This window comes from Dipodomys merriami, unplaced genomic scaffold (assembly GCF_024711535.1).
Source record: "Dipodomys merriami isolate MVZ:Mamm:240054 unplaced genomic scaffold, mDipMer1.0.p SCAF_3, whole genome shotgun sequence".
NCBI classification, from domain to species: Eukaryota; Metazoa; Chordata; class Mammalia; order Rodentia; family Heteromyidae; genus Dipodomys; species Dipodomys merriami.
In genome coordinates this window covers 961,488-1,021,757 of record NW_027204492.1, presented here as the reverse complement: position 1 = coordinate 1,021,757, position 60,270 = coordinate 961,488, and the positions used below count along the sequence as shown (strand labels likewise).

At 44.6% G+C, this 60,270-nt stretch overlaps 5 protein-coding genes, 1 non-coding gene and 1 pseudogene across 7 annotated transcripts; 3 read left to right on the top strand and 4 right to left on the bottom strand.

The window, feature by feature from the left end:
* Positions 1-6,135: 6,135 nt before the first annotated feature.
* On the top strand, positions 6,136-7,645 carry LOC138839287 (EKC/KEOPS complex subunit LAGE3-like). Its single transcript, XM_070038857.1, has 3 exons — positions 6,136-6,719; positions 7,078-7,206; positions 7,374-7,645. Exons 1-3 carry the CDS (start codon positions 6,364-6,366, stop codon positions 7,516-7,518), a joined length of 630 nt encoding a protein of 209 aa, XP_069894958.1. The 5' UTR covers positions 6,136-6,363; the 3' UTR covers positions 7,519-7,645.
* Positions 7,646-13,104: 5,459 nt separating this feature from the next.
* Positions 13,105-13,223, bottom strand: LOC138840507 (5S ribosomal RNA). The gene has a single exon (XR_011376086.1). It is a non-coding gene; the product is annotated as a 5S ribosomal RNA (ribosomal RNA).
* A 5,481-nt stretch (positions 13,224-18,704) lies between these two features.
* LOC138839286 (cancer/testis antigen 1-like) lies at positions 18,705-20,316 on the bottom strand. 2 transcript variants are annotated; one of them, XM_070038856.1, is made up of 4 exons: positions 20,281-20,316; positions 19,550-19,756; positions 19,180-19,308; positions 18,705-18,946 (listed from the first exon to the last, which is right to left on the bottom strand). In XM_070038856.1, the coding sequence occupies exons 1-4, from the start codon at positions 20,304-20,306 to the stop codon at positions 18,808-18,810; spliced, it is 501 nt and encodes a 166-aa protein (XP_069894957.1). In that variant the 5' UTR covers positions 20,307-20,316; the 3' UTR covers positions 18,705-18,807. The 2 variants fall into 2 exon arrangements, with proteins under 2 accessions (XP_069894957.1, XP_069894956.1); XM_070038855.1 differs by lacking the exon at positions 20,281-20,316 and having other exon boundaries at positions 19,550-19,904.
* A 4,176-nt stretch (positions 20,317-24,492) lies between these two features.
* LOC138839285 (EKC/KEOPS complex subunit LAGE3-like) lies at positions 24,493-26,934 on the top strand. Its single transcript, XM_070038854.1, has 4 exons — positions 24,493-24,570; positions 25,569-25,953; positions 26,312-26,440; positions 26,608-26,934. Exons 2-4 carry the CDS (start codon positions 25,598-25,600, stop codon positions 26,750-26,752), a joined length of 630 nt encoding a protein of 209 aa, XP_069894955.1. The 5' UTR covers positions 24,493-24,570; positions 25,569-25,597; the 3' UTR covers positions 26,753-26,934.
* Positions 26,935-38,943: 12,009 nt separating this feature from the next.
* On the bottom strand, positions 38,944-42,671 carry LOC138839281 (olfactory receptor 13H1-like). The gene is made up of 3 exons (XM_070038850.1): positions 42,657-42,671; positions 41,486-41,542; positions 38,944-39,897 (listed from the first exon to the last, which is right to left on the bottom strand). Exons 1-3 carry the CDS (start codon positions 42,669-42,671, stop codon positions 38,944-38,946), a joined length of 1,026 nt encoding a protein of 341 aa, XP_069894951.1.
* Positions 42,672-50,324: 7,653 nt separating this feature from the next.
* Positions 50,325-50,686, bottom strand: LOC138839284 (mitochondrial import inner membrane translocase subunit TIM14 pseudogene; annotated as a pseudogene).
* A 6,219-nt stretch (positions 50,687-56,905) lies between these two features.
* Positions 56,906-57,844, top strand: LOC138839280 (olfactory receptor 10Q1-like). Its single transcript, XM_070038849.1, has one exon. It carries the CDS (start codon positions 56,906-56,908, stop codon positions 57,842-57,844), a length of 939 nt encoding a protein of 312 aa, XP_069894950.1.
* The last annotated feature ends 2,426 nt before the right edge of the window (positions 57,845-60,270 follow it).

Here is a 60,270-nt window from a genome sequence, read left to right as displayed (position 1 = left end):
ATATAACAGAAGAGACTGAAAAGACACTCAGATGCAGATTAGTAACCTAGTTTTATTTTCCACCAAAACCAATGTTTAATCACTCTTTCTCCAATAACAGAAAATGAAAAGGCCAATACAGATTATTGGACTCTCATAACAAAGTATCAACTACTGCATGGACTGACTTCCATGGGATGACTTAGGAAGATTACTAGGTTAGGCTTAGCCCCCTTTTCCTGAAAAAAAGCCTAGTAAAAGTAACGGGGCCAAGTGCTATATGCCTTGTATCAAGAAGGAAAGCTGGTCCAGACAGGAGGTGATGGAAATTTGAAGCTGGTCAGGATCACCACTAATCAGTTGGCTGAAAGTGAGGATAGAAAGGTACAGGTAGTTAATGGCTTTTTGGTGGTAAAATTGAAGAGTCTCAGGAACTTTTTCTCCCCAGCTGGCTTTGAACTGAAATCTTCCCATGTCACCCTCCTATGTAGCTGGGATTATAGGCATGAGCCACTAGTGCACTCCTAAAAGGGGAATTCTTTCTCTTAGAAATAAAAGTGATATTTAGAAAAAGTAAACACCTAAGTTTTAAGCCACAAGTTTAGAATGTGTGTTGGGATGTGGGAAGGAGTTTCTTTTTTCCTAGAACTTACTCAATGCATAGCTAGTATAGCCCAGATTTGATTAGTTTTGAAAATTTGCTATGTTGTAGGTTATCTTGAGTGGAAATTGGACAAAATACTTATGTGTTAGATAAAGGTTTCAAAATTAGGACACTAGCCAGATGCTGGTTGCTCACAATTGTAATCATAATCACTCAGGAGCTTGAGATCCAGAAAATCTTGAGAGGCTCCACCTCCAAAATAACCAGCAAAATACTGGAGGAGATGTGCTTCAAATAGTGGAGAGCCAGCTGAGAAAGCAAGGTGAGGGGAGAAGGTAAAGGAAATGAACAAAAGAGGAAGAGTCGGATTGAGCTACATTGTATATCTGCATGGAAATGTCACAACACACCTTTCCTGTGTATAAGTAATGCGAGCTAATAAAAATCTGTAAGAACTGGGGCTGGGAAGGTGGCTCAGTGGTAGAGTGCTTGCTTTGCATGCATAAGGCCCTTGGATTCGATTCCTCAGCACCACATAAGCAGAAAAAGCTGGAAGTGGCACTGTGGTTCAAGTGGTAGAACGCTAGCCTTGAGCTGAAGAGTTGAAGGATAGCACCCAGGCCTAGAGTTCAGGCCCCATGACCGACAAAAAAACAAAACTGTAAGAACTAATAAAAAAGAAAGTTATAGATAGTAACTGCATTTACTTTGGTTGGCTCCCTCCTGTGTTGACGGTCCCTAGCAGTGGGCCTCTCAGACCTTAGCTTTGGTATTCCTGCTTATCTATCACAACGCCCCTTATAGGACTGACCTAGCCACATGCCCCCATAAGCCCCCACTCCCACTCAGGATCCTTCCCATACTCACATAGTCACTACATTGTGGCAGAGTGTGAGTTCCTTCTGAATTGTTCCATGGAGGGACTGTATATGTTGGGAGAAATACTGCAAGGCCATCTGTGCATCTATATTAGAGCAAAAGGGTACCTCGAGGAAGCTGGTGGAAGTGTGGTTAAGGCACCATATCACTCTGAATGCTGCTTTGACCTAGACCAGGCCTCTGTCCCCGAAGTCACTCCCTTCCAAGTTTCACCCTTCCCTCCAGTGGGGCCATGTCCTTCAGAAACTTCTTTCAGGGCCCAAAGGTTCCGGCTGTATCCCTTGCTGCACCCTCAGGTTATTCCTCCATGTTGTCCCCCCCTCCCCCCATCCCTTCAGCGACTGTTCCCCCCCCCCCCCCCCCCGTTCTCCCTCAAGGCTCTGAGTAGGATACAAATGTAGCAACTGGTTTCCTGCGCTTCTGGCTGTGGATATGGAGCATCCACCCACTTGTGTGTCAGCCCACTGTCTCGCGTGTCTGTTCAGGCCTGCTGCCAGATAGCCGGCAGGTCCCCGGCCAGCGTTTGCTCGGAACGGTGGCATGGTGCTTTCGTGAGGGAACCAAGGCACACCGAAGTCTGCGGCCTGGGCCGCCTGTAGATTTCCTCTAGCACTGCGGCCTCCTGCCCGGCCTGGGTGGACCGGGTAACCTTCGCCTCCCTCATGGACCGCAGCGGCCCGGGAATCTCGGCCTGGCGCCTGCATGTCTCCTCGGCGAGTAGGAGCTCTCACTGGACTCGCGCTTCCTCACAAATGGAACGCGGCTGTGTTGCGTGGGAGGCACCCCGAACTCAGTGCGCCTGCGCAAACACACTTTGTTGCAGATTTCCCCCCCTCCCAAAATCTCTTGGGAGGTCAGGGGTCACACGGGTACTTCCTGCAAAGCGGGCTCCGCCTCAGCCCTCCTGAAGCCAAGCGAGTTAGAGCCCACACGAGGCGCGTAGCCTGCTCAAGTTGAATTTGGCATTGTCGTTTCCCGCCAAAGGGTGTCTGCCCTAGAAGATGGTCCCTCGTTGCCCCTTTCATGGCTCCTCAGTCTGAAAGACTCCGCAAGTGCCGCACTAACTCACCATTGACTGTACTGCCCACCCATCCCGAGTTGTTCAATTAGGGGACGGAGCCAGGGGCGTCGGGCCAAGCCATCTCAGCCCTCAGTTTTCCAGCTTGTGGTACATCCCAGAGTTACTTGGCCGAAAGTGCGGAGCACTTATTCCGGATCTCGGCCCACCCTTGTCCCTCTGAAGCACTCAGCCTTGTCCCACCGGCTGGGGGAGAGTGTTGTCCCTTCTGGAATATTTGTCACTGTCATGATAGGCTGGTCAAGGAGCTGGAACTGTATGGATGACACAGGCCAGATCAGGGAAAAAAGGAGGCATGGGAAACTGCAGCCAGGAATTCATATATAACCACTGGGTTATTACCGTGTTACAAATAACTTCAGTAAAAGCATACAGAAGCCAGGTACTGGTGGTTCCATCCTATAATCCTAGCTACTCGAGGGGGTGGGGGTGGGTGAGATCTGAGGGTTAAGTTAGGAGTCAGTGGAGACAAATTGTCCAAGACTCTTAGCAAATATCTGGAAGTGGAGGCATGCCTCAAGCAGTACAGTACCTGCCTTCAAGAATGGAAACTTAAAAGTGCAAAGCCCTGATTCAAGCTCCAGTACCGGCACAGAAACGAAGAAGTACAGAGACACTATTTGCTTTAACTATCACATATTCTCAGTAACCTACAAGATTTAATAAAAGGGGGAAAAAGGAACAGCAAAGAACAAGCTCTCGCCTTCAGTGTCTACTTGACAAAATAATGTGCTCTGGGACTAAGTAAAGCTGTCTTGTGACGCTTAGCCTGGAAAAAAGAAATCTCAAGAAAATGACTCCTATGGGCACAAAAATTATTTGCAGACAGAAGCATTTATCTCAAGAATCGACACCTATCTTTAGGGAAGCATCTGGCAAAAGCCATAATTTGTTTGCAGGTATGTTTGGGTACTCCTATCATTATGTCCCAAATGTTAGTAAACAGGCTGACCTTGAAAATCTTTGCCCTTCACCCCAACTGATCATACACTGTGACATCAACAATAACTAAATATTCCAGGAGTCCAAACAAACAGGAACACTTATCCTAAGATGTATTAGAGCCAAAACCAAGGTTCTTTTCACCTTAAAGGCCCGTGATGTTACAGCATTCACGCACCACCAGTTACCAGATATATTAGCATCGTCTCTGAGTTATGTGTCATCTTTTTATTTGTTCTTTGCATTGCTTTACTAATTTTTTTGCCTCTACCTTGATGTGGTCCAAAATTCTTTTTTTTCTCCCAACAATGTCATAAACTCAGTACTCAAGGGCAAACAGGTGTTTTCCCTTTTGGAGTCCTCCTACCTGGAGCTTTGCACATTTAGGTACTAATTATTTGGCAACTCTGTCAGAAGGAGCATCCTCAGGCCCAGTAACACGCTCAAAGAGTGGCAGTGGGTACATAGTCTGATATTCCACTGGCAGCGTCACTATCTTCTTTAGCTGGCAGTTTCCAGGTCATGGGCATATGGAAGTAGGTCCTGGATCATGGCTATAAGGACAAAGAAGTCACCAAGAATTAGGTACATACCAGGTATTGTCCTTTACATGTGCAAGGCCCTGAGGTGCTCTCTCTCTCTCTCTCTCTCTCTCTCTCTCTCTCTCTCTCTCTCTCTCTCTCTCTCTCTCTCTCTCTCTCTCTCTCTCTCTCTCTCTCCTCTCTTGGGAGCAGTCTTGTAGCTCTCTGACAGGGCTAGAGGTGCCAGGGACCTTCCGTTTGGAATGGTCCTGTGCCTGCTGGCATTCTGAGTGTTGAGCTACTTCTGTGTGTGCAAGTGGCTCAACAGGAAAGGTCCAGCCAGAGGCAGGATGCGAGCAACATTGCCTGGGAGGTATGTGGTTCTCTATGAGTGTCACTGGGCCTGGCATGGGTCTTGAGGAGGGATATGCCCAGAAATACATAAGATGATAAGCCTGTTGTCTAGTGACACACAGAATAAGATGTTGAATATAAAAGAAAAGCATACTGAAAATGCTGTGGGATGCCATTAGCTCACATCTGTAATCCTAGTTACTCAGGAGGCTTCAATTTGAGGACTGAAGTTCAAAGCTAGCCCAAGCAGGAAAGCCCATGAGGTACTTCGCTCCAATTAAGTAGCAAAAAGCTACAAGTGAAATGTTGCTCAAGTGGTAGAGCACCTGCCTTGAGTGGGAAAAGCTGAGGAAGATTGTGAGGCCCCAAGACCAAGACTCACTACCAGCACAAAAAAGTCCCTTAGATACTTTAATCTTTTTAAGTAATATTAGTAACATGTAGGATAAATAAGAGGAGAGGCACAGCTTTTACACAACCTTATCAACAAAATCATCACCATTATCTTCATATTTCTCTTTGTTTGGACATCATCTTTGTCAACTCCCCTTTTCTCCTTAACCTTTGCAGCTATAAAAACTTTATTTATGTATTTGTTTATTTGCTGGTCCTGGGGTTTGAACTTGGCTTTGGCAATGTCCCTGAGCTTCTTTTTTGATCAAGGCTAGCTCTCTACCACTTGAACTACAGCTCCATTTCTGACTTTTTTGAGTAGTTTATTGAAGATCAGAGACTCATAGAGTTTCCTGCCTTGGCTTGCTTAAAACAGCAATCCTCAGATCTCAGCCACCTGAGTAGCTAGGATTACAGGTGTGAGCCACTGGCTCCCAGATCTATATTTTAATTTTAATTTACTTTGTTGTCAATCCTCTGGCTTGAACACAGGGCCTGGGCACTGTCCCTGAACTCTTTTTGCTCAAGGCAAGCACTTTACCACTTTGAGCCACAGTGATACTTCCTGTACTACTACTACTACTACTACTACTATTATTATTATTATTATTATTATTGCTGGTCATGGGGCCTGAACTCTGGGCCTGGGCGCTGTCCCTCAGCTCTTCAGATCAAAGCTAGTGCTCTACCATTAGAACCACAGCACTGCTTCTGGCCTTTTCTGCTTATGTGGTGCTGAGGAATCAAACCCAGGGCCTCATGCATGCAGGGCAAGCACTCTACCACTGAGCCACCTTCCCAACCCTATTTTTTTTTTAACTTGGAGTTTCTGTTGGCTGCTTTGTACCAGCAAGCATTCTAAACATTCTAAATTTGTTTTCATTGTATCTATACTCTGCCCCTGTTCTGGCTGGCTTTCTGTGTAGCATCTCCATAGAGAGAAGCTCCAACTTCCTGGAAGAGGGTCTTTAAGGTTGGACCATACATGAATGGAGGACCAGAGCGATGGATGGAAAGGGCATCTGTTCTAGGACTGGAAGACAGGACAGGTCATCAGTGTAGTCACAGGGGAGGTAATTCACGTTAACACCGGCATCATTTTCTGGGCCAAAAGGGTATATTTACGGTAGGATAGACATGATGGAGCCATCTGTGAGGGAAGTGGCACCTCTTGACTATCCAGGACCTAGGTATCCAGGTCCTGTTCAAGGAGGAAATCTAGACCTGGGAGAAATATTTCCTAATTGCTGAGTGTTCTCAAGGCTGATGCATCTTTTTACCCAAAGGGACACTGGACCTTGTAGACGTAGCCAATTTGGAGGGAAACACAATGGAAGAACCCATTGTTCTAAGCCCTCTACAGACAGCGCAGGAGGTCAGGGGAGGATACTGGGGCGGGAACAGCTGTTGCCGAGGCAACCAAGGAGGCGCCGATTGGGTGGAAGCACCCCACGTGGGTGGAGTTGCGCAGGCGCCATGGGCATCACAAGGCACGTGCAGGCTCGAGGAGTGGGGCTTCCTGCTTACACTTCCTGTCGTTGACGAAGCACCAAGATGGCGGGTGTGGCGGTGTCTGTGCTCTAGGGCGCTCCGGGAGAAAGAACAGGACAGCCATGGAGGACGAAGGCCATAGCAGCGGCAGCAGCAGCTGTGAATGCACAGATGCTGCAGCTGGTCCAGAAGAAGGCGAGGGCGGCCAGCGAGAGTCCCCAGTGGCCGCAGGGCAGGCGGCCCCCGAGAGGCCAGCATCCGACGGTGGCCAGAGCGACGAGCGGCCCCAGAGCGGCCCCGAAGGCGCGCAAGGCCGCGGTGCCCCGGGCAGCCCCGAGCCCAGTAGCCACGTGGGGGAAAGCGCGGTGGGCGTGCTCGCCATCCCCAGTCCGCGGGGCGAGCGGGCACCCCCTGCTCCAGCCGCCAGTGGAGATGCCGCCACCTCGTTCCTAAGGCCTGGAAGCCGACTCCTGGAGTTGTATCCTTCCCACAGGGCGCGAGGCGGGGGAGGGCTCGAGGCTGGGCAGAGAAGGCCAGGGAAGGCTGCTGCGGGTGCGCAGAGGAAGTTGAGCACAGCCCGAGAAGGAACCGAGGGCAGTGGCGGGTGAAGCCCGTGGGCAAAGGCACGACCAGAGCGGGCATCGCGGAAGGCAGGGGTGGTCTGTGGCTGACACGACTGCAGGGCGCTGGAGAAGGCCTGGAGCCCTGGGGAGGTGGCTGGGGGGCTCAGGGTGGCCGCAGGGCGGTGCGTTCCAGGCCAGGCCTCTGAAAGGGAAGGGGTCGAGGGCAGGAGCAGAGTGAGCAGTGCGTGGTGCCTTAAGTCTGTCTTCCTCCAGCTCTCTCACCGTGCCCTTTGGATCCCCTCTGGAGGCAGACATGGCCCGCAGGTCCCTGGTCACCTATGCCCAACGTCAGCAAGAGATGGTCCACAAGGAGCTCACAGTGACTGGCAGTGTCTTGACTGTGTCAGTTCTAGGAGAAGCTGGAGTGGGGTGGCCGGGGTAGTGGGAGGCAGTCTGCACTATCGTTGTAATGGGGTGCTTGGTTGGGTTCCGTGTTAGCAGATTGGGGTGAGATGCCCTGCATCTCCAGGCTTCTCATCTTTTATCCAATGGTTTCTCCTTGTTTTTAGTAGGTGGACGACTGAAGACCCAATTCTCTTCAGAATTTCAGTCAACAGTTTTCTTGACCAGCTTTCCGTGGTGATGAGAAATATTCAACGTCTGGCAGTTCTGGCTAGGCTAAGACGAGGTGGAGGAAACAGGCCTGAACCTTAAGTTTTCTCTGTAGGCAAGTTGTAAGGAATTGCTATTTCAGATAATTCTCCTTATTCTTTGATTTCTGCATTTTGGCTTCATATGTTTTGCTATGTCCGTGTTAAGCTTCCCCCTTCCCCTCTATCTTAAAAGGAGCAGATGCTTAAATGTTTCTGAAGAAAATAAAATTGGGCTGATGATTTTTGTCTGACTTTTTGCTGTGAGAGCTCCAGATTTTCAAATATTTGCTTTTCCTTTGGATGAGACGCTTTGGGATTTAGATATAATAGTAGTAAGTACTAGGGAATTGAAAACAGCTTAAGAAATCCAAGAAAATTATTAAAGTCCAGTCATTCAGCACTAAGTGCTGATGATATTTTTGAATTGTGTCTTAGTTCTGTAGGTATATTTATGTATTAGGTATTTAACAATAACATTTATATTTTTAAAGTTAACCTTACATTCTTCTCATGAATTTTTTTTTTGTATTTTTTTTTTTTTTGGTCGGTCGTGAGGCTTGAACTCTGGGCCTGGGCGCTGTCACTCAGCTCTTCAGCTCAAGGCCAGCGCTCTACCACTTGAGCTACCTACCGCTCCACTTTCGGTTTTCTGGTGGTTTATTGGAGATAGGATTCGCACGGTCTCTCTTGCTCGGGCTGGCTTTGAACCACGATCCTCAGATCTCAGCCTCCTGAGTAGCTAGGATTACAGGTGTGAGCCACCAGTGCCCGGCTTTCTCATGAATTTTTATCATTTAATAGACTAACTTTTCAATTTTTACTTTTCTTTAATGATTCTTGTAGAACTGGGGATTGACTCGGAATAACCCTTGGTAAGCAAAAGTCACACACCTACTCCATCTTTTCCATTTTCTAAAAAATATTCTAGTTGCTGGACATTAGTGGCTCATGCTTATAAACCTAGGTACTCATGAGAATGTAATCTAAAGATCACAGTTCAAAGCCAGCTTCTGTGGGGAAGTCCGTGAAATTTTATTTACAATTAAGCACCAAAAAAAAAAAAAAAAAAGCTAAAAGTGGAGCTGTGGCTCAAGTGGTAGGGTGTTAGCCTTGAGGAAAATAGCTCAGGGGTATAACCCAGGCCCTGAGTTTAAGCCCTGGGCCGGCACACAGAGTGGCACACCTGTGTACAAAACAGTTTCAGAAAGTTTAGGAAATTTATGTTGTTTTTTTTGTTTTTTGTTTTTTTCGGTCATGGGGCTTGAACTCTGGGCTTGGGCGCTATCCCTGCACTCTTAAGCTCAAAGGCAACTCTCTACCACTTGAGCCACAGCACCACTTCCAGTTTTCCAGTGGTTAATTGGAGATAAGAGTCTCATGGACTTTTCTGCTCGGGCTGGCTTTGAACCATGATCCTCAGATCTCAGCCTCCTGAGTAGCTAGGATTACAGGTGTGAGCCACCAGCGCCTGGCTAAGGAAATTGATGTTGAAAATCAATAATATTGTAATTTTTGAACATTTAGCTTTTTCAAGGTTGAAATTTATCTTGCTAAGAGTACTAATTCCATAGATTTTATTTTGTACTGGTCTTGTGGCTTGTACTCAAGGACTTGTATTCTTGCTTGGCTTTTTCACTCAAGGCCGGTGCTCTACTACCACTTTTTGTTTTGTCGATGGTAGGGCCTGAACTTGGGGTTTGGATGTTATCCCTGGGCTATTTTGCTCAAGGCTAGCACTCTACCACTTTGAGTCACAGCTATACTTCCGTTTTTTTTAAGGTGGTTAATTGGAGATAAGAGTCTCAGACTTTCTTACCCAGGTTGGCTTTGAACTGTTTCCCTCAGATCTCAGCCTCCTGAGTAGCTAGGATTACAGGTGTGAGCCATCAGCACCCAGCTGCTCTACCGCTTTTTAGTCATACCTCCTCTTCATGCTTTTTAGCATTTTATTGGATATCAATGTCTCTCAGATTTCTTTTTTTTTTTTTTTTTGGTCGGTCGTGGGGCTTGAACTCTGGGCCTGGGCGCTGTCCCTCAGCTCTTCAGCTCAAGGCGAGCGCTCTACCACTTGAGCTACAGCACCACTTCCTCTCAGATTTCTATATCTGGCTTCCAACCATGTTCTCGAGTTCTCAGCCCTCCTGGATAGCTAGGATTATAGATTTGAACCATCAGTGCCCAGGTGTACTCTTTTATTCATTGCATTTCTTGACCTATAACATACTATTGCTTTTATGTGCCTTCCCTGAGAATTCTTTTGTCTACAAAGTCTTGCCTCAACTGGGTTTTTTTCCTGCCAGTATTTAAAAGCTTACTTTATATGAGATGTATAACAACAAAGAAATGCCAGATGAGGAATTTTGTTACTTACTGTAGTTCTTTCAGATTAGTGAAGGAAGCTACTGTGTTAGTTGGTTGTGATGGGGAAAGGGGTGATTGGCTGGTTCAAACTTTTTTGTGCTAATTCAGGGGCTTAAACTCAGTTTGTTCACTCATGCAAAAAACTTCTAGTTTTTCATTTTGGTGATTGATCAGAGATGGAGTCTCACACATTTTTCTGCCCAGTCTGGTTTTGAATCACCATCTTTCTGGTCTCAGCCACTTGAGTAGGTAGCATTCCAGGTGTGAGCTACTGGTGCCGATCTGGATCACTCCTAAATACCTTGTATAATGGAGTATTGCTAAACTTAAAAAAGTTAGATATAGTAACTTTTGTAGATTCTTTTTTTTTGGGGGGGGGGGTCTGGTCGCGGGGCCTGGGCCTGGGCAGTGTCCCTCAGCTCTTCAGCTCAAGGCTAGCACTCTACCACTTGAGCCACAGTGCCACTTCTGGCTTTTTTCTTTGTTGCTTATGTGGTGCTGAGGAATCGAACCCTGGGCCTCATGCATGCAAGGCAAACGCTCTACCACTGAGCACCTTCCCAGCCCTGTAGATTCTTTCAAAATTTCCTATAGAAATAACTGTTAGATGCATAAATTGATGCAGTTTTACTTCTGTTTTTTTCCAGTTGAATCCCCTTTATAGTTTCTTTCTTCATTGTGATTTGGATTTTCCCACTGCTTATATCCCTGGTACTTTTGGATTGGACATCAGACTCCTATTAGTGCACTTCCCAATTTCTCCCAGTGCTATGGGTTTCCACCCTCGCAAGTACGGAGAGTCATTAGTATCTGTTCTCTTTGTAGACTTGGCAGAGTTAGCATCTGTGATTTAAATGTAAAGAGTAAGTCCCTAGGCTCAGATAGTAGCCTTATAAACTGTTAACCAGTTGTGATCTGTTGGATACTCTAGCTAGGCTCTCTGTCTCTTTCTTCTTCCAGGCGTGCAGACTACAGCCACACACATTCTCTGGTCCTTTCCTAAACTCTGGCTATCCACCAGGTGCTACCAGAAAGTTCTTTCTCAGGCAAGGGAGCAAGACCTCCTTTGTTTCTCGTCTCCCAGAGTTCTCTGCCCCTTGATCCATGACAGCCAGTTTCTCTTCCTTCCACTTCACACATAATTTGTCTGCATAGAGGGCTGTTCTTTCATGTTCTCTCAGGTTCCCATACCTCCATCTGCATGCAGTGTCCCTTTGCAGAACTTGGTGAGTCCTGACATTAGGAGCTGGAGGAAGAGAGACACTGTGCAAGATGCTGCTGCTGCTAATGTGAGGAAGTAAAGGGTGCCATCTGACCACATGTGACAGCGGCAGTAAGGCTCTGGTTCTTTTTCTTTGTCTCCTTCCCTCCATGCCACTATCTCAGTTCCATTTCTTTTTCTTTTATTTCTGGATTCATATTTTATAGACCCCTTTTTATTGGTAGCTAAGTGAGAAGTATCTCTTTTACAACCTTACCCACTCTGCCTCCCCTCAACAGTCTCTGATCCTCATAGTTCTAGTAAATTCTATTCATTTTGAGGAATTCTCCCCATTCCCTCCCCCACCGCTCCATCCAGGCCTTGTTTTATCCTTTCAGGCCTTGTTTTATCCTTTTGGCTTAGGTTCTGAGAAATATTGGCTTGGTGAGAAATATTTTAAACCACTTCTAACCCCCCATTCATAAAGCACCTCTCTTAATCTCTGTCCCCTTCCATCATACTCATTCATTCTAAGCTGACTGACTGCAAAAGTGACATCCTGGGTTTTTTCTTTGTCTAGAGCTGGTTTGCAGTTTGTTTTTTTGTTTTGTTTTTTGTTTTTGGTCCAGTCGTGGGGCCTGAACTCTGCCTGGGCACTGTCCCTCAGCTCTTCAGCTCAAGGCTAGCGCTCTACCACTTGAGTCACAGTGCCACTTCCGGCTTTTTTTTCTGCTTATGTGGTGCTGAGGAATCGAACCCAGGGCCTCATGCATGCAAGGCAAGAGCTCTACCACTGAACAACCTTCTCAGCCTGCAGTTTTTTTTTATGTCAAATACTTCATTAGTCTTTAATTATTTTTGTGTTAACTCATGGTTATTAAATCAGTCTCCTTTAGTGTGCTGTTAAGAAGTTCAGCAGATGCATGCAGTTCTACACCACTATCACAATCTCCTGGCCCCATGAATTGACTTCTAAGGCTGCCATGTTGCCTTTTACTCCAAATCCGGTCTCTGCACTGTTCTGTTCTGAACCCTCCTCCAATGGGCTTCCCTCTTACTGTGTCAAAGCCAAATTCCTGGTGCTGGTGTGGAGCTTGAGTAATCGAGGGCTTGCTTCACATGCCTGAGAACTGGGATTTTATCCCCAGTCCCCCCCCCCCCAAACATGCGTGTACACATGCACACTGGGTTCAAGTCCTTTCAGAGGCCTGCAGTATCCAGGGCAATCAGACCTCTTTCCTTTTTGCCTCCTTCCCTCTACCCTCATTGTTAGTCTGAGAAGCCCCCATAAGACTCTCACTCTTTATGAAATCCACAAGACCCACTACTTTGGGGTTTTTGCACTGTCCTTTCCCTGTCTGGAGCTCTCTGTTCCCTAGCTTTCCCCTTGACTCATTGAAATGCCACCTTCACTAAGACTTTCTGGGCCACCCTATTTTAAATCACAGCAGCATTACTTAACAAGTGTAGGGCCAAGCTGTAGGTAGGTGCACCCCAGTGGGAGCTACAGACTACAGTCAGGGAATGTCAGGGTACTCTTTAGAAGTGTGAACAGAGCTGAAGATACAAGAGGGTCTGGAATACATAGTGGGGCTATGCTACGTTTTATTTCTTCACAGCACCTCTCCTCTTTCCACAGTAAGTATGGATGGAAGGGGGCCAGAGCAGAAGCAGAGAAACACATCTGGGCAAAGGCAGTGGTACTTTACATCTGGGTAGGGGCCATGGGGAAAGGAGAAAGCAGCAGAAAGGCTGGGAAGGTGGCTTAGTGGTAGAGCGCTTGCCTTGCATGCCTGAGGCCCTGGGATTGATTCCTTAGCACCACATAAGCAAAAAGATAAAAGTCAGAAGTGGCGTTGTGGCTTAAGTGGTAGAGCGCTAGCCTTGAGCTGAAGAGCTGAGGGACAGCGCCCAGGCCCAGAGTTCAGGCCACATGACCAAACCCCCTCCCCCCCCCTCAAAAAAAAGAAAGCAGCAGATTCTGAACCCAGCCACATTTTGCTGATGGTGTGGCTTTGACCTTCCTGAAATGCCCCAAAGCCCCGCAGAGTCTCCTTTTCTTTTTTCTTTTTTTTTTTCAATATTTTCCTACAGCACCCGGTATTCCCAGGCGGTCTCCGATCCAAGTACTAACCAGGCCCGACCCTGCTTAGCTTCCGAGATCAGACGAGATCAGGAGCATTCAGGGTGGTATGGCCATAGACTAGAGTCTCCTTTTCTCCCATGGTTGAGGTCCAGCTCATCAGGAGCCCAACAGGTCTGCCCACCCATCCCAAAGACAGTCACACACAGACCCCATTTCCCACATTTAATTTGGAGAGAACACGAGAGGGATGAAGAGGAACTCATGCAACAAAAGAAGAGGCAGTTGGAGGTCAGAGACATGGAGACGAGACGGGCCGGATTACTCAGAGGAGGCAGAAGACACAAGGCAGTAAGTAAGGCACTGCCCCTTTGGCCCCTCGGGGCAGGTGCCCAATAGGGCAGCTGAGGCTGAGGGGCTGCAGGCAAGTGCAGAAAACACTGAGAAGTTTGGCAGTAGGGCTGGAAGCAGGAGCCTCCCCAAGCCTAGAGGCCCAGGTGAGGGTCCAGCACGAGTCTGGTTATAGTTGTCTGGGTGTTCAGACAGGAGGGTCTCCATGAGAACATGGACTCCTCTGGTGTTTGGAGGTTGGCATTGTCTGGCTTATCACAGCCAGCCTGAGGGCAGCTTTAGATGCAGTGTCCCACCCTAGGTGATGCTGGTACTGTGGCCCCCTTCTTGGGATGGGTGGAGACAGACACAGCAAAGTGAGGTGCTGCAGCACTCATCAAAGCTGGCAATGTCATACAGGAACCAGGACAGGTGGCAGGGCCGAAGAGGAAGGTGAAGTGAGGTTGGCAAGATCCCGTGGGGACACATATTTACAGATGGAGGCTGAGGTGGACTCAACTTTAATAAATAGGAGGTTGGGGTATAAACAGCAGGGATGATACGGGCCCTCCCAACTGGTGGGCACAAGGGCAGGAGGGTGGGGGTATTGCTGCTGCTGAGGGGCTGGGTTCTGCCACCTGCTCCCCCTGCAGGGCCCAAAGGAAGGCACTAGTGATGGGGCCTGCCTTCCTCTGCTAATGTTGGACACTGGGATGATGTTCTGTACCAATTTTCACACAAGTTATGCTTCTGGAAAGAGGCTTCTCAGTCCATGATCGTGGCATCTGAAGGATTAGAGTCCCTTGAAACTTAGATACAGGGAAGGATCCAGCCTACCTCTGTGCAAATCCTTCATTTCCCAGCTGGGTCCTTCCCTCTGACACTCTTCAGTGCCCAACCTCTACCCCATGTTGCCTCTGTGTGCATTTCGTGCTTCTAGACTTTCACTTCTGAACAAGTTTTCAGATATTGTCAACCTAAATAGTAATCAGAGGGAGTTCTTTAAGGAACAGTGGTATTCATTCAGGGAATAGGAGAGCAATGGAAGGAGAACAGCATACCATATTCAAATAGAAAATGTTCAATATGGCTGGACAAAGGGAAGCTTTTAAAAGTGAAACTGAAGATTGCATCACTTATTTTGAAGCAATCCCTGTCCACAAGGATCAATAACAAAGTGACACCAATCCGAGCTTGACTGGACAATTGCTAGAAAAATGCCCTTGTTACTTTTCTTTTCCTTCTTTTCCTCCCTCCCTCCCTCCCTTCCTCCCTCCCTCCCTCCCTCCCTCCCTCCTTCCTTCCTTCCTTCCTTCCTTCCTTCCTTCCTTCCTTCCCCCCCCACCTCTTTCTTTCTTTCCAGTTTTTTTTTGTGAACTCAAGGCCTGAGCATTTTTCTCAAAACTATTATTTTACCATTTGAGCCACATCTCTACTTCCTGCTTTTTTTGGTGATAAATTAGAGATAAGAGTGTTACAGACTTTCTTGCCTGGATTGGCTTTGAACAGCAGTCCTCAGATCTCAGCTTCCTGAGCTCTAACTGTCTTTGTGACTGCTTCTATTTTTTTTTGGGGGGGGTCCAGTCGTGGGGCCTGAGCTCTGGGCCTGGGCACTGTCCCTCAGCTCTTCAGCTCAAGGCTAGCACTCTACCACTTGAGCTACAGCGCCACTTCCGGCTTTTTTCTTTTTGTTTATGTGGTGCTGAGAAATCGAACCCAGGGCCTCAGGCATGCAAGGCAAGCACTCTACCACTGAGCCACCTTCCCAGCCCTGTGACTGCTTCTATTAAGCACTCACTTGTGTATGAAAACGTCTTCAAAATCAGTAGCCTTGCTTGGTGCCAATGGCTCACACTTATAATACTAGCTGCTACTCAGGAGGCTAATAGCTGAGAATCATGTTTTATTTTTGTTGGTTGTGAGGCTTGAACTAGGGGCCTGGGTGCTGTTCCTGAGCCTCTTTGTGGTCAAGGCTAGCACTCTACCACTTTGAGCCACAGCTCCACTTTCCCTTTTTGAGTGGTTAATTGGACTTAAGAGTCTCACAGGGATTTTTCTACCAGGGCTGCCTTCGAACTGTGATCCTCAGATCTCAGCTTCCTGAATAGCTAGGATTACAGGTATGAGCCACTGGCACCCAGCAAGAATTGTGCTTTGAAACTAGCCCAGGCAGGAAAGTCCATGAGACTCTTACCTCCAATTTACCACCAAAATGTTGGAAGTGAAACTGTGGCTTAAGTGGCAGAATGTCATCCTTGAACATTAAAGGTATAATCAGACCCTGATTATAAGCCCCACTATTGTCACCCACAGAAAGCAACAATAGTCCCAGTAGCCTTACTTCTTGTTAGGATGGATGCAAGAGACTCAAATTTTATTCAGACAATGTTGCATTTTTAATAAAAATTTTATTTTCCATTGTGAATCTGGAGTTTTTGTACTATACATACTGTAATCCACCTTAAAGTTATTATACTATTCGGATAGATGTGTGATTCTTTTTTTGGGGGGGGGATCTGATTTTGGGGCCTGAACTCTGGGCCTGGGCGCTGTCCCTCAGCTCTTCAGCTCAAGGCTAGTGCTCTACCACTTGAGCCACAGAGCCACTTCCGTATTTTTTCGTTTTGCTTATGTGGTGCTGAGGGATCGAACCCAGGGCCTCATGCTTGCAAGGCAAACACTCTACCACTGAGCCACTTTCCCAGCCCCGACATGTGTGATTCTTTAGAATTTTAACCTAAGCTGGGTGCTAGAGGTTCATGCCTATAATGTTTGCTATTCAGGAAGCTGATATCTGAGAACCTTGGTACAGAGCCACCCCAAGAAGACAAATCTGTGACTCTTATCTCCAAGTAAGTAACCAAATGCAGGGAGTAGAGGTATGGCTCAACGGTGCCAGCTGTGAGCTACAAAGCTGGGCAAGAACAAGTCTGTGAGTTCAAGGCTGAAAAGCAGCGTGCGCAAGCGCACATGCACACACACACACACACACACAAAGAAATTAATGTACTGAAGAATTATCTTGCTGTGTGAGATGATACTGGATCACCCCTTGAAGTTACTCAACCAACATCAATTATTTCATGTGCTTCACACTGAGGTAAAAATGACATCTTTAGAAAAGTGATTCTTTTGCCCTTATTTTCCCTCCTCATTTAGGCTGAAAAATCCTGGTTGACCTCACTGAAAAAAAAGTTATTTGTTGCATGTAGTAAGGAAAGTTGGATACATGGAGGAGAGGGAAAAGGAGTGGGTGTGAGACATATTAAGATTTATTTCCATAACCCAGCAGATACCATGTTTAGGAGATAAAACTCTGATTTGCAGGGTCTGGATGACTGGAGTTTTAAGACAGAGGACCTGAGAGGTTGAGGATGCTAGACATTACCATTGGGTCCCACTGGAGTATTCAGAAGACCACAGATGAATGCAAGCATGAGAAGCCTGGGAAACAAGATCACATGACGTGCAGATCAACCTGGACAGTGGCCCACCTATTTATATATGGGTATTTTTTTTTGGTCGGTCATGGGCCTTGAACTCTGGGTCTGGGCGCTGTCCCTTAGCTCTTCAGCTCAAGTCTAGCACTCTATCACTTGAGCCACAGCACCACCTCCAGTTTTCTGGTGGTTTGTTGGAGATCAGAGTCTCACGGACTTTCCTGCCTGGGCTGGCTTTGAACCGCAATCCTCAGATCTCAGCCTCCTGAGTAGCTAGGATTACAGGCATGAGCCACCAACGACCAGCTGTATTTTTGTTTTTGATAAGAAATACATCTAGCAGTGACGAAGATGTGATGAAACTAGCATTGTGGTGGGAGGACACATTGTCTGAAGAGAAATTTGTGCTGTAGATATAAAGCCTTAAATAAATAGAAAAGCAAAGTAATTCTATACTGTGGGATGCTTATTATGTAAATAACCGCTCAGGTAGAGACACATTTACAGTAATCCCTATGAAGTGTCATCCCCGGTAAGAGGGGTGGGAGATTTAACTGAGCACAATTTAAATGCTTAGCCATTATTTTGTATGTATGTTTTTTTTTTTGTTTTTTTGTTTTTTGTTTTTTTTTGGTCGGTTGTGGGGCTTGAACTCTGGGCTTGGGCGCTGTCCCGACGCTCTTCAGCTCAAGGCGAGTGCTCTACCGCTTGAGCCACAGCACCACTTCCAGTTTTCTGGTGGTTTATTGGAGATAAGAGTCTCATGGACTTTCCTGCCCAGGCTTTTAACCGTGATCCTCAGATCTCAGCCTTCTGAGTAGCTAGGATTTCAGGGTTGAGCCACCAGCGCCCAGCTATTTGGTATGTTTTTCACTTGTTTTGGAGATAAGTCCTCCCTGTGTAGCTCAGGCTGGCCTGCAACTCACAATTGTCCTGCTGCAGCCTCTTGAGGAAGAGGATTTTGTCTCTTACCATGCTGGACTGTACAATATATCTTTTCAATTGCAACCAGTAACATGATTTTGAAGATTTGATTTGTTATGGAAGAATAAAATGTTATTATCTAGACTATGTTATTTAGTATTTGGCAACCCCATACGTTATGTTACTTAGTAATCACTAATTACTCTGACATTTCAATTATTATTTTTTACAAGTAACAAAACTATTTAAGTTGCAATTTCAGTTTAGCAACATTCTCTACACATCAAGTTTACAAATAGAAACTCCTAACAAATAACAGATTGAACTTCTACTTTTTGGAGATTTTTAAAAAAGAAGTCAAGCTCCCATGTTACACAGAAAAGTTTCAGGGAAAAGTTAATACTGTACTTAAATTTTTTATGTTTATGTTATTGCTATATATTACATCTATGACTACAACTTTAAAAGGGCCGAGCTACTTGAAAATGTTTATTTGGGGCTGGGAAGGTGGCTTAGTGGTAGAGCGCTTGCCTTGCATGCTTGAGGCCCTGGGTTCGATTCCTCAGCACCACATAAGAAAAAAGCCGTAAGTGGTGCTGTGGCTCAAGTAGTAGAGTGCTAGTCTTGAGCTGAAGAGCTGAGAGACAGACAGCTCTCAGGTCCAGAGTTCAGGCACCTTGACCGATAAAAAAACCCCAAAAAAGTGCTGATTATAGTTGATACTGAACAACAGCACTTAATTGGTTTTCTGGCTTGATTCCATTGTCTCAAGTTGTTTTCATTTATCTGGTCTCAGAATCTGTCTTCTAACCTTTGGGGAAAGGCAAGGAAATGTGCATGAGCCATAGCCAAAAAAGAAACTCGGAAAATAGTTGCAGTTTTATTTTTAGTGTTAATGTTTACAAATCTGAGGGCCACCCCAGAGGAACAATTAGTGACCCCCAAATAAAGTAGTGACTACTGCTCTAGGGAGGATGTAATGCCTGGAGCAGCAGGACACTCAATGAGAATTCATCCCCCTCTTTCATGAGCACGCTTGTGCAAAGACAAGCTCGCAAGGAACTGCATAGCTTCCATCAGTATGGAAAGCTGGTAGATCACCGCAGCAATGGAAATGTAGAGGCCATCATAGTTTTCAGCAACTATTTCTCTAGAAGTGAGGGAAAACAAAAAATTATACTAGAGCTAACTCCTTGCCTCTGTGCCCCTCCCCCACAGAACCCAAAGGCCTAGTGTTTTCCTTGCTTGTTTAGAGCGCCCCCATCAGGCCTAGAGCACTCTCTCACTAACTCTAGAAAGTCGGCTCATGTCCAATAGAGCACCCCCCTCAGGCAGAGAACCATCTCGCCGTTTATTGCTAGCTCTGCACCTTCCAGAACTTACATAAGCAGGTCTCGGCCAACCACCCCAAACTCTACGTTAACTGCCCCTCTCAGCAGATGGGCATTGTGGATCAGTGTTCTGCAGGCGCTCTCTGCATCCGCGCTGGACAGGAAAGGCACAGTTAGGTAACTGAAGGATACTGAGTTAAGGCAATTTTACAACAAAAGCCTTCCTTGGAGGCTGCACCCCCTTGTTAGCTCAAGATATTCGCCCTCCCCCATTCCACTGTCATTCCTCCAAGCCCCTTGGTTCCATAACTGCCCCACCTTTGTCCTTCTGCGGGCCCTTCTAATGTCTCCCTAGTCATTCCACCCCCTCCTACCCCTCCCCCGCCCCAGTCAGGCTCTTTCGGGATCTTTGCAGAGGATACTACATCAGCATTTGTTGTCCCACGTCTTCCGCTGCTGCAGCCGCAGCTGTGGAGACCTGGTCGCCTCCATCCAACTCATCCTGCTGAGCTTCCTCGGCAGCAGCGCTTTCTGCTCCTTCCCCTTCCAAGCCACTGGGAACCGCTGGGCCTGCACAGCCATCTTGTATACCAGCGTCGCCATCTTCGTGGCCCACACCAACTGCTCCACTGTGGGTATCAGGGCTCTTGCCGCCACCCTCACCTTCTTGGCAGCCCTCCCCATTACTAGTGTAGTCATAATCGTCTGGCTCCTGCATGGCACCGCACTTTCCCCCTCAGAACCCTACGAGAAAGGACACAGACGCAACCGTGCCACTCGAGCTCCGCTGGGCAAAATGGCCGCTAGAACGAAGCCTTGCCCCACAATGCAATTGGGCACGCTCATGGAGGGCACTGCGGCGCATGCGCACTCTGCAGCACTGATGCCAACCTCGAGGTGGCGCCATATCTTGTTGCCTAACTTCCTGCCCGTGGGTCCCCAGGAGACCCTGTGGACCCAGAGAAAAATATCGGCTGTCTTGAGAGGCCCCACTCTAGTCACCAGGATACTCCATGAATACCCAGACCACCTACATAGGCTGGTAGAGAGGCTTCTGGGACATTGTTTATTTTTGGTCTTTATGGGCTTGGAAATTGGGCAGATGCAAATGAATAACCGAACGTATTACCAGCCTGCCTTGAATTCTCCTTACCTTGAAACTGAGCCTACAGGGCTCATTATTACCACTACTCCAGCCTGGATGGGGTTGAGAGAAGCTCAGTAAATATGCAGTCACAGGGTGAACTAGGATTGGGTGGGAATGTGGCCTCAGTGCACGAACAAAGGAGGACCAGGCACAGCCTGACTGGGAACAGGAACTGCTGCACAGACTTGGCTGGCTGGACCTGCAAAAAAGACAAAAGACACAGTGAATGATTCCAAGTAGGATGTTCATGGATGGCAAAACCATGGAAGGATGAGGGTGAGAAATGTATGCAGAAAAAAAAGCTGTTAGTATGGTGAGAAAGACTTGCTATCGCCCATATAAAGAAGAGGTTTGTTACAGTGCACCTTTACAAGACTGCTTTCCCTGTGTGCATAAACCAATAAGGGCTCCCGGTAGTTGGCCATGCAGCAGTGATACTTAAGTAGAGCTTCTGCGCTATTCCTTCCAAGAATGTGTCTCAAATTTGTTATGCTGCCCCTCAGGCTCCCCTAAAGTTATATGGACAATCACAGAGGGTAAGCAAACGTGAGGGCAGTCTTCCTGGGATCAGAGAAGAGGAGATGTGTACCAGCTTCTCCTTTTCTCAAGTTTTATAGAAACATGTTCTATTCAACACTGTGTGTGTGTATGTGTGTGTATGTGTATGCACAGTTCTGGAGCTTGAATTTAGGGCCCCAGCACTTCCCTGAACTTTTTTGTGTGTCCCAGTCCTGGGGCACAATCTCTGGGTCTGGGCGCTGTCCCTCAGCTCTTCAGCTCAAGGCTAGCACTCTACTACTTGAGCCACAGCACCACTTTTAGTTTTCTGGTGGTTAATTGGAGATAAGAATCTCATGGACTTTTCTGCCTGGGCTGGCTATGGACTGCGATCCTCAAGTCTCAGCCTCCAGAATAGCTGGGATTACAAGCATGAGCCACTCATGATCATCTACAAGTAGACTGGTTTTCTTAATTCATTTCTGTTTGTTCATTATTGGTATATAGAAAAGCAACTAATTTTGTATGTTAACTTCAAATCCTGTGCTTTGCCAAAAGTGTTCATCAGACCTAGGACTTGAAAAAAGTTCCTTTTATTTTTTAATTAGTATACATTAGTTATACAGGGGGATTTCATTGTGACCTTCCATGCAGTATACCATTTATGTATGTATGTATGTATGTATGTATGTATGTATGTATGTCAGTGGTGGGGCCTGAATTCTGGGACTGGGTGCTGTTTCTCAGCTCTTCAGCTCAAGGCTAGCACTCTACCACTTGAGCCACAGCACCACTTCTGGCTTTTTTTGCTTATGTGGTTCTGAGAATGGAACCCAGGGCCTCATGCATGCAAGGCAAGCACTCTACCATTGAACCACCTTCTCAGCCCCAATATACAATGTATTTTAACAAAGAAGGATTATATATATATATATATATATATATATATATATATATATATATATATATATATATACATACATACATACATAATTCTTCCTTAGATATAAAAGGAAAGATATATTAATATATATTTTTTCTCAAGCTAGGGAGTACTCTACCACTGGAGCCACAGCTTCTAGCTTTTTGGTGATTAATTGGAGATGAGTCTCACTGACTTCCTGTCCAGGCTGATTTTGAACCACAATCCTCAGACCTCAGCCTTCTGAGTATCTAGGATTCCAGGGGTGAGTTACTGGTACTCATTTCCTTCTGTTTTTTTTGGAGGTCAGTAGACTGGCTTCAAACCATGATCCTCAGATCTCAGCCTCCTGAGTAGCTGGGATTACAGGCGTAAACCACTGGTGCCTGGCTTCCTTCTGGTTTTAAAACCGGGTTTTTAAACCCCAGGCTCAAACTCCAGGAGTCTCACATTAGGTCTTGCCATTTGCCTCAATATGCCAAATCAAGAGACATGGTGAAGGACAGAGAAAGGAGATTGATTACAAGACATCCACAAGAAAATAGCATATCTGTGTATTTCCAGCTGTCTTTGGGTGTGAGGACATTGGCCTTAGGTTAAATAGGGAGAACTGGAGACAGGAGGCTAAAAGTTATCCATTCTTAAAAATAGGTTCAAAGCCGGGTGCTGGTGGCTCACGCCTGTAATCCTAGCTACTCAGGAGGCTGAGATCTGAGGATCGCGGTTCAAAGCCAGCCCGGGCAGGAAAGACCGTGAGACTCCTATCTCCAATAAACCACCAGAAAACCGGAAGTGGCGCTGTAGCTCAAGTGGTAGAGCGCTCGCCTTGAGCTGAAGAGCTGAGGGACAGCGTCCAGGCCCAGAGTTCAAGCCCCACGACTGACAAAAAAAAAAAAAAATAGGTTCAAAGTCAGACATTGGTGGCTTATGCCTGTACTGCTAGCTACTCAGGAGGCTGAAATCTGAAGATCTTGCTTTGAAGCCAGCCAGGGTAAGGACATTCCATCATACTCTCATGTCCAATTAGCTACCAAAAATCCATAAATAAAGCTATGGTTGAAATGATACAGCACCAGTCTTGAGTGAAGAAGCTAAAGGACAGCACCCCAAGTACTGATTTCAAGTCCCAGTACTGGAACAAAACCAACTAACCAACCAGTCTCAAGTCACAGAGATGGCCTAGTTAACCACTAGCTCAGTCTGGAGGCCTGGCAGGTCTTCTGTAGCTTTTGTCTGTTCTTTCTAAGATGATAAGGAAAAGGAATTGCCTGCTTCAGGGACTTTCCTGCCCAGCCTGGTTTTGAACGGTGATCCTCAAATCTCAGTCTCCTGAGTAATTAGTATAGGCATGAGCCCTCAGCACCTGGTTCAAAAGCATCTTTTAAGTTGTCTCTTACAAAAAGCAAGCAATGGTAAGTCCTGGACACTCACAGCCACTCTCAAGGACCACTCCTGGTCCTTGTGTGTCATTTTCCTCTGGGAGTGCTCAGGCTAGTTTCTGAGGCTGAGACTTTCTCCTTCACCCACCCGTGATGTCATGCCATCATTGTTGCCAGGCCACTGAGCTAGAGCTGCTTGTGTGCCTGAGTGCTAGTGAGCAGTACATGGAGATAGGTCCATGGTAGAGAGTTCTGGACAAGACAAAGGAGGAGGGAGTAGGAACCAACTGTTAAGTCTGTATCTTCTCTTGGCAGGGCACTGTGCTACATTTTATCCATCCTTTACTTTTGCAAAGAACAAAGTATTGTTACCCTTTGTGAGACTAGCCAGGGGCCATCATGTGAGAGCTATCAGCGCTTATTGGCCTGCTGCATGCTGGTATAATTTTCTGTCTGCAAGTAGACCAAGCCAACTGGAGAGGTAGTCAATAGGTAGGATGAGTGCAACATTGCCCTCTTTTTTTTTTGGTTGTGGGGCTTGAACTCTGGGCCTGGGCGCTGTCCACATTGCCCTCTTTGAATGTCACTGGAGCAACAGGCACTGACTGGATCCAGGTTGGGGCACAAGAAGGGGCATGTCTTGAAATATATGAGGTGACAAGTCTATTGTCTAGTGACATGGAGAACAAGTTGATGCGTGTAAAAGAAAAACATACTTAAAAAGCAAATCCCACTGGGTGCCAGTGGCACATGACTATAGTACTAGCTATGCAGGAGGCTGAGATCTGAGATCTAAGCTAGCTGGGCAGAAACATCTGTGGGAATATTATCTCCAACTAACCAGCAAAAGGCTGGAAATGGAGGTGTGGCTCAGGTTGTAGAGTATCAGCCTTGAGCTGAAAAAGCTAAAGGAGGTCATAAGTCCCTGTGTTCAAGCCCCAGTATTGGCGCAAAAGAAAAAAATGCAAATCTCTTAGAGAATTGAAACCTGTATTGTTTGTTTTTGAAACGATAAGATTGGTATTGGGCGAGATAAATGGCTTAAAGACATAACTCTTATCCACAAAAACCTCATACTCCTATTACTGTCTTTAGATTTCTCACAGTTTTCACATGATTTTTGCTTACTTCCTTTTATCCTAACATTTGAAGGTCTTAAGAGCCCTGTTGTTTTATTACATAGAAATTCTGTTAGCCTATTTGCAACAGTATCTATTCTAGATTTGTCCATCACTATCTAAGCTGTGTTCTTTTCTCAGATTTCTATGCAGCATTTCCAAGGTGAAGGCAGAGTATAATGTTCTGCATTACACTGTGGTGCTCAGATAAAAGGAAAGGACTGCAAGACACTTGAGAGAATTGGAATATACTGGCTGTTTTCTGTTTACAGGACAGTGAGCTGTGTCAGACTCTATTACACCTCTGCTTCTTCAGGGTGTTTGGAGAAGAGCATCTCCTCTCAGGTGAGACCCTTTGGAGAAGAGCATCTCCTCTCAGGTGAGATCCCTTTCATCTTCAGTTTATAAGAACCACAGACTTTGGTCTTAGCAGAGAGATTGAGGGAGTGCAACTGAGGTGTTCCCAGTAGAGAGTGTGGCAGCCGGAATGTGCGTGCTTACTCCCCATGAACCTGTTGCGTGTCTCATCTCCGTGGGCCTGGAGTCTGGAAGCTTTCAGCATCCTGGGGTGGTGGGAGGGCCAGCCTGGGTCTGGGTTGCCACCCTCTCCCCCACCATGTGCAGATACAGCCTCAGCTCCCTATTGTCCCAACACCACAGTGACACACAATGGTGTTTTTCAGATCCTGCCCAGGCCCAGGGGCAGGCCTGAGCGCTCCAAGAGAAAGGGAGTGGAAGCAGCTCCTTCGTCACAGGCTCTGTCCTTGGGACTGGACCACATGTGGGGGCCAGAGGGAGGGGTTGGGAGAGGGATGGGCGGAGGCACGCGGTTCCACCCCAGCACTGGACACGGGGGGGGGGGTCAGTAGGGAGATCACAGGTTAGACTGTGCAGTGGGCACCGAGGAGTCTCCCATGCTGAGGAGCCATGATATGGCCACCTAGGCTGGGCAGAAACACCTGAGAGGGCAATGGCCCAGCTAGAGCGTCTAGGATGGAGTCAAGGCCTGGTCACGTGGGCTCTCTGTGGATGCAGAGACAGGCGCCTGCTACTGAGCTGAGTTTCCTCAAGACTCACACTGTGTTTTGGCCCAAGAGCCCTCAGACCTCATGAATGGGTCGATTTGGAGGCGTTCTTTGTTCTAAGCCCTCTACAGACAGCACAGGAGGTCAGGGGAGGATGCTTGGGCGGGAACAGCTGTTGCCGAGGCAACCAAGGAGGCGCCGATTGGGTGGAAGCACCCCACGTGGGTGGAGTTGCGCAGGCGCCATGGGCATCACAAGGCACGTGCAGGCTCGAGGAGTGGGGCTTCCTGCTTACACTTCCTGTCGTTGACGAAGCACCAAGATGGCGGGTGTGGCGGTGTCTGTGCTCTAGGGCGCTCCGGGAGAAAGAACAGGACAGCCATGGAGGACGAAGGCCATAGCAGCGGCAGCAGCAGCTGTGAATGCACAGATGCTGCAGCTGGTCCAGAAGAAGGCGAGGGCGGCCAGCGAGAGTCCCCAGTGGCCGCAGGGCAGGCGGCCCCCGAGAGGCCAGCATCCGACGGTGGCCAGAGCGACGAGCGGCCCCAGAGCGGCCCCGAAGGCGCGCAAGGCCGCGGTGCCCCGGGCAGCCCCGAGCCCAGTAGCCACGTGGGGGAAAGCGCGGTGGGCGTGCTCGCCATCCCCAGTCCGCGGGGCGAGCGGGCACCCCCTGCTCCAGCCGCCAGTGGAGATGCCGCCACCTCGTTCCTAAGGCCTGGAAGCCGACTCCTGGAGTTGTATCCTTCCCACAGGGCGCGAGGCGGGGGAGGGCTCGAGGCTGGGCAGAGAAGGCCAGGGAAGGCTGCTGCGGGTGCGCAGAGGAAGTTGAGCACAGCCCGAGAAGGAACCGAGGGCAGTGGCGGGTGAAGCCCGTGGGCAAAGGCACGACCAGAGCGGGCATCGCGGAAGGCAGGGGTGGTCTGTGGCTGACACGACTGCAGGGCGCTGGAGAAGGCCTGGAGCCCTGGGGAGGTGGCTGGGGGGCTCAGGGTGGCCGCAGGGCGGTGCGTTCCAGGCCAGGCCTCTGAAAGGGAAGGGGTCGAGGGCAGGAGCAGAGTGAGCAGTGCGTGGTGCCTTAAGTCTGTCTTCCTCCAGCTCTCTCACCGTGCCCTTTGGATCCCCTCTGGAGGCAGACATGGCCCGCAGGTCCCTGGTCACCTATGCCCAACGTCAGCAAGAGATGGTCCACAAGGAGCTCACAGTGACTGGCAGTGTCTTGACTGTGTCAGTTCTAGGAGAAGCTGGAGTGGGGTGGCCGGGGTAGTGGGAGGCAGTCTGCACTATCGTTGTAATGGGGTGCTGGTTGGGTTCGGTGTAAGCAGATTGGGGTGAGATGCCCTGCATCTCCAGACTTCTCATCTTTTTATTTTTTTTCTCCCCCTTAATTTTAGTAGGTGGACAACTGAAGACCCTGTTCTCTTCCGAATTTCAATCAACACTTTCCTGGACCTGTTTTGTGTTGTGATGAGGAACATTCGGCGCTTGGAAACTCTGGGTGTGCTAAGGCGAGGTCGAGAAAGCAGACCTGAACCTTAAGTTTTTTCTCTTACGCAAGTTGTTGGGAATCGACGCTTTAAACTATAATTGCCCTTATTCTTTGACGTCTAGTTTTCGATGCTATGTATCCTTGGTGTGACTAGTTCATCTTGTCTTTTAGTTTTAAAGGAGTTAATTCTTTAACATTTGTTCCTGAAGCAAAGAAAACTGGGCCAATTTTCTTTTTAAATTTGATTTTGCTGTGAGAGTTCTTTATCTTCTCATTTTTGTCATTTACTGTATTTTGAATATTGTATTATGAAGAAAATTAAAAAGCAAGATAATCTTTGGAGCCTTGTTTTTAATTTATATGTATATATATATGTGATTATTTACATAGTTATATAGTCATATTAGTATCCCAGTATATAAAATTATGTATAGAAAATGTTAAGTCTAGTCTTATTTTTTTTTTTTTTGTTGGTTGTGGGGCTTGAACTCTGGGCCTGGGCGCTGTCCCTCAGCTCTTCAGCTCAAGGTGAGTGCTCTACCACTTGAGCCACAGCTCCTCTTCTGGTTTTCTTGTGGTTTATTGGAGATAAGAATCTCACGGACTTTGCTGCCTGGGCTGGCTTTGAACTATGATCCTCAGATCTCAGCCTCCTGAGTAGCTAGGATTACAGATGTGACCCACTGGCGCCTGACCTAGCCCTACTTTTTACTTTTGTTTTCATTTATTATACTAAATTTTTTCTTTTCTTTTCTTTTTTGTTGGTTACTGTAGGGCTTGAACTCTGGGCCTGGTACTGTCCTTGAGCTCTTCATCTCAAAGCTAGTGCTCTACCCACTTGAGCCACAGTGCCTCTCTGATTTTCTGGTGGTTAATTGGAGATAAGAGTCTCATGGACTTTCCTGCCCATGCTGGCTTTGAATCACTATCCTCAGATCTCAGCCTCCTGATTGCAGGTGTGAACCACCTATGCCAGGCTATACTAATTTTTTTCTAAGAACTCTTTTCTTCAAAGTATATTAAATGGAAGCATAAATTTTTTTGGCCATTCTTGGGGCCAAATGCTTGGGCTCTGTCCCTGAACCTCTTGTGCTCAAGGTTAGTGCTCTAACACTTGAACCATAGTGCCACTTCTGTCTTTCTCCCAGTAGTTTATTGGAAGTAAGAGTATCATAGGCTTTCCTGCCTAAGCTGGCTTTGAACTGGAATCCTGAGATCTCAGCTTCCTGAGTAGGTGAGATTATAGGTGTGAGCCACTGGCACCTGGCTGAAGCATAAACATTTATGTCATAAAAATTTGTAAGTGTAGAAATTTATAAGTTGTGATTATGATGAGCATTTAAAAATTTCCTGATGTTCTTGTTACAAGTAATTCTGTAATACTTCTTTTTATTGTGCTCTCCCTGCACTCAGGGACAGAGTACTCTTTTTGAGCTTTCATGCTCAAGGTTAGCAATGTACCATTTGGACTAGTGTTCCCCTTCTGGGTTTTTGGTGGTTAATTGGGGTTAAGAGTCTCGGGTTTGTCTGTCTGTGCTGACTTTATTTTATTTATTTATTTATTTATTTGGTCCGGTCGTGGGGCTTGAACTCTGGGCCTGTGCTCTGTCCCTCAGCTCTTCAGCTCAAGGCTAGCGCTCTACCCCTTGAGCCACAGCACCACTTCCGTCTTTTTTCTTTTTTGCTTATGGGGTGCTGAGGAATCGAACCCAGGGCCTCTGGCATGCAAGGCAAGCACTCTACCACTGAGCCACCTTCCCAGCCCTCTGTGCTGACTTTAAACTGTGATCTCAGATCTCAGCCTTCTGATCAGCAAGGATCACATACGCATGAGCCACTGGTGGTTGGCATTACCATAATATTTTTTGTACATTAGTCATGTGTCAATGCTCATTTCCTTATGAAGGAGTCTAAGAAGAACTAACAGTGACAAAGTACTGCTTTTTCCAGTTCTGACCAACAGATTCCAAGGCCATGGATGAAGAAATACTGACACAGTGAATCCTTTATTTTATCCCCAGGGCTAAGAATGAAGCTAAAAAGATAAAGAGACGATGTTTCTTTCTCTCTGTTTTAAAAGCTCAGATTGTCCTGGGCATCTTTTTGTTGTTGTTATTGTTGGTTGCGGGTCTTGAACTCTGGGCCTGGGTGCTGTCCCTGAGCTCTTCAGCTCAAAGCGAGCACTCTACCACTTGAGTCACAGCATCACTTGTGTTTCTTGTGGTTAATTGGAGATAAGAGTCTCACAGATGTTCCTACCTTGGCTGGCTTTGAGCCTCAATCCCCAGATCTCAGTCTCCTCAGTAGTGTCACTGGTGCCTGGCTTGTCCTGGGCCTATCTAAAGGGAGTTAAGGGAAATTTAAAAGAGGGTACATTCCAATCTGTAAATAACTAAAGGTCAGGAAGCAAAAATAGAGTTTCAGTGCCAGATCTAGGATATCAGGAAACTGTAAGATACATATCCTCAGGTACTCATTCCTGTTGTTTGACAAGATTACTGCAGAAGTTCAAACACTCATATAGTCTAAGCAAACCCACAACCAGGGTTTTCTGCTGCCATCATTTATACTCCAAAGCACGCCAGTTAAATCTCCTGCACCTAGCCACAGTCCCCACATTGATCTAGTTTTTACATGCCGCCTTTACTTATTAAGCTAATTAAGAAATTTAGTAAATAAGTTCTCTTTTAGATAGTGCCTTCATTCCAGAATTTTGGGGTTCTCCAAAATCTTTTCACCACAGGGTTTCCTTTTTTTCCAAAATAAAAGAAAAATAAAACTTTTATGTGAGGGATGTAACAACAATTTTTCAGATATGTGAAGGAAAGTAGTAGGAAAACTGGTTGTGTTAATGGGGTGGTGGTTAGCTTAGTCTTAATACCTTGTATACTGGAGTATTTCTAACATTACTCATTAATTCTAGTAACTATTTTATAGATTGTAATAGATTTTCTATAAAAATATTTGCTATGCCTTTACATAAAGTAGCTTTATTCTTTTCCAATAGGAATAGCTTTCATTGATTGTTTATTGGATTATTAATGCCCTATAACCTCGCTATTTTTAGATTCAATGTTTGGCCTGAGTGTCATTACAAATTCTTGCCTAATGATGAAGCTTTCCACCCTAAAAGGTGTCTGAGTCGCTGGTTCCTGTCTTGTAGTTTCTTACTTATTCTTCTTTTGGATATGAGGGGGTATCATTCCTTGTTTATCATCATACATGTCTGTGCATTGCTCTTCAGTTGGATATTTGAGCTGATCCCCCTGGCTATCCAGGGTTCTGACTCTCTCTCTTTTTTTTTTTTTTTGTTGGTCATGGGGTGTAGAGAGCTGCGAGAGGCCGCACCTGGAAGATGGTGCCAGCTTCCGCCCTCCGCCTTCCCGATGGCGAGTGCTCTCTGTGGTAAACAACTCCTGATATGGCTAAGGCAAAGAATCTGGCTTGCTTTTGCGCACCTGAACCTATTGGTGGTTCCCACGTGGCGTATCAGGGTTGGCTACCCAGCGGGTACTTAAGGCTGTGGGGAATTCTCCCCGGGGTTGGGGTCAGAAGATTAAAAAAAGGTCCTGAATAAACGGCAGAGAGAAGAGTCCGGTGTCGCGTCTCCTTGCTGGTCGAGGCGGTAGCGACACGTGGTGGCCCGTACGGGGACTCAGCCATAACCCCAACGAGGACTCAGAACTCTCTGCGGTCAGGGTGGTGCACCGGTAAGTCCCCAGGTAAAAGGGGAATCCGCGACAAAAGCGGGGGTAAGTCCCCAGGTAAAAGGGGAATCCGCCACAAGAGCGGGGAGTAAGTTCCCAGGTAAAAGGGGAATCCGCCACAAGAGCGGGGGGGATTTTTGCTCTTCTCGGTAGATAAAGAGAGAGTGAGAACCCGGGGCTAGCCAATAGAGTAGCCAAAAGTGAAAGTAAAAGTTTGTTTACCAGCTTTAAATGTTTAAAACATGGGCGCTTCTTCTTCGCACCCAATTTTTTTGGCTCTCAATGAGCTACTGCACTCAAAAAAGTTAAAAATAAAAAAGAGTACTTTAGAGAGATTTTTGAATGAATGTGACACTGTTGCCCCATGGTTCGCTGTCTCTGGAAGCCTCACGGTGGCCTCTTGGGAGAAACTAGGGAGGGACCTAGATTTTGCCTCTGAACAAGGAACGCTTAAGAGCGGAGTGAGACCAATATGGAAACTGATAAGAGGCTGTCTCGAGGACCAGCGTTGCAGTGAGGCGGTAGAGAATGGTCAGGCCGCCTTAGAAATGCTGCAGGAAGAAAGATCAGAAAGGGCAGACAGCGAAAAGGAGGAGAGCAGGGGGGGGTCATACCCTGATTTTGCCGAACTAGAGACCTCTGAGTCTACAGACTCAGAGGAACTACAATCACTCATAGAACAAATAGAAAAAACAAAGATAAGAAAGAGGAGGAAAGGAAAGGAGAGAGAGGACCCAGATAAAGATGAATGCATGCCTTCCATGTGCCGCGCCACACCCTTGGCCCCTCTGCTTTATGCGGAGGACCCCGGGAGTGGCAGCCCCGGCTGTTCTTTCAGCCCAGGTGTGTGGAAAGCGGTCAGAACTGAGTCACATCTAGCCTGTCCAATATTTCAGGATCCACAGGGACAGCGGTATCATGAACCCTTAGATTTTAAGGTGATAAAATCTTTAGCTGAGTCTGTGCGGACATACGGAATCACAGCCTCCTTTACTGTAGCCCACGTGGAGGTCCTAAACAGACACTGCATGACACCTGGTGATTGGAGTGGGCTCGCACGAGCTTGTTTGAGCCCAGGTCAGTATTTAGATTGGAAGGCTTTTTTGATTGAATTTGCTAGTGAAGAGGCTGCAGCCAATCAGGCTGCGGGAAACCCAGCTTGGGACAGAGATATGCTGCTTGGACAGGGGAGATTCGCCAATCAGCAGATAGGCTACCCGGTTCAAGTTTATGAACAAATCAATAAAATTGGCATAAAGGCATGGAAGGCCTTACCAAATAAAGGCGAGGTGAGTGGCAATCTCACCAAAATCCTGCAGGGCTCTACGGAGCCGTTTTCGGACTTTGTTGCTCATATGGTCGAGGCTGCTGGCAGAATTTTTGGTGACCCAGACGCAGCCATGCCATTAATTAAACAGCTTGTTTATGAGCAGTGCACTAAGGAATGCAGAGCCGCCATAACCCCATATAAGAATAGGGGACTAGAAGCATGGATGAGAGTTTGCAGTGAGCTGGGTGGACCACTAACTAATGCTGGATTAGCTGCTGCTGTGGTGCAATTAACCCAGAAGAATGGGGGCTGGGAAAGTGGCTCAGTGGTAGAGTGCTTGCCTTGCATGCCTGAGGCCCTGGGTTCAATTCCTCAGCACCACATAAGCAGAAAAAGCCAGAAGTGGCACTGTGGCTCAAGTGGTAGAGTGCTAGCCTTGAGCTGAAGAGCTAAGGGACAGCGCCCAGGCCCAGAGTTCAGGCCCAGGAAAAAACCTATTTAAAAAATGCTGCAAATTTGTCTAAACAGTTGTCTAGTTATCTTTTAGGTAATTGAACTGGGGAGTTCGACAGCCTGATGGAACAGCTCAGGGTTGCCATCGTCATGGTGAACTCGACCCGAGTGGATGCCGGATTGGCGGAGGGGTTATCTTCATGGATCTCCGCTGCTATGAATCATCTCAAGGATGGGCGGGTTTGGAAGCCCTGACAGGCCTCCTGGTGTTAGCCTCCTTGGTATGTCTGTGGTGCATTTGCCAAATTAGAGGTTCTCAGCGTCGCAGTGCAGCCATGATTATCCAAGCCTTTACAGTCATTGGAGCAGGTCAGTCCCCCTAAGCGTGGCTTGCCACCCTAAAACAATGAACACAGATTGCAAAGCCAAAGTACTGCAGTCGAGAGGCATGAGTTTTGCCCTCGAGGAGAGCATGTTTGATTGCACACGGGTTCGATTCGCCTTTTCCCGTCCTTGTGAAAAACGAATCAATGGACAGGCTGAGTCATCCCTAGAGAAGGCGCCCTCTGGGAGAAGGCTTGTATGCAGTCCTTGCAATTGCACAACAGGGATCAGACCTCTGTTCTCATCTGTGTTCTTTAAACAAAAAAGGGGGAACTGTAGAGAGCTGCGAGAGGCCGCACCTGGAAGATGGTGCCAGCTTCCGCCCTCCGCCTTCCCGATGGCGAGTGCTCTCTGTGGTAAACAACTCCTGATATGGCTAAGGCAAAGAATCTGGCTTGCTTCCGCGCACCTGAACCTATTGGTGGTTCCCACGTGGCGTATCAGGGTTGGCTACCCAGCGGGTACTTAAGGCTGTGGGGAATTCTCCCCGGGGTTGGGGTCAGAAGATTAAAAAAAGGTCCTGAATAAACGGCAGAGAGAAGAGTCCGGTGTCGCGTCTCCTTGCTGGTCGAGGCGGTAGCGACAATGGGGCTTGAACTTAGGGCCTGGACGCTGTCCCCGAGTTCTTCAGACTTTCCTGCCTGGGCTGGCTTTGAACTGCGATCCTCAGATCTCAGCCTCCTGAGTATCTAGGATTACAGGTGTGATCCACTGGCACCTGGCTAACTTGATACTTTCATAACCTAGCTTTCAGCGCTGGGAAGTTGGGTCAGTGGTAGAGTGTTTGCCTAGCATGCCTAAAGCCCTGAGTTTGATTCCTCAGTACCACATACACAGAAAAAAGCTGGAAGTGGTGCTGTGGCTTAAGTGGTAGAGTGCCTGCCTTGAGCACAGAGAGGCTCAGGGACAGTGCCCAGGCCTTGAGTTCAAGCCCCAGGTCCAGCAAAACAAACAAATATAACCTAGCTTTCAATAATGTTCATTTTGCTAAAGAACAGCACAGTGATGATCACTGTGGTGGGAAGAGCTTCTACACATTGGTGTGCTTACACGAGGCTAGTTATTTTGATATATATGAGACATTACTGTCAAGTCAAAGACAATTATTGCTAATCAGAAATTAACAAAGATCTTACACAACCTTACTGCAATTAGCACTCCTATGCTTGATCAGAAGCAGAAAATGGCTTTCCTAAAGAGTGAAGAAGGTTATATGGCAAATGTTACTTGTTTAACAACCAAAAAGGGGGACAAAACAATGAATGGGAACTGGGCATTGTGGCATATGCTTATAATATAATCACTTGGGAAGCCAAGGCAGGCCAACTTCCTTCAGGGTTATCTGGAAGGCACAGGTTTGCTAGCTGTGCCAGAAAGACCACCTCTGCTGTCATACCTGCCTCTGGGGGCCAACCTGATACGTTTCAGAGTGACCAAGGCTAGTTTCGAAGCCCAGGACATGCACATTGGCTTCTCTTCTTAGTGTCCAGTCCTGGAGGAAAGGAAGACCTGTGCCAATTGACATTCATATTGTGGGTTAAAATCCCTGCCCCAAAGCCTGTCTTCACGTTTTACCCAAGCTTGTGCTGTATCCAGAGTCTCCTGCACTTGAAGCAACCCACCCATTCACATTCCTCTTCTAGTGTCTTTAAGTTGGTGGTAACATCCTACTTGAATATATATCAAGTCCCTCTGTAGCTCATCCACAACTGAGATGGAAAACAGCTTATCTTTCCTGAGTGAGGATGGCTCCTTACTCTCTACATACAAATTCCAAAGTACTCCATGTATTTGAATTTGAAGGTCCTTGCAAACTTCTGGCCTGCAACAAAGTGCAGCATCCTATGCAGCCCAGAGGTATTAAGAGCATAAATTCTTTAAACACACACACACACACACACACACACACACACACACACACACACACAACCTTCTAGATGCATGTGCTAAATATACACACAACATATACATGTGAACACATACTTGTACATACAACAAAAGTAGAAGTGCGTTACATTAACAGAGCATCCACATTTGCCTACCTACTTTAAAATACCTCTAGAATTCTTTTTAGCCTGATAACCTCCTTTTGTCAGAGATCTTCTTATCTCAAATTCTTTGGCTGCTTTTGGAATGTCCATTAGTTCTCTGGTACTGCAGCTCTCATCTAGTTCTTGGCTGGGGTCAAGCACGAAGCAGCTTCTCTTCTGTACTCTGGTTTGTGCCTGGCTTGAACAGCAACTCTTCTGGTCAGGTCTTGTTCACTAAAAAACAGAAGTTGGGGCTCCTCTATGATTCTGTACCTCTATTCCTCATGTTCAGTTGGCCACAGCTCTTTAGAATGTTCTCCTAGTGCCTACTATGGTAACCCTTTTCAAGACACATAAACAGCATCCCAGGCACAAGTCTATGTAACAAAGGAATTGGGGCTGGGAAATTTTTATCAGCTAGTGTCCAAAAGGAGGCAGAACTTTTCTTAATTCTAGGGAAGGTCAACAGCCAAGACCCAAACCTTTGGAGCCTCCTAGACCTGGCTTTAATGCCACCCAGGGGAGCTAGTTTTCATGTACATTTCACCAGGAAGTTCCCTACAAAGTCCTCAGGAGCCTCTTTGGAACTTTGATCTGTAAGAACAGAAGATCAGAAGCTAAGGCACAGAATGAAGGATAAAAACAAGGAACCTTCAGGGACTCCTAAGGCCTTGGAAGAGCACGTCAGAGAAAGATTTGTTAAAGACAAATGCGATAATTGGCCCTTGGAAAGGAGAAATACTTTCATATTCTCTGGTGTACTACTTCCATCCCACTTGGCTAGAAGAGCCCTAAAATTAACTATGAACACTTTTAAAAGGATATTGTCACTATCCAATAATGACAGAACATGCTTCTGTTTCTTGCATTCTTACTGGCTCAGAGGTGAGAACTGAATAAAAAAGAAGGTCACTTGTGTAAGTTTGTATCTCAGTAGAGGGTAGTTAGCCATATTCTATTCCGCATTCACATTGCTTATCTAGAATCAATAGTTCTCAAAGTGAAGTCTACAGGGCATCACCATCAGAATTGTCACCTAAATCTCAGTAAGAATAGGGAGCTTTGTAACATTTTTTAAAATTTAATTTAATTTTATTGTCAAAGTGATGCCCAGAGGGGTTCCACTTAAATAAATGAGGTAATGAGTGTATTTCTTGTGGAACATTGTTACCCCTCTGCTTTGTAACATTTTAACTTGTTGCCTGCCTAACTCCTCCCCAGCTCTGCAATGACCTTAAAAATCAAGTGGTTGGATGAAAACCAGGAATCTAATAGCCACTGGAAAGGACAAAATAGGTCTAGAAATCTTTTGGGGCTTCATTCTGAGGCAATCATTATTTGATTTCTTTAGATAATCCCACGTGCAGGCTGCCTTTCTTAAGTCAGAGCTCACCCAGGGCAAAGAGCCATTGCACAGAGCGAGGCGCAAGTGCTGCAGCCATCCAGAGGCAGTTGTTTAATACTGTGGCTATCTCTGAGGCAGAAGAGAAACATAAAAACCTTAAAATGAAAAGCCAGGGAATGGGGAGCTTTTAAAAGTAAGAGCTTTAGAAAAGTCATACATAGTTCTTGGAATATAGATGTATTTCTTGGAAAGGTAAGAATATGTATAAGACAGGGCTCTCATTCAGATCCTCAACTTGAAGCTTTGCCCAAAATGAGTGCTCAGTCTAAGGAAAAAATACAAAGTATCTGGCTGACTGGGTTAAAGGGTGTCCCAATCCACACACAGCACACCTGCAAAGACTGAAAGGTATATTGGTTTCAGAAATTGAAATATCAGTTCAGTCATTATCACTAAACTAACCAATCAGAATTTCTAGTATTTATATATAACAATGAATTCCGATCCTTATTGAATTGTTGAAGAAACTTCCAAAGTGACAGCAAAAAGAACAAATCCTGTGGGGGATAGAATCTCATTTCCACAAAATTTAAAATGTCCATTTTTCAAAAAGACTATGATATATAAAAATTGTATATAAAAGTAACCATGGGGAATATGTAAAGGAAACATTTTATTTGTTGGTTATGGAGCTTAAACTCAGGGCTGTCCCTGAGCTCTTACCCACTTGGAGCCACAGCTCTACTTCCCTTTTTTTTTTTTGGAATGGTTTATTGGAGATAAGAGTCTCACAACCCGGCCTTTCTTGCCTGGGCTGGTTTGAAGTTGCAATCCTCAGATCTCATCCTTGTGAATAGCTAGGATTATAGGTATGAGCCACCAGTGTTGGCTGTCTTCTGCTTTTAGTGGATCAGAGAGTATATATTATCTTGGGGTGGTTTGCTTCCAGACCATAGACAAATTCCAAATGGCAAGGTAACAGGATATGAGGAAGGGGTAAAGACTAGAAATCCTAAAGCATAGGCACAGTATCACTTGTATTATGCCAGGCACTCAGAATCTTGTGTCTTTACTCAACCACAAGGTAAATTAAACATACAACAGCAATTTTCCTGCGGCACCAGGCTTACTATGCACATACCATCCAGTTGTACTTCCTGCATCCAGTTGTAACTCCCACAGGGCTGTTGGGTCTCCTCAAGGAGAGCTCTGTGACAGACTAACAGATGTAACTGTGGAACAAATACCCACCTCTTAAACCCTCAAATCCTGATGCAGGTACTTTGTAGGTTAGTGACTCTGCTAATGTGACAGTAAGCACCAGGCATGATAGCCTTCTGCCCCTTTAATCTCAAAGAGCAGTAGGGAGGCATCATCGTGGAGGGAGGGCTTCCTGTCCAAGACCTGGGGAAATCAGATTGTATTAGCTGCAAGTAAGTAGCCTGAAGTCCCTTTGGCTATATGACTAAGCAGAGATAGACCTATAGTAGGACAGATTTTGACTTGGTGGCAAACTGAGAGCTCACAGTGGGAGCTCAGGAAGAAATTATCTACTTCCACCACCAGAAAGGTGAAATTATAGCAGCTTCCAGACTGGCCAGGCTGCTTTAGCTGCTTATAAGTGGATAACAACCAGGCAGGAGAGAAGAATCAGTTATACCCAGACACTTAAAAGCCAAGGAGCACAGAACCACTGGCCTAAAACATTGAGGTGGAAGACTCCCATTCAAGAAGGACTTAGGGTCGGAGAAGTGGTGACTTGGAGAGCTGAGAGCAGAGGGTGGGAGCCTAGGAAGCTGTGAGGGGCTCCGTGGTGGGCAGCGCTGCCCTGCCCGACACAGGGGCATGAGAGGCTAAGGCAGCGCTGAGAGCTGGCTGCTGGCTTTCAGGACTTCCTGCCATGTGCAGGCGAGAGCTCCAGGAAGCATGAGAACACTAGCACTTACTTAAACATTACTTTATTGATGGGCACTTAAGGCCTCTATGCAAAATTCTCACAAGTCCAAAGAAAGTTTCAACAAGCATTTTGCATGTACATGTTACATACATCGGTACATATATACATGCCTGTGATATATGTATATATGTGCACATATATCCAAGTAGCGTGATGATGTAAGATGTCAAATAATTTTCCCACAATTTTCCTGGAACTTATGAATAAGGCCATAGCTGTGAGAAAAGAGGTCCTCAAAATACCTTCCATTCTGCAGAGAACTATCCATTCCAGTCCAACCACCACCCTACAGCTTCCTCATAAAAAGTATAAAAGTGGTAGAGTTACTTTGGGGGAGAAACCACCCTTTTCCCGAAGGTCCTCTCATCGTTGAAAAGGATTCATGCACAGTCTGCAGGGGTTTGCAAAGAGTGTAGCCTGATTTGTTGCAGTTTGGGTAGTGTCAGAACTACCAGTTTTACAGATACCTCTCAGTGCTCTGAAAGCAGAAGATTCAAAGGGCAAAGCTCCTGACAGTTGAGGGCCACCTCCGCAATCAAGTGAACGACCTGTGTTTTAATTATTATTGCTTCTGAATGGTTTCCTCTAAAGGCTCAGTAAATTTGTATTTCCCACTCAATGGTGTTTCCCTATACCCTCACCAACACTGGTACTATACGTCTTTTTCATTTTGTTGATATGATTAAATAGAACTTAAAATGTTATTGTTGCCTCTTTCCTTTCCTTTCCTTTCCTTTCCTTCCTTCCTTCCTTCCTTCCTTCCTTCCTTCCTTCCTTCCTTCCTTCCTTCCTTCCTTCCTTCCTTCCTTCCTTATACAATTAGGTGCTTGTGTTCTTTGTGTTTTTTATCTTCTGTCTTAATGATTTGCATATATATGCATATATACATATTTTTCAGTATTTTCTGGTATGTTCTTGTAAGCCTTGCTACTCATGTGTAGTTTGTGTTTTGAAATGCATGTGTGGCTTCCATTAGTCAGACGTTTGCAAGTCCTTTTCCATTTGTGAAGTGACACAGGTGGAAAAGTGTCAGGGCAGCTAACTAAAACCCTTGAGCTCTCCTATCACCCAACTTGCTGTTATGTCATTGAGGCCCTAGGACTTGACCCTACAAGTTACTTTCCTGATAGCAGCTTTCACATCCTTGTTTCTCAAAGTGTAGATGAGTGGATTTAACATTGGGGTCACTGCTGCATAAAATATAGAGACAATTTTGTCCTCATCTTGGGACTTTTTGCTCTGGGGTCTCACATAAATATATATTAGTGTTCCGAAGAAGACGGTAACCACCATCAGGTGAGAGCCACATGTGGAAAAGGCTTTAAGTTGGGCCTCAATGGGGCGGATTCTTAAGACAGCCCTGAGGATACAAAGGTAAGAGATAAGAATCAAAATTAAAGGTACTGGCATTGAAATGACAGCACATGCCACCATCATAATCTCCAGGGAAATGGTATTGGAACAGAGCAATTTAAAGATGGCTTGAACCTCACAGGAAAAGTGATTAACTGTGTTATGTCCACAGAAACTGATCGGAAAGAGCAGAATGGGTATAAGAGTGAGCAGGAGGGCTGCCATCCAGGCAACGAAAGCCATTGAAATGCATACTTGAGAAGACATGACCAGGTTATACCTGAGAGGATCTGAAATCGCCACAAATCGGTCATAAGCCATAATGGCAAGAAGAAAACATTCAGCCAGTGCCAAAAAGGCTTGGATGGCAAGCTGAGCAAAACAAGAGCTGTAGGAGATGGTAGAGAAGTTCTGCAGTGAGTTCACCATGATCAAGGGAACAGCACTGGTTGAAAACAGAAGATCCAGTAAAGACAAATTACCAAGAAAGAAATACATTGGGGTGTGCAGCTGAGAGTTGATCCCTACCAGGAAAATGATCATACTATTTCCTGCCAAAGTTATTACGTAGAGAAACATCAATACCCAGAACAGAACACTCTGGGATGTGGGATTCCTAGACAGTCCCACAAGAATGAACTCAGTCACTCTGGTATGGTTTCCAATTTCCTGGTAATTCATTTCCTCTATCCACAGCTACAGGAGAGGAGAGAAAGCAGGCGCATCAGCTCTTGGTCAAAAAGGAATGCACTGATTATACTACAAAGTTGGTTTGAGCACAGTAGGTCTGTGAGGAATCGATATCCACACATCTCTGGAGCTATCAGCCACCAAAGCACCAGAAGACCATCCCCATTCCTGCATACTTGCTGGGAAACGAAAAGGGAAATCCTCTGGCAAAAACAGCATGAACTCCCAGATTCGTGTGAACACAACATTCAAAGAACAGAGATTCAGAGCATTCATCAAGCCTTCTAGACAACAAACTTCTTGTGAACTTCCACTTCAAGTTAAATGAGGCATAACCACAGATTAAAAAGTAATTACCTCAATAATGCAGTGAAAGAAGGATGACAGTACAGTGTAAAGAAGAAAGAAAGGAGAAAGGGGAGGTTAGAAAGTCAGGATACTTAAAGGAAGGACTGCCATGCTAGGTGCTTCTATGTGCTTCTTTCCCCTTTTTACGCTTTTCTATGTGTGGGTAGGTTGGGGGGCTGGCAGGCCAAGAGTCAGTGCTGAGGTCTTCATTGGTAATGCTTTGTCTGGCTGACAGGACGGGAATTGCTCCCCCTTTCGTCGGAATGATGACATCTGAGATCTTGGTAGTTTTCAACTTTTGTCCTGCAGCAGGAATGAGAAAATAGACAAATGCTGGCAAATGTTCAGATGTCTAATTGTAGGATTCCAATGTCAGAATGAAGGAGAAAAACATAGTCCTAGAGATGCTAGCTCAGTCTCTCACTTCATCTGTGACTTTGGGAAGGCTTGTAAAAGACCTCAACTTTCCAAAATTTGGCTTTTGTCAAGGGCAAGTGTCTGCCTTGCCATATCAAAGCTCTTTAGCCACATCTGTTTCATGCGATTCCCATTCCTCACGTTTCTTGTATACTTTCTGTTGCCTCGTGGCATTGTACACTGTAGTTAAGAGAGATCGGAAGCAGTGTCTGTCTCTGCTGCAGTATCCAGCATGTAGCTTGAATAAAGCAGAGGCTTTTGACAATGCTGGTGAAGAGAAGGAAGATTTTCTATGAGTGGCTTCCAAAAGTAAAGATCCATATGAAGTGCTCCAAGTCATATGTGACAACTTAGAAGACTGGGCCACATTTGTTTAAGTCATCAAAGACTTGCCCAAGGTTCTGTCCATCAGTCTTGAAACACTTTTGCTCAGCTCCCTTGAAAATCATTCTGGAAAACCATTCACATACATAGGCATTTAAAAACTACCATCTAAGATTTGTCATAAAGATGATTTCTTACCACTGATTTTCAAAATTCAAAACTATTCCTGCATGAATATTCCTTGGAAGAGTTTCATTTACTTCCAGTAGTGTGCATACCCAGGTTTGAAGCCCTTGACCAAACAATCTATCAGAGGTCACTGATGTGCTTGCTCCATATCAAGCATCTGATGGAAAGGCTACTGCTACATCCATGAGATCACAACACCATTAACACCAACTCCGACCTCATGTGGATGTGCGGTAACCTGTCCCTTCCCTTGTCAAATCGTGGCATGTTTGCCCAAATTCAATATTTTTTGGATAGCCATAAAATCTTTACTTACCCAAAGCATTGACTTCTTGTTCTTCTGGAGGATGGGAAGATCCGTGTCCTCTGCAGGCTGTGTAGCAGAAAATTAACACGTGGAAAGAGATGAGGATGCATTCTTTCCCAGAGGGCAGGCTACATTTTCCTTTTTCTATAGCTATGAATATTCTCCAAGAAGTGGGCCCAAGATTCTGAGATACACCTGAGATAGGCACGAGGGATCTATCTCTAGGCACAACCTTGTCAAGGACTTGGGAAGCCTGGGCTACTCCAAGAAAATCATCTGAAACTCAGTTTTTCTGTAGCCTTTCATTGCAACCCCATTCCCTACAACTCAGAGCTGCAATGAAGCTAGGAAAAGTAATATGAAAATCGAGTACTCTTGTTATGGTTGGCCAACTATACTTGGCACACGTACAGCTAGACTCACACTCAAGGAGGAAGGAGACTTTCCAGTCACCTGATTCCCAATGTGGGACTGAAACATTATCATGACATTCTAGTTTGCAACTAGGTTGCAAAGAGCAGAGCTGGACTTAGGTTTAACTGCACTGGCCTTATTATTTGGAGAACTCTTTAGGATCTTGGCAAAGAGTCTCAGGAGAAATAATTAGGAGTGTTTACCAACTATAATACTGAAGTTGTGAGTAGCCTCTTGTGGGCAGCCACAGTAGTAAATGTAGCCCCTGGTGGAATACACAGACTTACTCTTTGGGCCCAAGAATTACAACAAATTACAAGCTCACAGGGCACCATCATAGCCACACACAAGGGATTTCCGAATTTCTTTTCCAATGTGCATGTCAGGGCTCTTTTAGGAATCAGTGACTCTTGTCCAGATATCAGAAATCTTAAAGACAGGTGCTGGTGGCTCATGCCTATAATCCTAGGACCTCAGGAGGCTGATATCTGAGGACTGTGGTTCAAAGCCAGCCTGGGCAGGGATGAGAGTCTGTGAGACTCATCTCCAATGAACCACCACAAAACTAGAAGTAGCGCTGTGGTTCAAGTGGTGGAGTGCTAGCCTTGAGCACAAAGGGGCTCAAGGTTCAAGCCCCAAGACCAGTAAAACAAAAATCTAATGTTCATTGCTCAACTTAATACAGATCCTGGCATAGAAGAGATGCAGAATCTGTTTAATTTTGTATGAGGGAGGCAAATGGAAGAATAAGAGACCACACACATACTCTTGAAGCACACATTACGACTTGAGCATTGGCTGGGAAGGTGGCTCAGTGGTAGAGCGCTTGCCTTGCAAGCATGAGGCCCTGGGTTTGATTCCTCAGCACCACATAAGCAGAAAAAGCCAGAAGTGGTGCTGTGGCTCAAGTGGTAGAGCACTAGCCTTGAGCTGAAGAGCTGAGGGACAGTGCCCAGGCCCAGAGTTCAGGCCCCATGACTGACAAAAACAAAAAACCAAAACCCCAAAACACTAAAAAAAAAGAATTGAGCATTAAACATTAGAATTTTATTTAGAAGGAAAACTGAGTGTAAGACTCCATTGAAAGATGAACCTAGACAGATGATTGGAGATCTACCCCACTGTGGTTTTGTGATTTGGGGTGAACTATAACACCTACCCTCTTTCAGCTTCAGAATTTTCCATTTTTCCATGGAGTGTATAATAGTAGTTACCTCACTTCCTTGTTTGGAGGGATAACTGAAAGAATACATATATAATGAATCTGCTAGTGCACTGTCCATTTAGAAAATGCCCAGTACTCCCTTACTCCCATGAGTGAGTGAAATCTTTCTCTATTGAATGACATAGAGAACATTAGAATTCTAGACTAGGATGGCCCCTTTGTCTTTCTTTCAGTACAGAAGTGAGGTAGTGTCATCATGTTTCCATGGCCACGAATTGTAATTAGGTGGAATAAATCCTAGGAAATATGAACTACATGATAACCAAATGAAATAATGAAAACTGTTTGACACAAGAATAAATATGGGGGGCTGGGAAGGTGGCTCAGTGGTAGAATGCTTGCCTTGCAAGCCTGAGGCCCTGGGTTCGATTCCTCAGCACCACATAAGCAAAAAGAAAAAAGCCGGAAGTGGCGCTGTGGCTCAAGTGGTAGAGCACTAGCCTTGAGCTGAAGAGCTGAGGGACAGTGCTCAGGCCCAGAGTTCAGGCCCCACGACCGGACCCAAAAAAAAAAAAAAAAAAAAAAAAAAAAAAAAAAAAAAAGAATAAATATGGAAGTTGCTCAGCTTATTTCATTATTCTATTTCAATGTAGTTCAGTTATCTTCACTTGTTTCAACTTCACTCTTCCCAAAATTTCTCAAACGAGTACCTATTTCCTTACAGTCCCCACTTACTGCAGTCCTAAACGCTATGGTCAGGCTTGTGCCTACCATCCCTTTCCATCTGCTGTCACTGAGGCTATACGGACGTCCATAATTAGAAATCTACCTTGAAGTCTGATTCCTTATGTAATCGACCTATCAGTAGCATTGAATCACCACCTTCCCATTTCTCCCTTGACTTCCAAAGCACTACACATTTTTGGTATCAGTTTTTGATCTATTTTAACTTGATTTCCGTACAGGGTGAGAGATAATAAGGTCTAGTTTCAGTCTTCTACATGTGAACCTCTAGTTCCATCTAGCACTATTAATTACAGAACTTTCCTTTTTATCCATGTAGGTTTTCGTATCTTTGTCAAGAATTAGATGGTAGGTTTATTTCTGGGTGCTCCATTCTTTTGGTTGACATATATGTCTTTATGCCAATGTCATGCTATTCATTACCATGGCTCTGTAGTATATTTTGAAAACAGACTTTTGGTACTTAGAACAATGCTCTGCTTGATCACTTTTTGAATATTAAAAGTCTTTCATATGAAATTTAAGATGGTGTTTACTAGTTCTAGACTTATTGGTAATTAATGGGTATTGTATTGAATGTGTAGATTGCTTCTGATAATATACACATTTTAATCGTTAATTCTGCTAATTTATAAACATGGGAAGCCTCTTCAAATGCCCTTTTAAAGTTTTTGTTCTGTGCTTTATAATTAATGTTCATTGTGAGGTCATTCACCTCATTGGTTGGTTTTATTTCCTTTCCTTCTTTCCTATCTTCCTTCTTATATTCCTTCTTTCCTTCCCTCCCCCCCTCTTTCCTTCCTTCCATCTGTCCTTCTTTCCTTTCTTCAATTTTTTTTTTCAGTGCTAGAACCAAAACTAGGGCCTTGAACACGCAATTTCTCCTAGAGTGATATTTTTAATCCTTTTATAGTGGTGTGTGTGTGTGTGTGTGTGTGTGTGTGTGTGTGTGTTGAGTGCCAGTCCTGGGGCTTGAATTCAGGGCCTGTGCACTGTCCCTGTTCCTTTTTGTTCAAGGCCAGTGCTCTAACATTTAAGCTACAGCTGTTTTTTGGTGATTAATAGGAGATCAGGGCTGGGAAGGTGGCTCAGTGGTAGAGTGCTTGTCTTGCATGCATAAGGCCCTGGGTTTGATTCTTCAGCACCACATAAGCAGAAAAAGCCAGAAGTGATGTTGTGGCTCAAGTGGTAGAGCGCTAGCCTTGATCTGAAGAGATGAGGGACAGCGCCCATGTTCAGAGTTCAGGCCCCACGACTGGCAAAAAAAATCCCTAGAGATCCGTCTTTTGAACTTTCCTGCCTGGGCTGGCTTTGAACCACTATCCTCAGATCTCAACCTCCTCAGTAGCTAGGATTATAGGTATGAGCCACTGGTGCCCAGCTCCTAATTCATGTTTAAGTTGTTTTCAGGATATTGTGAATAGAATTTTAATGAATTCATTCTCTGTAGAGTTTGTTTTGTTTTGTTTTGTTTTTGGGTCCGGTCGTGGGGCCTGAACTCTGGGCCTGGGTGCTGTCCCTCAGCTCTTAAGCTCAAGGCTAGCCCTCTAGCACTTGAGCCACAGTGCCACTTCCGGCTTTTTTCTTTTTGCTTATGTGGTGCTGAGGAATCGAACCCAGGGCCTCATGCATGCAAGGCAAGCGTTCTACCACTAAGCCACCTTCCCAGCCCATTCTCTGTAGAGTTTGATTTTATATTCTGCCAGCTTGCTAATTGTGTTTATCACACCTATACATATTTTGGTGGAGTCATTAGGATATTGTAAGTATATTATCATATCATCTGTAACTATGGGTGATTTTATTCACGCCTTTTATATTGGTTTCACATTTGTTTATTATTTATTTATTTTTGTTTATTTTCCATCCTGGGGCTTGTTTGAACTCTGGGCCTGGGTGCTGTCCCTGAGATTCTTTTTCTCGGTGCTCTACCATTTGGGTCACAGTACCACTTCCCTATTTATTTTTATCTTACTCATCTAGCTAAAATATCAAGTTCTATATTGAATAATACAATAAGGCTGTTTATTTGAGATGTCTGTATACATGTACACACACAGTTAGCCTCTTATCCTTTTTGCTATGCCTCAGAGATTCTGGTAAGTTGCTTTTTCATTTTCACTAGATTCTAGGAATTAAAAATTCCCTGCTTATTTCTTTGATGATTCAGTTCATTAAACAGTATATTGTTCATTCTCCACATGTTTGACTATTTTCTTGAGTTTTACTGTTAATTTTTATTCCATTGTATTCTGACAGAAGATGGGAATTATTTTATTTTCAGTCCGTTAATGCCAGCTTTGTGTCCTAAAGTTATGATTTTCCTTGGAACAAGTTTCTTCTGAGAAAGATGTGTATTTTACATTTGCTAGATGAACTATTATGTAGAAGTTTGTTAAGTACATTTGGGTCCACAGTGTTATTTAATTCAGAAGTTTGTGGATTTTTGTCTGGATGACTTATTTATTTGTGAGAGTGAGATATTGAATTCTCCAACTACTGTGATGATGTCTAACTGTGCTTATAAGTCCAGTAAAGTTTGTTTATAAAATGGAGTACCCTAGAGTTTATGTTTGTTAATAATTGTTATCCTCTCTTGATGGATTATTTCGTTTATTAATATGAAGAGCCCAGAAGTGGCACTGTGGCTCAAGTGGTACAGTGCTTGCCTTGAGCTGAAATGCTGAGGGACAGTGCTCAGGCCAGAGTTCAAGCCCAACGACTGAGGAAAAAAAATGAACAAACCTTTTTTGGCTCCTTTGACTCATTGATTTGAAGTCTCTTACAAGATATGAGTATAGTTACTCTTGTATGATTTTAAGGTCCATTTCTTGGAAATAAATATTTTTATCCTTTCACACTATGCCAATGTTCATGTCTTTCAGGGAGATTCATTTCTTATAGGCAAAAAGTGGTTGGATCTTGTTTTTTAAATTCAACTAATATTTTTTCTTTTGAATGCAAAATTGAAGCCATTAATATTTAGTGTTAATAATAAAAGATATGTAGTACTTCCTGTCAATTTGCTATTTTTTTTTTTGCTGGTCCTGGGAGCTTGAACTCGGGCCTGGGCACTGTCCCTGATTCTCTTTGTGCTCAAGGCTAGTGCTCTACCACTTGAACCACAGCACCATTTCCAGCTCTTTCTGAGTAGTTTATTGGAGATGAGTCTCATGGACTCTTCTACCCAGGCTGGCTTCGAACAGCCTGGATTGAGTAGCTAGGATTGCTGGCATGAGCATGTACACGCATGTGCCTGGAAATCTACTTTTTATGTGCTATTCTTTCCCAACCCCCAAATTGCTAATCTACTGATCTAGTGGGATTTATTCTTTTCTGTGTTTTCCTGGATGCACTTACCTTCATTTAAGCATCTTCTGAAGTGCTGGTTTACGGGTCATGAATTCTATGAAAGGTATTTATTTCTCCTACAATTATGCACTATTCTAGGTTGACAGTTATTTTCTTGGAGGGCTTAGAATATATAATTCCATGCCATCCTTGCTTTAAGTTTGTCTTGAAAAATGTGCTGTTATTTGGATAGGTTTGCCTCTGTATATGACTTGTTGCTTTGCTCTTGTAGCTGTCAAAATTGTTCCTTTGAACTGTATAGTGTTTTGACTATAATATGACCAGGATTGTGTCTTTTCTAATTTTTCCAGTTTGGTGTCATTAAGACCTTTTTTACTTGGATGATTGTGTCTTTCTCAAGACTGGAGGAATTTTCTTCTATTATTTTATTGAGTACATTTCCTATGCCTTTAGCTTATATCTCTTCTCTTTGTATATCCATAATTCATAGGTTTGGTCTTTTGATGGTGTGTTAGAGATCTTTCATATTCCACTCATATTTGCTTCTAGTAGTGTTTCTTCATCTTTGATCTGTTTTATTTTATTTATTTTTTGTCGGTCGTGGGGCTTGAACTCAGGGCCTCTCCCTGAGCTCTTTAGCTCAAGGCTAGCACACTGCCTCTTGGGCCACAGCACCACTTCAGGTTTTCTAGAAGTTTTTTGTAGATAAGAGTCTCAAGGACTTCCCTGCCCGGACTGGCTTTGAACCTTGATCCTCAGATCTCAGCCTCCTGAGAAGCTAGGATTACAGGTGTGAGCCACATGCGCCTGGCTTTATATTTGATATAATTCTTCTACTTTATCTATGAGCTCTGATACTCTATTCTCAACTTCCTTCATCCTTTCAACTGATTTTTTTTTCAACTGAGTTTTTAAAAAGTATTATTGAGATTTTTCAGGACTTCAATTGGATTTTCTTCAGGATTTTTAGAACTTTATTGACTTCCTCCTTCATATTATGCATAGTCTTCCTTATTTCATTTTGTTGTTTATCTGAATTCTTTTTGAGATCATTCAATTATTTATTTCTTCTTTGAAGTTATTCAGATTTTTGTATGTCATTCTTATCATTGCTGTTTGAGTTCCTTTTTTTCTGAAAATTTATCCCTTACTATTATTTAAATCCTTAATTGTGGAATTGTTGACTTAGAAGAAATATTTGGTTTATTTTTTCATTTATTTGTATTTTTACATTGGTATTTCTATATCCAAGGCTAAGTCATTGTTTGGAATTTTTAATTGCCTGTAGTCTTCAGTTGAAATAATGCTGATGTTCAAGGAGGACTGCATAGTTGCTGGATTGAGGTGCTGTTTCTCCATGGAACTGGGGAGTGTGGCTCAGTAGCCAAGAATCTGTCCAGTGATTAGATAACTGGGCCTGATTCCCAGAACTCTTCTGATCAAGGTAAACTAGCTGGAGTCTCTTGGAGAAAGTTCAGTTGTCTGCATTTGGGCTGCTTTCAGTGTAGAGGCTTTTATTTTTTGGGTACTTGAGGTTGTTGATGGCTTCATGGCCTTTATAGTCTGTGGGCTAGGCAGGTTCACACTAGCTCCACATACTCACAGATTTTATCTCCAAGGGCACAAGTGTCCAAGCCTCTGGATAATCTCCAGATATATTAAAGAGTAGGAGAAGTACATAGGGTACAGAGTTCTGCACCAGATGGGGGAAAACTGATAGATCTTGTCACTTTGCTTGCTTGCTTGCTGGTCTCCATGCTTGTAACTTCTATCCAGTAGTTCACTTCCCTTTGTGGAAGAGAAGGCATCTGTGATATATGTTTCCGAGGATCTGGATTTGGGCCTGGGCACTCTGTCTTGTCAGAAAAGATACTCTAAAATGTGTTCCCAAGGGTGGGTCTCAGTGATTTTGGGCTCTGTGCCAGCAATTCACCTCCCTGTGGTGGTGGTGGTGGGACTGTGAGTGTCATGGGATTTGGAGGATCTAGATGCAGGACTCTGACACACAGCATACAACAATATATCCAGGAGGTGCTGGAGGCTGGATATGAACCAACCACAGATCTCTGGTATTTTCATAGGATCTTCAGTCTATGGGACTTGCTCCTGGCCAAGGAGGATAGGGTTCCTGATCACAACGGAACCCTTCACTGCTGGTGGAGCTCCCCACTGATTGAAATTATCCACAGGACCATGCCAGAGCATCCCTCTTCTACCCCACTCTCTCTCACCTTGACCACTTCTGATATCTATCTTCCACTTAGATTCTGATAGGGCATTTCAAGATGCATCAACTGTGAATGTTCCTTGTTTTTAGATCTCCAGAGTATCACAGTCTCAAAAAATAGACCCTCTCTCAAGATGATGCCTTGCCATTATTCTCTCATCACTGAGATCAGCCTTTCTCATCAGAGCAGTCATTGTTTCATAAATCCCCTGCCCTGAGTTTAAATCTTATGGTAGTTGTGGGATTATCTTGTAACTAGAATTGCCATATCCACCTGAGCCATCTGACTTACCTTGTGATATTGTCTTCAGTTTCTGCTTCCTGAAAGTTGGGGGAGTGCTTGGAATTATTTTCTATTGTCTTTGTTGTCTTGATTTCTCTACGCCTTTCTGCTATCCTTTGAGTTTTATTTTTTTATCAGTTCTGATGCTCTTCTTTTCTTTTTCTCTTCAGGATATAGTCTCTCATGATTGGACTCTCCTCATTCACCAAGTCAAAATGGTATATATCTTTAACCTAGCATTTTGCTCTTATTCTTTCTCTCTCTCTCTCTTTTTCTTTTTAGAATTTCTGCCTCTTTATTATTCTCTCATAGTTTAGATCATTTTTATTAATTCATTAATGTATTTATATCTTCCTTAAAATTATAGATCATTAAAAAATCTTTTGGGCTTGGTACTGATGCCTCACTCCTATAATCGTAGCTTCTGAGTAGACTGAGATCTGGTGCTCATTGTTCAAGGCTGCCTCGTGCAAAAAAGTTCACTAGAACTTCATCTCCAAAATAAGCAGCAAAAAGCAATGCTGAAGGTATGGCTCAAGTGGTAGAGTGTTAGCCTAACAACCATAAGGTCCTGAGTTCAAACTCTAGTACCATGAAAAAAAATCCCACCAACTGTCTTTTGGATGAACACCAATTTTTTTTACTTCTAATAACTTTATATTCAGAGCATTTTATTATAAAAAGTGGGTACTCATAAATTTATATGAACTTAAAATTCATCATACATTTATTTCATTTTTTTAGCTTGACCTTCTAGTAAATCTTTAGCTTCATTGATTTTGGCTGCTATGTAAGGAGATCCTCCTTTGGGTGATTTAAGAGCATAATTTGTTGATGAGCATCTCTTATCTTTCCTTTATTAGCAGAAGGGCTTCCACCTAGTTTTAATGCTGCTTCCTGTTTTGTCATTTGGGGTTCAAGTCCACCTCTGTAGTAGCCACTAGTGAAGGCATTGAAAACTAGTTTTACTTGAGGCTCCATATGTTTCATGGCTTGTAAAACATAACGGCCCGACAATCCTGCAGCAGCAATGGTCAGCCCAACTGTTACCACTGTACTGGCCATGGCTCCCCTGCCTCCATTGGGAGTATTTCTCATCCCTATCCCAAGGCCTAGGCCTTCACCACAAGCACAGCTGGGCAACCTTGAGCTCTGTCCCAGGAGCCTAGCAGAATACCTGAACACCAAATTTATGCCTATAATTCTAGCTATTTCAGAGGCTGAGATTAGGAAGATTACAGTTTGAAGCTAGTCCAGGTATACACATGAAATACCTTTTCTCTCTCTCTGTCTCTGTGTGTGTGTGTCCTGGTCTTGGGGCTTAAACTCAGGGTCTAGGCACTGTCTTTGAGCTTTTGTTCTCAAGACTAATACCAGTTGAGCCACAGCTCCACTTCTGGCTTTTTTGGTGGTTAATCAAGGATAAGAGTCTCACAGAATTCCTTGCCTGTGCTGGATTTGAACTGCAATCCTCATATCTCAGCTTCCTGAATACCTAGGATTATAGGCATGAACCACTGATGAGATGCTATCCCCAAATAACCAGTGTAAAAAGGGCTGGAGGCATGACTCAGGCAGGTAAAGCATTTGCCAAGCAAGCAGGAGGCCTTGAGTTCAAATCAACACAGTCTGTACTTTGGGGACAAGCTCTAGGAATCAGGTGATTAACTAGCCACAGCCACATGCTTTCTATCATCACAAAGATTTCTCTATGAACTGTGTCAAAGTCGCAGTGATTTCCATAGGTCCACACTGTGTCTTAGGGAGGCTACATTCTGAGCGAAACAAGAGAAGAGGCTTGTTGAGTCTCAGAGATATAAAAACACAGAGGCTTCTGAGAACCCACACATTAAGTTCAGATAATATGACCCTTCTGAAGATGGCTCCCAGTAATGGTACCTGATGAATATGCAAGCAAGTTCAGGTTCCTCTTGTCCAGTGGCAGCTCAGTATCCAGATCCCAAGCATACTTAGACTGAGCGTTTGGTACGTGATGGATTCTTTGTTTGTGGAGATTGCCAAGATTGTCTCTTTCCTCTTGCTACTTCATCACTGAATGGTCTGTGCTAAGACTCTGCTTCTCTTACAGTTCTAATATATAGTATTTTGTAGCTTTACCTGGTTTATACATAACTGTATTGTCAAATTCTAGCATTTTCTCATACCACCTTACCTTACTATAGAGCTGCACATCTGTTTGGTTCAATCCTCTGAATACATAGGAGTGGGATCAGTATCTCTAATCACTTTATTCCTCATCTTTCTGTGTCTGTCTTGTTTGTAACATACTGATCAGCGCTAACTTCTTTCTCAACAGATCAGACAAATGGACAGCAATTTAAAATGTGCAAACCAGGAACAATATTGGGAAATGAAGGGAGGGTTCAGATGACTAGGTAATCTGCTCTCCCTTTACTAATGTAAAGGGAGAGCGGCTTACTGAGCTGCTATGTCAGTCTTATACTCCATGCTCCAGAGATGCATGTGAATTATGAAACTCTTAGGGAACTAGGGGCCCAGATTCCACATAACTCGAATACCCATTCCAGAACTGAGAGCACAGAGGGTAGAGAGGAAACACAGAAGTTCATGGAGAAGACATTTTATGTATTTACCAGTGAACCTTCAGTAGGTCATTTCCTTACTCATAGGTTGATTTTCCATGCCATGTTCTTCCTTTCTAGTGTCTCTTTTTTTGATGGCCTAGGATGTGACTTGCCTTGAGGGTATGTTGGCAACGAGGCAATTTCTTTTCATCTGCTCATTATGGTAATAACACCTACCTTCCCAAAGTCTCCATTGACTGTTACATCTTGAGCTCCATGAGCTTGTACTTTGTATGAACATTCTGGAAACTGTATTTCCAACATTTCTTCCTAACTTTCTCATTGTCCAGAACTGCCTGACCAATTGCAGAAGGGTTTTCTAACTTTTAGTGACTGTTAGAGACACAGAGTCCAAAGGATCTTTTATAATAGGAGAATTTTCTGAGTATTCCACACATGAACTGTCACCTTTAAATCTGAGAGTTACTGGTCATGCTTTCCAGTATTAAAAATAGAAAATTCAATATTAAAAATAAAAATAGTGCTGGAGGAGTGGCTTAGTGATAAAGCATCTATCTAGCAAATGCAAGGCCCTGAGTTTGAACTCTGATACTGCAAAAAAAAAAAGGAGATGTAGAAGAAACTTGTCTTCAGAGAAAAGGAATAATTCAACAGACCCACAGTGATGAAAGGAAAGAATGAAGTCCTGATGGTGTTTTAGTCGATCCCAGCACCAGTCCTGTCTTGGGTATCAAGGGTTCAATCACTGTCCCCAACTTAATATTCATATGTTACAAAGGTTTACTGTGCTAGTTGGAATTGGTTTGTGCTACTTTTGACCAACTGAATCCTGTGTTCTTACCAAATCTTACAGAAGAAGAATTGTGCCTACTTACATTGGGAGTTGAGAGGGTTTCTATTGGACACTATGTGTTCTAGTTTTTCAGATAAGGTTAAGAGAGACAGAACAAATTTAGACTCTGTGGTTCTACTTTGTGAGTTAAAATACTTAGTTGAATGTGAGCAGCACAGGACATTTGCACTAGAATGGCTGTTTTAGAGATTCTTTTGGACTTCTGGAAAGAGCTGAACTCGTCTCATCCTTCTGGGATATGGTGCATTGAATTGTGTCTCATCTCAGAAGATCTGAATAGCTCCTGTGAATATGACCCTGCAAATATGACCATTGTTGGGAAATAGTCAGCAGACATAGACAAGATAAGGTTATTAGTATAGGCCCTTCCTATTTATTCCTCAAAACTCCCAGTTTCAATGCTTTGCAAATTGTTTAGTAATTGGAGTGCACCAAATACAAGAATATTTTTTTCATTTCTTAGCATGTACTTCTGCTTGCCAGAGTAAACTGCGCATCTTCCTTCATAGCAAGGCACACCTCATGCCTGGCAGTGAGTTCTGAACCAATTGAGATATACCACAAACATGTCAACATACGGAGAAACTAAACTAGCTTTATAGAGTGTGGCTGGTTGGTGGGTACAGCTTGTTGCAGGAGCCAAGTGGATTTGTCAATTCCTTACATGCCCCCTGTTCTAGGCCTGAAACTACTTATTGGAAGGATATGTGGAGTGTATGATGTAAAGTCATATCTGTAACACTGCTGACTTCCGCTCAGCCAAGTAGAAATGGAAAGAAAAAGAAACCAATCCCTCCATACTCAAAACTTTTGACAAATTAACCACCTGACCAAGAAATGTGAATCAACTGCATATTTAATCACATCTTCATGGAACATCTGCTTCCTAGAGGAAACTAGGAAGAGAAGAGGTACTCCAGACCACACATAAAACATTTCATAGGTTTTCTTGTGCCTCTTGACCCATTGAACTTAACTATTTAAATCAATGGTATATTTGCAGCCACAACTTTACCCTTTATCACCCTAAGTGATTCCTAACCACTATTGCCTGAAGTATTCATGAGAGGTGCTGCAGAAAGATCACATGACAGCCGTTAGGGGCTCTAATAATAACAGTCCAATCTATAGTATGTCCCAAATATGAATTCACTTCCACAAGGAATTTCCTACGGAGACAAATTAAAACTCAAATATTCCTTGCGAGTTCAAGTTCAAAAATTAGAGAATCACCAAATCAGTGTTTTGATCTTGTGAGGTCGATTTGAAAGAAATTGAAATCTGTGTACATTCTCTCAAACCTTCCCTATGCTCAGTGTTAGTTACAGATTCTAGATCATTTGTGGGGGTCAGGGTTCTGTTAATCATAACCATTATCCATAGGAATGGATGTTGTTCATTCTGTGCTTCATTCGCACTGCTTCAAAACATTTAGGATTTTGCAAAAGCAGCAATTCTCATTGAATTGCCTTTTTTTCCAAAGGGCTAAGTATATTATATATGTATATGTATATGTATATGTATATGTGTGTGTGTGTGTGTGTGTGTGTGTGTGTGTGTGTGTGTGTGTGTGTGTGCAAACACTTTATTATAGCAGTAACCATTCAAAGAGATCACAGGAGAGGGTTGTTGGCATGGGCCAGGTTCAGTCAGGGGTCACATGACTAATCTAAGTTTACATTTGAAGACTCTTCCTTTCTACTCTCCACTTTGAGCCCCTTGTTGAGGTATTCACATTGAAGTAGTACCAGCAGCCACTAAAGTGACCCATTGCGAGAGTGTCCCACTCTTTATGAGCCCATGCTCTCAGCTTCTAGGCAAGAACTCTTCGGGCTGCTGTAGGTTTCTGCTGTCTGCTGGCTTATTTTAGGAAGACTCAATGATTTTGTAATCAACCCTGTAATTCTCACACACAGGGCAAGATTACATCATGGGACTTTTCCCAAAACTTGTTCCACATGCGCCTAGAACACTAAAGCTCCCATTGCTTTTGTCTTTACTAAAGTACAAAGACATTTAGTTTTAGGAACTGTGGACAAGGGAAGAGAGAGGAATGAGGAAAATGGCAGTAGAGTAACCAGAAAAGTACTTGTGCCCATCTTGCAAAATTGTCAGCGCCTCTGACAGTGCAGGCAGAGGCAGAAACTACTGGAATTATTCAAGAGGATTGTGTGTGAAACGAAGTTCAAATAGGTTTAGGTCCATGTTTCTTTCTCCTTGCTGATGACTAGAAGTCTGAACTGTGCTGCTCCTCCAAAGGGTGAAAGCTTCCAAGATCTAACAATAGTTTCTCCTGATTATTAGGCAGGTTAAATAGATGAGTAGTACCATCTTCAAGGTTATTTACTACATCATTCAATAAAGTAAGCTATTTTGTTGAACTTAAGTTTGCAGATCCAAAAGGGAAGCCCTGGGAACCCCCTGATCCATTCTAGTCATTCTAGTTATTGCTCAGAACCACAAAATCTGAGTGGGATGGAGGCAAAGGCACTCAAGAGGCCTCTGGTCTCAGATGCCCATTGCCCACCTTTAACCTCTTCCCAGCAGGGTTTGATCACTAGATTTAACCTGAACCGAACATGTGAGTTTTGCTGCTCGAATCAGCGGGAAGTCCATTCATACAGAGATAATTACATAGTGTTGGCAGATCTGCCTTAACATCATAAAAGAAAACAATAGCCATTGGAGTTTGAGTTTAGCTCTGTGACCTGGGGAAGGCATTCCCCTTGGGTACATCCTGGGCCGACTTTCTTTCTGACCTCTCTGAGGACTGGGTCCTGCCTCTGCCACTATTTAAAGCAAGTTACAGTCTGTAAGCAACTCCTTTAATGACACACCCTTCAGCAGAGCCATTAGCAACACTGTGAGGACTGTTCCCTACGGTCCAGACCGGCTGGAGAGCCACTGTCTGGGTTCTGTGAAGATGTTCTGTTGGATCTAAGCCACTCACCTCCTCCAATGCCACCTTGAACATGGGCTCTTCATACATCTTGGGTTCTCGAACAGTACCTGGCGGCAGTAGACTATCTGATAAAGCTACTCCCCAAGTTTCTGATTCAGGCATGGATGTAGCCTTCTCAGGTAACGCTCCACTTCCTCTGTACAGGTGTGTGGGGACACGAAAAAAGAACAGCAGAGGACACTTGATTACTGCTCTGTGCTCCACCCTGACATGTACTTCTGTAGCATGGAGTATAACAAAAGGAAATGGCAAACCACTTAAACAGCAAAGTAACAAGAAATTGATTGAATTTATTTTTACTATGTTTTATTTACATATTGCCATTTTGTGTTACTAATATTAATAAATTATAATTAATTAAATTGTAATGTGTCCATACTAAACAAAACTGTAGTGAAAAAGAATAAAATAAACTTTTATGAGATGACTGAAAATCTCTCCCAGACATATGATTAAGGGACACATTACTACAATTAGGGTAATCAGCTTGTATGCTATGATCCCATTTAATATTTTAATGTGTGAATATGCATGATGTATTTTAGTGTGTGTGTGTGTGTGTGTGTGTGTGTGTGTGTGTGTGTGTGTGTGTGTGTTTTGAGACAGTCTCTCTGTAGCAAAGGATATACTAGAACTCACTATGTAGTAAAGACTGGCCTCAGATTTACGATTTTCCTGCCCCATCAGGCCAAATGTGTTAAGAATGACTCTCTCTGGAAAGTGTGGGGGAAGGAATATGAATTTTCACTTCTTTTTATTTTTTGTGTTTTTTCAGTGGTTTCAAGGTTTAGGGCCAATACAAGAAAAACGATCCCTATATCTCTGCAGCACTGATGGGAGAAGAGAAACATGACCCAGAAAAAGGTCTTTTCTGCTCAGGAGCTCTTAAAAGAAAATATAGGATGGGCCCTTGGATAAGAAACCACACCTTAAGCTTTGAGTTTATTATCTTGGGTTTTGGGGACCTGGCTGAGCTACAGATCTTCTTTTTTGGACTCTTTCTAGTCATGCATCTCATCACTCTAGCGGGGCACACGACGATTGTGCTCATTACCCTCATTGACAGCTGCCTCCAGACCCCCATGTATTTCTTCCTCCGGAACCTGTCCATCATTGAAATTTGCTACATATTAGTCATTGTCCCCAACATGTTGGCCAATTTTCTGTCCAGGAACCAGAAGATGCCGTTTGTGGGCTGTGCCCTGCAAATGCATCTCTTCATTGCCTTGGGTGGGGCAGAGTGTTTCCTCCTAACTGCAATGGCCTACGACCGCTTCGTGGCCATCTGCAACCCCCTGCGCTACACCCTCCTCATCACCAGGATCTTCTGCCTGCAGATGTTGGGTGTGGCCTGTGTCAGTGGCTTTGCATTGTCCCTCACCCTCACCACACTGATATTCCTCTTGCCCTTTTGTCAGTCCCATGTGATAAACCACTTCTTCTGTGACATCCCTGCTGTGCTCTATTTGGCCTGCTCAGACACGCGGGCCAATGAGATTGCCGTTTTCCTTGTTTGCATGCTCATCCTGTTGATTCCTTTTTTGCTGATCCTCTTTTCCTATGGATTCATTATCACTGCTATCCTCAAAATCCGCTCTGCAGAGGGCAGGAGCAAGGCCTTTTCCACCTGTGCTGGCCATCTTCTTGTCTCTGTTCTGCATTATGGCTGTGCAATATTCATTTACATACGCCCCAAGTCCTGCTACACCCCAGAACAGGATAAAATTGTGTCCTTAATCTACACCAACGTAACTCCTATGCTCTACCCTATGATCTACAGTCTGAGAAACAAGGAAGTCAAGGGTGCCCTCAGGAGACTCTTGGCAAGCCACAACCAATGAGGCAGCATCCCAACACAGGTTGGAGTGGAAGGCCTGGCCTAACAGGACTAGCCAGTTCATTTTTAACAACCTGCAGTCGTCCCACAGCACAGATGGTGGCTCCAAATTGCCATCTGAGGGGTTTCCATGGCTACAAGTAGATGTGGAACTGTCTGCCCCGGAGGCTGGCAGTACTGAAGCTTTTGTGGTTGTTCTGTTTCCTCACGGACAATTCCACTCATCCTCTGGAGCAATGTCAGACACAAACCAAAAGTATGAGATGATCCAAACACAACTTCTCTGACCAAAGAGCCAGGATGCCTAAATGATAAGAATCTCACACATACAAATTGTGTAAAGAGGTGGAAAGCCATCATTTCAGAAACTACATTCCTGCACCACCAGAAAATAATGTAGATCTAATTTGAGATCCAACAATGCAAAAAGAAACTTCGGTACTAGCTCAGCAAGTAGTGCTGGGGCCTGAGGCCTGCCCTCACCAAACTCCACTCACACCTTCATCCTCAGTAGGGCATTACAAGAGCTGCCTTACTCCCACTGGGAGTAAGGGGTCAATTCCCTCCTCATCCTTCAAATCTCAGCAAAAGGGCCATTTGCTGTTAAAAGTGCATGCAGACTGCGTGTTCCTGACTCAGCAGGCTGAATGATGTTCCCCTGGTCTCCCATATGTACTTGTGTAGCATTAAGTGCTGAACTGGTTTGCGTGCCTCTCTGAGCAGCGTGAAGACCCCTTGAAGGTGAGAAGTATGATTTATCATTTGCACTTCAGCATCTAACACATAACAAGTTCCCAACAAGTAGTCATTGAACTGAATTGTGAGTTCCAGTGAGCTTTGGCATAGTGATACCTTCAGTTGCTAATGGAATAAAAACTTAATATCCTATCTGACTGAGGCTTTTATAGTTCTAGTATAAACGTCAGGTACACTGATCATGAGAGAACATTCTCTGACCCAACTGCTACCCCAAAGACTGGACTAAATGCTTCCCTTCACCACAGCAATTAGCAGAAAATATTTGTATTTCTGCGTTAGTGTTTGGTGTTGTCAGATAATTGCTCCACCACTTGAACCATCTTCCCAATCCTCACTTTTCCTTCCCATAATTCATTTTTCAGGTAGGGTCCTGTGCTTTTTGCAAATTATTATCTTCCTACCTGTGCCTTCCATGTTGTTGGGACTCTAGGAATGCACCCCCATGCTCTGCTATTTTTTAATTTTATTTTTATTTATTTTATTTCATTTTATTTTATTTTTTTGGGTCCGGTCATGGGGCCTGAACTCTGGGCCTGGGCGCTGTCCTTCAGCTCTTCAGCTCAAGGCTAGTGCTCTACCACTTGAGCCACAGTGCCACTTCCAGCTTTTTTCTTTTTGCTTATGTGGTGCTGAGGAATCGAACCCAGGGCCTCAGGCATGCAAAGCAAGCGCTCTACCACTGAGCCACCTTCCCAGCCCCTCTGCTACTTTTTTTGAGACAAAATCTCACTGTTTTTTTGCCCAGGCTGGCCTCAAGCTACAATCTACTCATATGTGCCTCCTGCCTAGCTGAGATTACAGATGTGTATCCTCACACCTAGGTTAGCAGAAAATACTTCTGGAATGAATGAGAACTTCCAGCATATCACATACGGGACTTGTCAATGGGAATATAGAAAAGTTTAAGACAAGCTCTCATTCCTCAAAGAGCTCACAAACCAGTCTGGGGTAATAGGCACTAAAAATTCATTTGAACATGAGTATTACTGGCTATTTATCCATAGAAAGGGGTAAATCATTGCTACCACTAAATCTAGGAACACTCATATGCTGTTAGAACAATCAGGAAGAAATGAACCTGGAGCCTTAATGGATCATTCATTGAGCAAATAAAGACCAAGACCACTTCCTAGAGTTTATGTTCAACCAGCAGCTCATTTCCTTATGAATTGAACTAAGAAAGTATTTGTGCTTCAAATGAGGCATAGAATGAAAAAAAATCCATAAACACCAGCTATTTCCAACCTTGCCTGCTCTTTCTAATTTTCTTCTCCTTCCACTCTGCCACCATGCCCACGCAATGACCTTGTCCTCCAAGCCAGCAGAGCTCTGCTCTTCAATGGAAGTGAGACTGTGAAGGGCAGGAACCATGCGGGTTTGTAGGGAAAATAGTGCTGAATCCCGGCTAATGTAATGCCCCTTCTCAGCAGGCCACCACTGAGTTGTTCTGTGTACTGAGGGTAGGTGCCAGACTGCAGCAAAATGAAATTTCTGGTGAGGATAAGAATGGAGTACACCCAAATGTTTGTTTGTTCTCTAGGTCTTGTTTGCTTTCCCCCATCTCTCTGCTGAATACCACATAAACTTAGAAGTTCACAAAAATAGAAATTTGCTAGGTGGGGGTATGATGGGAAATGGGAAGGGATTTCTATGAGTGAAGCTGCCCTTAAG

Bases quoted from the DNA above. Each gene is read 5' to 3' on its own strand.
- LOC138839281 (XM_070038850.1), bottom strand. The intron at 39,898-41,485 runs GTAAGTAAAGAT...CCTCTCCTGTAG, and splicing joins ACAAGAAGTCAATGCTTTGG to CTGTGGATAGAGGAAATGAA.
- LOC138839286 (XM_070038855.1), bottom strand. From the start codon at position 19,845: ATGCAGGAGCCAGACGATTATGACTACACTAGTAATGGGGAGGGCTGC. The intron at 19,309-19,549 runs GTATCCTCTGCA...AGTATCCTTCAG, and splicing joins GGACAACAAATGCTGATGTA to TTACCTAACTGTGCCTTTCC. The intron at 18,947-19,179 runs GTAAGTTCTGGA...CCTCACTTCTAG, and splicing joins GTTGGCCGAGACCTGCTTAT to AGAAATAGTTGCTGAAAACT.
- LOC138839280 (XM_070038849.1), top strand. From the start codon at position 56,906: ATGGGCCCTTGGATAAGAAACCACACCTTAAGCTTTGAGTTTATTATC.
- LOC138839287 (XM_070038857.1), top strand. From the start codon at position 6,364: ATGGAGGACGAAGGCCATAGCAGCGGCAGCAGCAGCTGTGAATGCACA. The intron at 6,720-7,077 runs GTATCCTTCCCA...GTCTTCCTCCAG, and splicing joins GGAAGCCGACTCCTGGAGTT to CTCTCTCACCGTGCCCTTTG. The intron at 7,207-7,373 runs GTCAGTTCTAGG...CCTTGTTTTTAG, and splicing joins ACTGGCAGTGTCTTGACTGT to TAGGTGGACGACTGAAGACC.
- LOC138839285 (XM_070038854.1), top strand. From the start codon at position 25,598: ATGGAGGACGAAGGCCATAGCAGCGGCAGCAGCAGCTGTGAATGCACA. The intron at 25,954-26,311 runs GTATCCTTCCCA...GTCTTCCTCCAG, and splicing joins GGAAGCCGACTCCTGGAGTT to CTCTCTCACCGTGCCCTTTG. The intron at 26,441-26,607 runs GTCAGTTCTAGG...CCTTAATTTTAG, and splicing joins ACTGGCAGTGTCTTGACTGT to TAGGTGGACAACTGAAGACC.